Source organism: Amborella trichopoda, chromosome 12 (genome assembly GCF_054954075.1).
Source record: "Amborella trichopoda isolate Santa Cruz 75 chromosome 12, AtrichopodaSantaCruz75HAP2 v2.0, whole genome shotgun sequence".
Taxonomy (NCBI): domain Eukaryota; kingdom Viridiplantae; phylum Streptophyta; class Magnoliopsida; order Amborellales; family Amborellaceae; genus Amborella; species Amborella trichopoda.
In genome coordinates, this window is record NC_142347.1 from 38,286,857 (window position 1) to 38,339,310 (window position 52,454).

General features: G+C 36.2%; 3 protein-coding genes across 7 annotated transcripts; 2 read left to right on the forward strand and 1 right to left on the reverse strand.

The window, feature by feature from the left end:
• Positions 1 to 1,863: 1,863 nt before the first annotated feature.
• LOC18446872 (Tetratricopeptide repeat (TPR)-like superfamily protein) lies at positions 1,864 to 6,834 on the reverse strand. Its single transcript, XM_006856973.4, has 2 exons — positions 6,725 to 6,834; positions 1,864 to 5,207 (listed from the first exon to the last, which is right to left on the reverse strand). Exon 2 carries the CDS (start codon positions 4,981 to 4,983, stop codon positions 1,954 to 1,956), a length of 3,030 nt encoding a protein of 1,009 aa, XP_006857035.3. The 5' UTR covers positions 4,984 to 5,207; positions 6,725 to 6,834; the 3' UTR covers positions 1,864 to 1,953.
• A 9,676-nt stretch (positions 6,835 to 16,510) lies between these two features.
• On the forward strand, positions 16,511 to 41,760 carry LOC18446878 (DNA-directed RNA polymerase 2A). Of its 5 annotated transcripts, none has more exons than XR_016045783.1 (19): positions 16,511 to 17,779; positions 22,205 to 22,414; positions 22,526 to 22,659; positions 22,747 to 22,813; positions 23,011 to 23,069; positions 23,651 to 23,768; positions 25,127 to 25,240; positions 25,400 to 25,531; positions 25,636 to 25,981; positions 28,477 to 28,527; positions 29,355 to 29,425; positions 29,612 to 29,696; positions 30,032 to 30,184; positions 30,711 to 30,785; positions 31,205 to 31,294; positions 32,225 to 32,272; positions 32,592 to 32,706; positions 40,686 to 40,789; positions 40,987 to 41,760. XR_016045783.1 is itself a non-coding variant. In XM_006856974.4 (19 exons), exons 1-19 carry the CDS (start codon positions 16,970 to 16,972, stop codon positions 41,095 to 41,097), a joined length of 2,964 nt encoding a protein of 987 aa, XP_006857036.1. In that variant the 5' UTR covers positions 16,511 to 16,969; the 3' UTR covers positions 41,098 to 41,760. The 5 variants fall into 5 exon arrangements, 3 of the variants coding, with proteins under 3 accessions (XP_006857036.1, XP_020530854.1, XP_088709805.1); XM_006856974.4 differs by having other exon boundaries at positions 25,636 to 26,052; XR_016045784.1 differs by having other exon boundaries at positions 16,513 to 17,779; positions 22,759 to 22,813.
• A 5,671-nt stretch (positions 41,761 to 47,431) lies between these two features.
• On the forward strand, positions 47,432 to 52,156 carry LOC18446880 (Leucine-rich receptor-like protein kinase family protein). Its single transcript, XM_006856976.3, has 2 exons — positions 47,432 to 50,071; positions 51,246 to 52,156. The coding sequence occupies exons 1-2, from the start codon at positions 47,551 to 47,553 to the stop codon at positions 51,632 to 51,634; spliced, it is 2,910 nt and encodes a 969-aa protein (XP_006857038.1). The 5' UTR covers positions 47,432 to 47,550; the 3' UTR covers positions 51,635 to 52,156.
• Positions 52,157 to 52,454: the final 298 nt, after the last annotated feature.

The following is a 52,454-nucleotide window of genomic DNA, read 5'->3' on the forward strand; positions in this document are numbered from 1 at the left end:
GATGTTTGTCAGAGGCTCACCTTTTCTTTTATCCATTTGCACAGGGAATTAATTAGGAAGGCAGATTTACTGGCCAAATAAGAGGATGAACTATAGGAGATGGTTGTACATTCGAGAAAGTTTAGCTGAGGCTTGGCTGAGGCCTTTTATTTCTCTTGAATTTCTTGATTATTTTCTTTTGCTAAACATTAATAAAAAGTTTGGACTCATTTTTCAGCAGCATGGACACTTTGTACTTCACATTTTACTAAATAGGAGAGCACCGTGAGTTCTAGAAGAAATTCTCTATTGCTTGTTATTGTTACTTCTTCTAAATTAAATCACGAAAAAAGAATTATGTACGAAGAAAAGGCTTATTTATGATCGCCATCTTAGGAGAAGAGGGAGATATGTATGGATCAACAAAAACAGTGGCAAACATTCTTGCCATTCTTGTTCATGCATGACCAGTCTAAGCAGAGAGCATTTGCATGTCCCACCTACTCACAGGAACAGAGCCCTGAGAGCATATCTCCTAACTATCAGTTTTTTATTCACAATGTTCATGGTTAAAATATTTAGCGATAAAGTAAGAAAAGAAAAGCTTTCATCAATTAACTGTTTGAAGATTTTGGACAATTAGAAAGCGAAGATAAAGGAAATTGTCTCAGTTGCACATTGGTGGAGGCAGGTAGCAAGGAAGCACTAATTCCCAACATCTCCATCTTGGGGTGCTCGTACATGCTATGCAATGAACCCAGTCATGGGTGCCATTTCAAACTCTAAATCATGGCCAAAAGTTCGCAAACATCTGTGACTGCAAGCTACCAAAGAGGAAGGATGATTCTAAGTCTCCCAAAGAAATACACTGAGGCTTCGACAAAGTGCAACTCTAAAAATGATGAATTCTTAAACCTTAAATAGTGTATTAGTATCATCAAAGAGACCTGCAATGGCCAACCTTATCACACACATTTAAGCATATGTCAAACATGTATGTACATCAAAAGCTAAACTAAAACTTGTATATTGAAAAGCAATGAGCAAACATCCATGAACAAGGTGATGAAAGAGAAATCACACCTAAGCCATATTGCATAAGAAGATCTAATCAATGGCTCTCTATGCTCACCCCCACACGGTGTTGATGACAGGATGCTGTTCAGCCTCCTAACCATCGTGTTCATTATCACCATCTCCTTAAACAACACCTTCATTCTCACCATACACCTTGCCAAACACATCAAAAGACTATAATGGGAGAAGTTGTGTGTATGTGCTCTCCACCTCTCAAATCTAAGAAAATATTAGGAGATCAAGTTTAAAAGGCGCGAAAGGAACAATAATAAAGGGGTGAAAATTCACCCAAAAAGATGAGTTTGAATTTGCACAAAAATATTTGTCTTTCTCAATGGGAAAAACGTGCCCTGAACCTTTCTCAATGGGAGGAATGTGCAAGAATGGTACTGAATCTTGCCCTGTGAATCTCCGAAGGGCATTTGTCTGGAAAATTTCCAAATATGTCAATTTTTCTCAAATATCTTGGAAATCCTTTTTTTAAAACTTGTATAAATTAACACTCATAATAATAATTATAAAGGAGGATAAAGCATTAGTTTCCATTAAATGTAAATCATTTCATAACTAATCATTATCATAAACCTGTATTTTCATAAAAGTCATATTTCCACCTAAGAAAACTAATTTCTTTTCAAAAGATAAAGTTCAAAGGAAAATATCAAAAATTAGAACGAGAAAATAACACGGTATTAAGGAAAAGCTATACATTTTTTGAAATTGAAAATCTCATAGAATATTTTCTGAAGCCATTTAATAAGATAGATATTTGACAACTTTGTGTGCGACTTGTGCTGGCTAATAGGGTGAAAGGAAAGCAAACTCGTAATTCCCAAACTACAAATTCTGGGAAGAATATTCATGCCAGTGTTGAATTACATCAATTACTAAATTACATCAATTATTTCTGCTAGCGAGTCCCAACTGCTTCATCCAAAGCGACCATTTGATCGCCTCTAGGACATGGCCATTATTTTTAAGAGCCCGAATGACATTGACATATGTTACTTGATCAGGCTCAATCCCATTATCTCTCATTTCCTTTACTAAATACACAGCTTCCTCAACCATTCTTGCAATCCCATAAGCTTCTATCAAAGCATTATAGCTCCACAAATCTGGTTCCAACTCATGTTTCTTTAGCTCACCAAGAACTGCAACCACATCCTCGATCCAACCTTTTTTACCGTAAATATTGATCATGATATTGTATGTATAATGATCCAAGGCACAATTTGCTTCTTTCATCTGCTCCAAAACTTCCCTAAATTTATCAATTTCTCCTCCTTTTCCATATGCATCAAGCATAGCATTGTAAGCTGCAAGAGAAACAGGAAAACCTGCATACTGCATTTGCTTAGAAGCCGATTTCATCCTCCTAAATTGCTTATCTTTTCCATATGCTGTTATGATGGTATTGTAAGAAATAGCATCAACCATTTTCCTCCTTCGAGCCATCCATAAAACCTTTCTAGCCCTCTTGAAAAGCCCAGCTTTTGTATAAACATCAATCAAAACGTTGAAGGAATTGGTATTAGCAGCAAACCCTGCTGCAGTCATCTTTCTAAATAGTCGAGATAGTTCATCGACAGGTATGGCATGGCCACAACAGTTAATGACACAGTTATACACTTGCTCATCCCAAACTATTCCACTCTTTAGCATGCGATAGTAAACATCGGCCAACTTGTCTAGCATGGCACCTTGCTGATAAATCCGAAGCATGTCAAAGTAAAGATAAATGTCAGGAGAGATATTCTTTTGTTTTTCCATTATTTCTAACACCAAGCAAGCATCTTTTAAATATCCATATTTCATATACATGCGTACAACTATGCTATACCCAACCAAATCCAAGGATTTCCCCGAAGCTTTTAAACTATGGTAGAGGTCTTCGGCCTTTTTGAAAAGGCCCATGCCACTGTAAATATCAATCATTGTGCTTGTGATGTGCATGTTCGGGTTGGTGTAAGTTTTGGGCATTTGAGTGAAAATTTTAACAGCATTCTCGAAGCACCTTTCCTCTTTGCAGGTGCATATCAATAAATGGCATAAGTTGTCCTCAAAAATGGGGTCAGACCACTTCTTCTCCCACAAAACCGCCAAAGCATCATCCAATAATCCATGCTTAACGTATGCCAAAGCTAAAATAGAGCAAGAAGTTGGGTCACTCAACAGACTTTCATAGAAGGAAGCCTTCAAGATAAGAGGAACTTTGTCCACCCTCTCCACCCTTTCATAAGCTCGCAAAAGACTGCCAAGGATAGAGGAATACTGACCCCCCATTTCTCTCATGTCCTTGAGAGTTTGAACAGTCCCCTCATCATCCATGTGCTTACCTTGTAAGTTTATTACGGTGAAGAAATTTGAGGAGTTTGGACAAAATCCTTTATGCTTTAGTTCTTGATAGTACCATATTGCCTCTTTGTATTCATCTGCTCTACCATAGCCCTCGATCATAGACCTATAAGTGGTTTCATCAGGTTCAAAACCATTGTTACATAAATCCCGGAATACACGTCTAGAAGCTTCTGTTTTTCCCATCTTCCCATACCCAGTTATTAAAGTATTATATGCAATAATGTTTGGGGAAATTCCAGATCTCTTCATAGACAGCAAAACCAATTCAGCCTCCTCCAATTTCCCTTGCTGGCTATAAACATTTAGCTGTACAAGCCAGTTTTCCAAATTGGGGGGTACTCTATCTTCTCTCATAGTTTTAAGGATCTCTTCTGATTTCTCATATAATCCCAAGCGTGTGTATATAGTCATCATTGCTGAGTATGCAACACAACAGTGTAGACCATGGGTCCTCATTTGGCCTAAGGTGAACTCAGCTTCCTCAAGATTACCACCCTTCTGATAGAGGCTCATTAGCATGCCAATAGTTGCTTGATTTGGTTTCACCCCACAATATAGCATCATTCGAAACCACTTTGTTCCCCATCCGACAAGCTCCCTTTTAGAACACACATATATTAGTGTGTTAAACATTTGAGAACTTGGACTGCAATTTGAGACAGTGGGCATCTCTCGAAGCAATTCTTCTGAAGCTTTCCAGTCTTCTTTCCTGCTTAGCACTCTTAGAGCTAAGTTGTAAGCAGTTGGGTTTCTGTCCAATTTCCCATTACTTTTCATCCATTCAAATAATTGCAATGCCTTTGCATCATTACTTTTCTCAAGCAATTTCAAATAATTGTTGCAGTTTTTAATGCTGGAAAGGGGCTCCAGCGTGGAGAGCTTTGCTTCTAATTCACTTTCGGTAGAAGAAAGCGAGTCCCCATCTTTTCTATCAAGGGAAGGACATTGTTCAGTTTTTGCCGGTCTTCTTGTTGAAACCTCACTCTCAATTGGTCTCTTAAAGCCTCTCAAACGCTTCCAAAGTTTCCTCCCACTATTCGTCACTATTCCTGGATATTCAGTATGAGTTGCATTCTCTAAAGCCAAAGTCTTACTACATTCAGCTTCTACTGCAGTTTTCACGTTATCTAATTCAGACACTTCATGGTTATCAATCAAATGAATGACTGAACAAGAAAATTCATATCCACCAGAATCTGAGAGCCTTACTTGATTGTAAAGACTGATTTTTTTCAATGAACCCATCATTTCTACAAAGTCATGAGGTCGAGAGCATGGACTTCTATATACATGAATTTTCTGTAGTCCCCTTTGTTTCGAGCATGCATGAAACCCAATTTTCCCTATTACTGTATGCCACTTAATCATCTTGCTATTACTAAAATTTCTGCAACTAGCATTCGAGTGGGAAGAAAGGTGGGAGGATAACTCCGATAAATGTAGAGAATAACCAGAGGAACAGCCGAAAAATGAATATCGGTTAAGAGAGTGATTGATGTCACCAAAAGCATGTTGTGGCCTCAGTTCGTGAAGATCAGAACCAGAAGAGAATGTAAAGGAGGCCATAGTCAATCCTGGCCTCCAACGAAATTTTGGATTAACCCATATAGATTTTACCAAAGCTTAAAATATTCAACAATTTTATCATAAGGAGCATATAGATAGTGTTTATTGTGAGGAAGAACACATTAGCGAAACAGAATTGAAGCAAGTTTAAAGAGTGACCAATGTTCCCAGTCAAAACAAAAATATTAGGGGATTTGAGATTCATGGCTGGAGAAGTGTTCACCCTGCAGTAAATGAGATATTCAAGTCATATTATATTCAAAATATTGCTCATAAATCTGACTTGATACTTTTAGCTAGCAAGAAGAAAAAATAAGCTAATGACTTTGATAATGTCCAAACATCAAAATCATTTGACACAGCAACAGGTTCTTGCATTTCATCTTTCAAAGAATGTCATGTTTTTCAGTAAGTGTTCTTTAGATAACTCAAAACAACATATTCTGATGTCTTACACATAACAAGCAGTAAGTTTTCACAGAAATCAAGGTTTTAAAGTTAGGCCAAGTCCACTTGGACTCAGCCCCTTGCTGTGTACAAACTCAGGTAAAATAAAAAATTTATTAAAAATAATGAAAGTTATGTTCGTTTGTAAAATTAATGTAAAAATATTTTGTATTTTTTCATTATGATTTGTGAATCTTTCTTGTCATATGTCCTAGTTTTATACTTTCTGCTTCCTGCTATGAATCAAATTTTTCTAAATAAAGGACCCTAACCCGGTGCTGGTTCCGCCTAAGCAAGGTCCCGGGAGGGGTGGGCTGGAAACGGTCCTAACCTTTGGCTTATGCACCAAGTGGCTGCTCTCAGGACTCGAACATGCGCTCTTGCGCTAGCTACCCAAGCCTTTTACCATCACATCAAGTGACAGCCCCTATCAAATTTTTATAAATCTATCTTTTTTATTTTTGCATATTGTTTGAACTTTTAAAGGTTGTTTACAGTTTTCTTTTTACCTTTTTTTATCTTGAACAATTTTTTGTATTTTTTTTTTCCAAATTTTTAGTTCTGATTGTGGCTTGTTCAGTGAGTCCACTCAGACTTGCCTGAGTTGCTTGTATCGGGCAGGGCACAGATACCGAGCCTGAGCCTGAGCCTGTCCCTGAGCCCGAGCCGAGAAACAAACAAAATTGAACAAACAGAAGGGAGATGAATTGATAAATGATAGAGAGAAAGAAGCCTGATAACATAAAAATCCCTTCTTCAAAGACATAAGTGAGAAGAACTGTTCCATCTCTGCATTTTCGCGTTTTGAAACAATGCCATTGTAGGAACTCAAATACTTAATTTTCATCTCATACACGAATAAATTGGAAGCACATAATGGATTTTTTTTATTATTATTACAACACAAAATGAAATTCTCGTAATTCCCCGAATCAAGACAGTTAGAAGTAATTAAACCAATTTCTGCGCCTTCAAAGAACCCAATTTTCCATATAACTCCCTGTTATCCAAAATATTTCAGCTCATTTGAAATGAAAAGAACAATGGGAAAGTAAAATGAATATCATTTCAAAAAAATTTACATAAACCTGTGAAATCACAGGCCAACAAGGGATGAAATAACATTTGCAGAAATTCAAAACCAATATTTCACAGTTTGATACTGACACCATAATACCCAAAATTTAATTACTCAAATTCTCTCTCTCTCCCTACTAAAGTAGACAAAATTACCAGGAAAAGCTAACTATATAACAGAAAAGATAAGAGAGAAGAAGAGAGAGAATTATGGCACCTTTAGATTAGGAGCGAGGAGAAGACCTGCGTTTGCTGCGAATGTTGGATAAGGCGCGCTTTTGAGTAAGGAATGAACGATTCAGAGTGGAATGAGTGACAAGGATATTCTGAACTTTTACGTGCACCCGCGGGTTAATCCGTTGCTTGGGTTAAACACCCCGGTTCTTGGCTCCTTTCTCGCGTGGAGACGTGGTCTTGCCGAATGATAAGATTTCATGCTCCCGCGTGAGCATATTGTCTATTCACAATTATCTTATTGGCTTTTATTTATATATTTGCTATCTATTTAAAAATAGAAAAGTTTGTATAAGGTTGCAATATTAAAATGTAGAATTAAATATGTATCTCAAAAATCCATTTGAAGAGGTTGTTTTAATGTTGAAAAACTTTCTAATTAATCGTCTCAACTTCGAGATGTATGAATATAAATAAATAAATAAAAAGATTTTGAGTCTCAAAAATAGTGCATCTTGCAACACATTATCTAAGCCGTTCATTTTCAAGATTTTCATATGTTATTTTATTTTCACCATTTTGGATTTTAAAATTTTATAATTAGGGATGAAAATAGATTTTAAGATAATCCTAAGAATTTTTTACACCAAAATTACATGTTATGATAAAATTTGAAAATGCATCTTACTTGGATTGTCTAAGGTTGCAATCTTATATAACCTATTAAAATATATATATATTAGACTATTTATCTTTGGTACATTAGCATTACAATTACCCAACTTATTACATATAAAATCAAATAGTTGGGTTTAGTACGCAATTGACAGAGCCTAAAGTCCAAAAGAAACTTTTCGAACTTGAAGATACATTTCAAGATGTCTAATTTCACATCTAATGACTAAAGATGATTTGTGACTTCCTTATATCAAAAGTCAATAGTAATATATACAATCCCAAATATTATTTTCAACAGTAATTCATTGTAATAATAATAAGAAGCATTAAAATGTCACGATAAATTGATTTTACAGAGCATCGTCATTATCATCATCTGAGCCTTATCCCCACTATTTGGGATCTATTACACAAATTATGGCTATACCCTTAGTTAGACCATAAGTCACCATATTTATACTAACTACTTCAATTCATATCCTATTGGATCTTCCCTTTGTGCTTTCCATTTGAACAAAATCATTCCTCGTGATTTTACCAAAATACTGTCATATTTATTACCAACATTAGAACCCATTGTAATAAAGTAAAAATATTGTCACTAAACTAACATTGGAGATAACAGGAATAATATAAAGGCAAGGTTTCTATATTTCCCCTATTGTATAAAACTTATATACTTCCCCCTATCCAACTGTCCATTTTGAATGGATAGTTGAGATGGCCTCAACAACAATGACACGCATCTATACGATTGTATTTTTATTTTTAATTTTTACAAAACATTTTAACTCTAAAATTTGGGCATTCACTCTCTCTTAAACTCACAGCTCTAAAAATTATAAACAAAATATTCCCAATAAAATAAAATAACCAAAATGCCCCTAGAAGTTTTAGGGGTATTTTGGTTAGGGACAATATATAATGAAACCATTTACTTTTAGTACAAGGTGATCACAATTAATCTTGACCATTGGATGTGAAATTGGGTGGCTGCATTTATTCTATTGACCAAGCTCAAAGTTCAAAATAAATTGTCTTGAACTTCGTGACACACCCAAGCTATCATATTTCACATCGGATGGTTATAAGTAATTGTGACCTCATTGTACCAAAGGTAAATGGTCTTATTATATACAACCACTCTTGGTTATTATATTTTTTTGGAAATAATTTTTTAATCTTGTTTTTAGGTGCGCCGCATTGAGATGATGGCATGTACAAAAATTTCATATTCATATAATTTGTAGTTACAAAATTAAAAATAAAATATTTTGAGCCATTGTATCTAGATCAAATGGTCAATGGCTCACTTGATCAAAATTAGACGGCTGGATTTAGGGGGGGAAGTATATATTTTCTGTACAGTAGAGGAAGTATAAAAACTCTTCCCAAAATATAATATGAACTACATAGAAAAGCTACCATCATGTTTTTATCATTTGTTGGGATAATGGATATCTAGGATTCATATTGATATACATTATGGGTATATATCTATTGATAAGGTTAGGTATCTAGAAGATAAAAACCAATTACTTGGTCATCAAGTTATCATTTCATATTTATCTCCTCTAATTGTGTGATTGTTCTTTATATAGAGAGGTACTCTTGATGTAAACGTTCATCCAAAATAGTGAAGATGTAGCCGGTTAGGGCTTTGGATCTGTAGTTACAAGGCTTTGGCCTAAACTATGTAAATGTTGTGTTCTATCTTTTTCTTCTCTCTCCATTCCATTCTATGCTCCCACGTCTATGCTCTCATGAATTCTAACATGGTATCAGAGCAAGGTATCAGAGCCAGACAGATCTATCAGTAGCGATTTATTGCTCAACAGGGGTTGCAAATCCATGTCATGTGGATTCGTCAACGAGTTGAAACCAAGGGTTCAGTGGCCATCGTACGTTCATTTTTTTGAAAGACCCTTTTGAAACATAAAATACAACAAGTAATAAATCCGGTTGCATCAAGGTCACGATGCATGGCCACGGTGAATGTTCCGTGAGTTTTTGCTTTTGCCGTGAGTTTTGTTTTTGGCTCATGGATTTCTCTTGAATGATGCAAAAGGTTTTTGCAATTTTGAGACCACGTTTTCTCTTGCATGGTGCAAAAGGTTTTTGCAATTTGGAGGACACAATTTCTCTTGAAATAGGTATTGCAAAAGGATTTGAGAAGGAAACTATTATTGGATCGTGAGGCACCAATTTTGTCGTGAGGCACCGAACAGTCAGTGTGCCATTGGCGTGTGATGCGAGGGTTCGAATAAGAGGATTGAAACTATGTAGAGAGAGACCAAAGATGATCAAATTATCGAAACTATGAAGAGAGAGACCTAAGATGAGTGAATTTCTCGATCTTGGTTGATGATCATGTTTTCCATTACGTCATCATGTTTGATGATCACGTTTTTCGTTACGTTACCCAGATTGATGATTGAATTTATCGATCATGGTTGATGATCATGTTTTTCGTTATGTGATCTCATTTGATGATGAAGTTTTTCATTACTCCATCATGTGTAATAATCAAGTTTAGTCGATCATGTCTGCTTCAGATGCCTATTTTTCAATGATTGAGTGTTCTGTTACTCAATCTTGTTAAATGATGATTGAGTTTTTCATTACTCAATCATGTTTGATGATTGAGTTTTTCGTTGCTCCATCATGTGTGATGATAGTCGAGTTTTTCGTTACTCGATCCTAGATGTTCCGAAGAAGAGAAAGAAAGAATATTTTCTTTTAGAGAGAGAAAACCTTTAAAAAGAAAAGAAGCCTCTGAGAGAGAAGATCTTCAGAGAAAAAACCTTAGAGAGAGAAATTCTTTAGAAGAAGTAGAGAGCCTAAGAAATGTTGTTTCTTGAAAGAACCTAGAGAGAGAAAATCTCTAGAAGAAAGTAGAGAATCTACCTAAGAAATGTTGTTTCTTGGAAAATCATGGTAACCTGTGAAATTTATCATGGATTTGATCACTACTAGATTTTTTTTTACAACTTAGTATTGTTCAAATTCCAGCTGCTTTGTGTCAATGCATATTGAGTTTTAGGGGGAGTGTTGGGATAATGGATATCTAGGATTCATATTGATAAACATCATTATAGATGTATGGGTATATATCTCTTGATAATATTAATTATCTAAAAGATAAAGATCAAATTGCTTGGTCATCAAGTTATCATACTATATTTATCTTCTCTAATTGTGTGATTATCCTCTATATATAGAGGTACTCATTGATGTAAACATTCATCCAAAATAGTGAAGATGTAGCCAGTTGGGGCTTTGGATCCATGGACGTAAGGCTTTGGCCTGAACCACGTAACTATTGTGTTCTCTTTTATTCTTCCAATGTAGTGAATGTGTTCTCTCTTTCTAAGAATCCAGTGATTCCTCTCTCTAAAAATCCAGTGATTCCACAAGTAATGAGATTGACCGATTTCCCTCTTGGTTTTCATGTTTCCAAACCCCGTAACTTATAAGATCTGGGGAAAAAAACAAGCACCTAAGCTCTTTCTATTAAAGACTCAAAGAAATTGAAATTGCACACTAAGCTCCTTCTCAGTCGATCTTAAACCCATAAACCTTCTAAGAGCAGCGACTTCCATGATGCTCAGTATTTTGCACCCCAATAGAACAACTAGAAGAGAGAGAGCCTGAGGTTTGATAGAGAAAGGGCAAAAGAGAGAAAGATAGAGAGAGGGCTCAGGTCAGGAAGCCTCAAGTCAAAGGCAAAAAAGATGGATTGACCCCTGAACAACACAGAGAGATGGAACTTCATCGAATCTCTTTATTTATTTATTTTTGAAGAAAAAAAAAAGGGGGGGGAAAGGGTGGTCCAAAGGGACCATATTATATCAAAACTCTTGAGTTCTGATATAATTTTACAATTTGCATATGGCTTCTGAAAAAGGAGATGTATTGGCTATCAAACTTGATGGGAAAAACTTTCCCGATTGGCGATTCCATTTTCAATTTTTTGTTGAAGGGAAATATTTGTGGACGTATGTTGATGGCACTGCACTTGAACCGACTACATCTAATAATAAAGATATCAAATAATGGAAGATCAACATTACAAAAATTATCTCATGGATCCTCAACTCTGTAGATCTGGATATTGGAAGCTAATGACAGGCTTCCGTACCGTGAAAGAAATGTGGAAATATTTGGGAAAAGTTTATTAGCAGTCAAATCTTGCAAGATGCTTCCAAATCGAGTATGACAAATTTTCTTATAGCCAAGGAGAGAAAACTATTCAAGAATATCATGCAGGTTTCATGAACTTGTGGACAAAATATGAATTTGTCAACTTGAAGGCTCTCACTAGTGCATGTTGCATTAAGAGCTTAATTGAGATAAATGGTGATAGGAATGTGATGTAGTTTTTGATGAAATTCCCCTCAGACTATGAGATTATTCGAGCCAATATTTTGAGTCGCAAAACATTAGCAAATATGGATGCTATTCTCGGTAAATAACTTCGTGAGGAAACAAGAATCATGACCCAAGCCACAAGAGTATAGAGTCTGTACTTGTAGCTCAAAGGGCTAGAAGAACACCATTACAAAAGGATCCATATTTGCTGTAATGTTATGAGTGTAAAGAATATGGTCATATAGCATCCCAGTGTAAGAAGAAAAATTTTTATACTTATTGTAAACGTGTTGGGCATATTATCACAGAATGTTGCAATTCTTCTCGACGAGGCAACTGGGCATTCGATATACGAAAACCTTTTTACAGGGCATACCAAGCTGCTGATGATGCTTTTGTGCTAATGATGCTTTTAAGGGACTAAAGGTAGAGACTCATCCATCCAGTACTATCCATGACAATGTCGCAGACATCAGATGATATTCGATAGTTGGTACAAAACTTTATATCTATGGCTACCTCTTCTGTTTTCTCTGCTATGGGCTTATCTGGTATGAACTCTCACCTATCCCTTAGTGTAAATCCCCTTTGGTTTATTGACTTTGGTGCCTCTAATCATATGATTGGAGTGCACACAAGTTCAACATCTACTAAACCATACCAAGGTAGTAGTCAGATTCTCACCACTAATAGGGAGAAACTGAATATTATTGGTACTAATAATATTTCACTTTCTATCTCCTGTGGTACATTTTTTCATTTACATAATGTTCTCTTCGTTCTTAAATTAACTGCTAATCTATTCTCTGTGGGCCAACCAATTTTTTTGTGATGGTTATTTAATACAGGACCAACGGACTGGGAGAGTGACAGGGAATGGGCGTAGAATTGGTCGTTTGTCTGCCTTGGAGTTTAATAAACCAAACCATGATGCTTTTTTATTTTCTCCATCAAATTCTGATTTTTCTATTTCCAATAAACAATGAAATATGTGGCATCGAAGACTTGGTCATCCAAATGCAACTAAATTAGATACTTTATTTAGTTTTGGTTCATTGCCCAATAAAACGTTTGATTTGAATTCTGTCAATAAATTTTGTATTAGTTGTTCTTTGAATGAAAACACTTATTTGCCTTTTCGACTCGAGTGATAATGGATATCTAGGATCCAAATTGATATACATCATTATGGATGTATGAGTCTATATCTCTTGATAAGGTTAGGTTTCTAGAAGATAGAGACCAAGTTACTTGGTCATCAAGTTATCATACCATATTTATCTCATCTAATTGTGTGATTGTCCTCTATATATAGAGGTACTCATTGATGTAAACATTCATCCAAAATAGTGAAGATATAGCCGATTGGGGCTTTAGATCTGCGGACGTAAGGCTTTGGCCTGAATTACATAAATGTTATGTTCTCTCTTCTTCTTCTCTATTATATGCTCCCATGTCTACGCTCCCACGAATTCTAACATCATTGTCCACTAAATTCGTGAATGTTGATAAAGGAAGAGGACATACCACTTTGGTCATGTTTTTTGGAGTCACTTCCTTTTTTAAACCTATCGCCTTCAATCCATTGATTGGATGGATCTGACACTTGCAACCAAAGAGTGGTTTCCACCATCCACATATTTAGTATCATAACACCACCGTGGTCATTTAGTTTCCATCACCGTCCAACTACCGATTGGATAGTTATCAAGTTCAAGACCAGAGATTCTCTAGGATCATATAGATGAAAACATATTTCTATGGGATGAATGCAAAAACAAGCATGGCTTTTTACGGCTATATATATGAAAAGTATGCGGAGAAATTATTTACTTTTAATGTAAGGAGGTCATAATTATTATTATCCATCATATTTCAAATCAATTGGTTGTGAGTATCATTAATTAAACTTAAAGTTTAAAAATAATTTTTCAACTTTGTGATACACACGAAGCCATCCAATTTGACATCTAATGGTTAGCAGCAAATTGTGACATCCTTATAACAGAGATAAATAGCCTTATAGTATACAATCCCATATATATATATATATATATATATATATATTTCAATGTTAGAGATTATCCTCCATGTTATACTATACAATTTATATATATATATATATATATATATATATATATATATATATATATATATATATATATATATATATATATATATATTTCAATGTTAGAGATTATCCTCCATGTTATACTATACAATCCCATATATATAAATATAATTTTCAATGTTAGAGATTATACTCTGTGTTAGAGTTTATACGTTTCTTAAATTGAAAATTTGACAAATGGAGTATAATGTATTTGAGAAACTCTCATGGTTTCATATTAATCTGAGGAGTATAATCTCCAATTAATCTGAGGAAATCGCATGGTTTCATATTTGACAAATGGAGCTAGCTAGGGTTTCTTTAGCTCTCATGCCTTCTAAAATGAAGCAAGACGCCTGCATGTGTTCAAATTTTACTGGTAAACTAGTGAAATAAACCATTGGGATTGAATTTGAGCCCTGTAACACCTTTCTTAATTTGAATTTCAAAGAAAAAGGCGGGTAACACCTCTTATTTTAACTTATTCACTATATTATATGTAATCAACCAAACCACTCCAAAATTAATTTTATTGAAATAGTAAATTATCAAGGATAATATGTATATCCAAACTTGCCCTAATGAATTTATGTCATAGGTCCCTCTCATATTTTAGTAATAAAGGAAAATCTAATCTCCCTTCTCTCCTCCTCCTGAATGATCGTTCTAATCTTAGCATATTATTAATAAAAAATGTATAATGAGGTCATTTATCTTTGATACAAGGTGGTCACAAGTAATCTTGATTATTAGACATAAAATTAGATGGCTTCATTTATTCCGTTAACTAGGCTAAAACTTCAAAAAAAAAATTCAAACTTTATGGTACACCCGAGCTATTAGATTTCACGTAGGATATTGTAAGTAATTGTGACCTCCTTATATTAAACATAAGAACACGGTTCCTATGTGGTCAGCTCACATATTGTAGAAATGCGGCCAACCCGCATATTATAGAAATACGAGCTTGGCAATAAATATATTTTTTAAATATAATTTGATCCTAATTTTTAGATGATGTATAATATTTAATATGGATATCGCAAATATGAAATAAATAATTTGAAAACTAAAAATAATAAATACATTAAAAAAAAATTTAAACAGTTGGTTACACTTGTTTTCAGATGGACCACCTATTTGCATCCATCTCTAAGATGGATGCTTTATACTTCTGGACCGCATATTATAGAAATGATGTCCAACCAGACATGGAACAATTTTCCTAAACCATAAATATAATAGAAATGATGTCCAACCACACATGGAACAATTTTCCTAAACCGTAAATATTTAATCGTTATTATTAAAAAAAAATTCGAATTCCTAAATGTGTGATTATACGCGTCATGCGATGAAAGTTTATAGGGCTTTGGTACCTGCAAATCTATTACATGAGAGCAGATTAGAAGAAAATATGACATTTATACTGTTTGGGTATACTTTAATAGTAGGGAAATAGAAAGAGATTACCTGTGATTTCTCAAAAATCAACCAGCGTCGGAAAGGTGAAAAATCTATTACACATAACGATCTATTACACATAACGAGTAATCTCTAGTAAATCAGGGTAATCTTTTATGGGTAATATTTAGAAAATCATGATAATATTTGGTAAATCTTTGTCGTGCGTCTCTCTGCCTATCCCTGCTTAAAAAAATGCCAAAGGGCCATTTTCCTCTCTCAAACACGAGTAACTTACCAAAGCCACACTTCTCTCGTAAGTCCTATTCTCCCTAGGTACTCCCTCCCACTGGTGTGCATAAAGTGTTCCCTCTCGCCAACCTGAGAGAAGCAGGAGTATCCGGTAAAGCTCTACATAATCATAATAAAAAATTTCACACAACATAATCATCATAATATATTTGTAAAAGCTCAACTAAAATAAGATACCTCTTTAGTCTCCTCCAATGGCTGAAATTTTTTTATTGCAATTACCAAACGTTGTAGTTTATTCATCAAACTTATTCCCATTTTCGAACTTACACTGTAAAGATTTTGAATTTGGTATCATAAATTTATTGTTTATTTAAAATTATATAGAGAGACTTTTGAAAATTTTTTATAAAAAATAAATAAACATAAGACTTATTACAACAAAATTATGTTATTCGAATCATCTTATTCCAATGATTTATCATGTTGAAACCAAAGTCTGTTAAAAGACGTAGAAGACGTATGATTCCATGTAAATGACAAAAGCATGCAAAATAAGTAGGAAATGGTGTATCATGACTTTAGCATGGTACAAGTTATTATTAAAAAATATTTTTAGAATTATGATGATGTTATTATTAGAAAATCTTTTTAAAATGGTGTGATGATAACTTTAATTTTACATTTCAATGAAATTTTGTGAAAAAAAAAAAGAAGAAAAAAAGGATAGTTTATAGGCAAGTACTAGTAAAATGTTGACAATACATTTTCCATATTTCTTCCGGATATAGCCTAATAGTAGCAATGTATTTATCAAGTTGCATCTAAATACTACCCAAATAATCAACAATATATTTTCATGTATCCAAACAGCCTACAACCCCTTGTTGTAAGTAAGGGACCTTTCGCCCTCATAAGCTTTGCCAATATATTTCAGAGATAGAGTTCAGCCGTTGGATGCATGAAATATCTCATAGGAAGAGGCATTAGATTGATACTCCGAATCGGTAACCTACACAATAATATCGTATCCTTGATTATTTATCTCATCCCCTTACGTGAACGCGAAGGGAGAGAGAGAGAGAGGAAGAGAGGTTTAAGTGTGGTTTCAGAATTTTAGAGAGATAAATTTTAGAGAGAGAATGTGAGGTTTAACAGATTTTTCTGGGTTTTACTTCACACATACAGAGAGAGAGAGCCTCTCCATTGCAAATAGTTATTCGGTGACAGAGAGAGAGTTCCTGAGCTGCAAAGAGCCATTTTGATGTCGCCCCAGTTTGGACAAGGTTAAAACCCAGCATTTCATAACTGGCTTCTGCAATTCAGAGAGAGAGAGGAATTACTGAAAGCCCAAAAAGACCATTTGTTGGAGACCAACGTCTTTTGAGTTCCAGAGTCGTGGTCATTTTCAGAGTTTCACTGCTGGCTTCTGCAGCTTCTCTCACTTCAAGTCCATTTGGACTAAGCCAAGAAATGTGGAGAAGTTCAGCATGGCATCTCTCATCCCTTCGAAATTCGATGACGAAACCCATCTTATTCCCATATCGAGTCTCGATGCCCAAGCAGAGCAGCACAATTTTCTCCTCTTCTTCTTCTTCTCCTCCTTCTTCTTCACCTGAATTTGAGCCTTCCTCCATTAATAGAGTCTTCCAAATAAGCTTTTCTCAATTGGGTACTCGTCAATGTCCTCAATTATTTGATAAAATAGAAGATCCTATTCTCACTCTAGATTCCACCATTGATGACACTGTGAACGTTCCATGGATTGCAAGCCAAATAAGCGAGATTTTACCCATTCAAACGCCCCAAGCTTGGTCCTCTTTCTATGCCTCTGATTCCCACATAAAGAACATTACGGATGAGGCTATTGATGGAGAGTTGAAGAAAAAGGGTTCAAGAGAAATGAGTAAGACCAAGTTCAATGGCCTAAGAAGAAGGCAGGTTAAAATTGAGACAGAGGCTTGGGAACGAGCAGTGAGAGAGTATCGAGAGCTTATTTCAGAAATGTGCGAGCAAAAATTGGCACCTAACTTGCCATATATGAAGTCCCTCTTTCTTGGATGGTTTGAACCTCTGAGAGATGCCATTGCTGAAGAGCAAGCTTTACAGGAAACAAAGAGGGCTAAGACCGGTTATGCTCCCTATATTGGACTACTAACCGCTGATAAAATGGCAGTTATTGTGATGCATAAGTTGATGGGTTTGATGATGACTGGTCAGGATTGTGGAAGTGTTCGTGTTGTTCAGGCTGCTTGTCAAATTGGAGAGGCCGTCGAGCATGAGGTGATTGATTTTGTGTTTATATTTGTTGCATCTTTCTACCCTTCTTGACTCTGGATTTGTGGAACTTTGATGACTTCGATTGATTGGAATTGGAATAAGGTCTTAAATTTTTGATCAATTGTCTAGAATTTTGGGGTTGTTATAAGGAGCACAAAATGGGACCAGAGTTGAAATGAGATGCCCATTGATTCATAAATTGGCTTGCATACTAATGGTTTACCTTTCTATGACACTCAACTTTGCTGTTATTGAGAGGTGGAAATGCATTAGAGGTGAAAATAGATGCTATTGAATGAGAAATAACCCCATTGGTAGTTTTGTATCTTTCTGTGCTCTATATGTTGTATATTTTTAGTGCCTTTTGAGTTTGCTTGGAATGTTTCTGCTGGGGATTTTCATGTATGAAATTTTGGCATCTGAGTTTCTGACAGATTCTGGAACTTCCATGTCTGGTAATTTTTCCCACAATGTAGTAGTACTCCTTTTTGATGTGGTACTTATGTTTCAACTGATAATGATTTGGGGGTCATGGTTCTTGTCTTATGAGTTGCTTCTTTCCGGATTCTTTTGTTTCTCCTTTCCCATAATGGGATTCAGATTGGGTATGTTGCTTAGTTGAAAAACTAGGTGAATTGACTCGTCTCCTGCCTTAGTTGGATGCAAATATGCTTAGGTAGCTAGTTCATTGACTGAGTATGTAATTTACCCCTAAATGGATAAATCCGTTTCTCAGAAAAATTAAGTAGCGCCCCAGCTCATGTGTAGTGCTGTTACAGCTTTTGGGGCTATATCTTCAATCATTTTTACTTGAGTTATGTGTGGCCCTGGTCCAATCCTATTAATCTTCCAAAAGTGAGTGTCTTTATCATGGTCAACATTTTAGGTCTTGAACTAGACCTTGAAGTGCAATGGCAGCTCTCAATGTCTAAATTCAAATCTTAGCAAACACTTGACAAAGTGTGTGACATTAGTTCAAGGGGGGTTTTATTGAATCCTTGACCATTTTCTTGTTCCCTTCACCCATTAATTAGGTTTTCAGAGTCTTCGTTCACCCCTAAAACGTCTTTGGATTCATGAAAACTTGGATGTGTCAGCGATGCGATAGATCTCAAAGCCTTGAGCTACAGAAGCATCCATATGGTGAGTTAGGACACAAGGATGGATGCTTTTAGTCGTTTTCACCACTTTGAAAGTTTCTTGGCTGTTTTCTATAAGGCATTAAAGGAGGAGAACTAATCAAACAGTACATGTTAAGGAATGAATCAACTAAAACCTCTTAAGGAGTTGAATATGCAATCCAAGTAATACAAGTAATACAATATGAATCTTTTGGATTCTCGCTTATTCCAAGTAATGCAACGTTAACTTTATCAAAAAAAAAAAAAAAATGCAATCCAAGTAAGATATATCACTCTAAAAATATGGAGCTTTTGGAAGTTTAGATGAAGTTGTTGCAGGTAGCCCCCAGGAGTGTCGAGGGAGCATGCTAAAACTAAGGATTTTATGGTCATAAATTTTGCAATGTATTACTAACTTATAGAAGTGGGTCATATAAGAGCCAAATAGACTTCTTTCTAGTCAAGAAGGTAGATCGACCATCATGTAAATACTGCAAGGTTATCCCAGGAGAGAGTTTGACCACACAACTTAGGCTTGTGGTTATGGATGTTTGCCTAAAGAGATAGAAGAGAGAGAGTGAAACTAATACATGTCCAAGAACTAGGTTGTGGAATTTAAAAAAAAGAGAACATAGACTTATTTAGGAATAAATTGGTAAAAGAAGGAAAATGAAAATCTGAACATGAAGTTAATGTTATATGGAATGTGATGGTCGACTGTATTAAGAAAGTGGTAAAAGAAGTTTTAGAAGAAACTAAAGGAAAAAGAATTTCGACAAAGAAACTTGGTCATGGTGTGAGGAGGTTCAGAAGGTTATTAGCAAAAAACAATCATGTTGTAAAGCTTGGAAATGTAATAAAAATGTTCAAAACTTATAAGAATATAAAAAAGTTAAGAAAAATGCTAAGAAAATAGTAAATAAGGCTAAACTAAAAGCTTATGATAATCAATATAATTAAATGGGGATAAGAGAATTGAAAAAGGCATTTTCAAACTAGCAAAAATGAGAAAGAGGAGGTGTAGGGATCTAAATCATATAAGATGTATTAAGAGTGAGAATCATAGGATCCTGGTAAAAGATGACAAGTTCAATGAAAGGTGGAGAATTTAGTTGAATTTTTTTTTAAGTAACGAATGCTATGGGAACACAACGGTAGGATGAACCTTTGACATAAATGAGGGTGGAGGTCATAGTTATATTCACAAGATTAGGGTATTTGAAGTGAAAGAAGCATTGAGAAAGATGAAAATAAGAAAAATAAAAAAGGCTTTAGAATCAGATGTTATCCTTATAGAGGTTTGGAAGTGCATGGGGGAGATTGACATATGCTGGTTTACCGAGCTATTCAATAAGGTGTTAAGAACAAATAAAATGTCAGGCAATTAGAGAAAAAGTACTGTGGTACCTATTGACAAGAACAAATGGGACATACAGAATTGTACAAACTTTAAATTTATGAGCCGTACTATGAAGCCATGGAGAGATTGGTTGAGCAACGATTAAGGCGTGAAACATTTCTATCAGAAAATCTATTCGGTTTTATGCAAGGGAGGTCAACTATCAAAGCCATTTTTTTACTTAAGCAATTGATTAAAAAGTTTAGGGCGAATGAAAAAGACCTCCACATGGTCTTTATTGATTTAGAGAAAATATATGATAAGGTACCTAAAGATTTAATTTGGTGAGTGTTGGAAAAGAAAGGAATTACTATAGGCTATATTGACATAGATATATATAAGGGAACGTTGACTAGTGTATGGACAACTAGTGGAGAGACAAGTGAGTTCTCAGTGACAATGGGCTTATATTAGAAGTCAGTGTTGAACCCATATATCATTCTCTTGGCTATGGATGAGTTAACCAGGCACCTACAAGATGAGACACCCTGTTGTATTTGTTTGCGGATTACATAGCTTTGATCAATGAGATTAGGGGCAGCGTCAATGAAAAGTTAGAACGTTGGAGGGAGGCTTTAGAATCTAAAGGTTTTAAAATTAGCCATGCGAAGATAAGATATATGGAACACAAGTTTAGTAATCATAGGAGTAGAAACGATGAAGTAGTAAGATTGATGGTCAAAAAATACCTAAAAGAGATTGATTCTGATATCTAGGGTCAAAAGTCCAAGAGGATGTAGAGATTGAGGAAGATGTTACCTATAGAATTAGAGTTGGGTCGAAGTGGAGATGTGCATCCGGAGTTTTATGTGATCGCCGCATACTATTAAGACTAAAGGGGAAATTCTATAGGACGGTTGTAAGACCAGTCATGCTTAATGGGACGGAATGCTGAGAAATCAAGAAACAACATATCCATTGGATGAACGTAGTTGAGATGAGGATGTTGAGATGGATGAGTGGCAAGACAATAAATGATAGAATTTGGAATGAATACATATGAGGAACTTAGGTGTGGCTCCAATAGGCGATAAAATGAGGGAAATAGACAAAAATGGGCTGGCCATGTACAATGTAGATCTAATACAATATCGGTTATGAGGTGCGATTTGGTTTAAGCAGAAGGGTCTAAAAGGACAAGGGGAAGGCCGAAAATGACATGGATAGAAGTACTAAGAAAAGATATGGTGACTTTTGTCTTACAGTGGGTATGACTTGATAGAGAAGCATAGAGGGACAAGATTCATGTAGCCGACTCCAAGTAATTGGGATAAGGCTTGGATGATGATGATTAGTCTATTTTGCATTGCTTTTCAAAGTATATGTATTTCATATTCATAGCGCAGTCATGAGTGCATATTCGTTCTCTAGGTTAATTTCTCTAACTTATTTAGTTTCCATAAAATTGGCCCTTGATAGAGAAGAATGGACAAACTAGATTCATGTAGCCGACCCTCAATAATTGGGATAAGGCTTGGATGATGATGATGAAGAAGATGTTCTTTCCATAAAATATGCCTCATCTATTGAAAAACGATAACTCGAGTTTAGCTGGAACAACTTTATGGACAAGTAGACCAAATATACATGATGTTGGTGGTAGCATTTTGGTAGGGGAAATGGGCTTAAGCATCATTAGGCAAAAATCTTCAGGGATATCACTGATTGCCGCAACACAGACTGTACGGGAATGCTAGAAATTCTGCAGGTCACTGCTGGCACATATTATTTACACTCTTTCAGTTGGTTGATGCTGCCTAGAAAATCCCATACTCCTTTATATGTCATGATTTTGATCTGCTGGGTATAATGGCTGTCTGAGTAATTTCTGCTACTGCTGCCGATCATGTAAAAGTACTACCTGTCTTCTTACTATTATCTCAACATGATTATGTCTTGCCCTTCCAGGCTAGAATACATGACTTTTTGGAAAAGACTAAGAAGAAATCTCGAAGAGGGAAGAAGGTTGGGGAGGAATCAGAGAGTTTAAGCAAAGAGCAGGAAAATCTTAGGAAACGAGTCACAAATTTAATGAAAATGCAAAAACTGCGTGAAGTGAGAAAGCTAGTCAGACAAGGGGATGATGTGAAGCCCTGGGGTCAGGATGCTCATGCTAAGGTTAGTTTGTTCTTCTCCTACTTTGATTTGTCTTTTCAGATGTTTCCTTGAAAATTTGAAATTGGAACTCCTATATATAACTGAATTCTTCATTTTCATTAATTTTTTCAGTTGGGAAGTCGTCTTATAGAGTTATTCATAAAAACAGCTTATATACAGCCTCCTGTTGATCAACAAGCAGAGGGCCCTCCTGAAATTAGGCCTGCATTTAGGCATACGTTCAGAACTTTCACAAAGGATCGGCAGTATGTATTTCATTGTTTTCAGCCAAACATTCAAAGCTATCTGTCAAATAAATTTATGTTTTAATAGGTTCTTGATTTTCACTCCAGGAAATTTTGCAGGAGATATGGAGTCATAGAATGTGATCCGCTCGTGCATAAAGGGCTAGATAAAACAGTAAGTTGGGGTTTTCCTCTTCTTTTGGGAACTTCTTTTTCTCTTTTTTCTTTCTTGTTTCTACATTAGATATACAAAACATAGATTGAATTTTATTAGTCCTGGAATTTGGGATTTATTGTGAGAAAACATGTAGCTGCGTTTGGATGTGTTCAAACTGTTTGTTGTCTCCCATGTAATTTGTCTATTTCTGACAGGCTAGGCACATGGTGACAGCTTATACTCCAATGCTGATACGACCAAAACCTTGGAGAGGGTATGGTACATTCACAAAGTGTAAATTTGTAAATCCAATGGGATGATCGCTGTCTTATGAAATGGACAGTGCTGAAGAGAGTAAGATCTACCCCTTAGAACGTGTCATGTTAGGTTCCACTCTCTCCATCACCGTCAATCATTTCATCACATGGTGATTATCCCAAGGGACCATAGTATATATCATAGTCCATAGGATTATAACATTGTTTCCATGTGAAGATGGGGAACTTTTTTTCTTTTTGGTGAGTCAATGGGGAGAGGGCCCTTACCCTTGGTAACAATCGAGCCTAGGACGTAGCGTTGCAAATTGTCAAGCACTAACAAATTAAGAGCGGGGAACTTGATTTTTTTAAATATATTTTACTAAAATTATGCTTTTTGAAGCTTCTCAATGGTACCCACTTCTGCAATTCCTCTTGGCATGTTTGGAGCTGGGCTTGGTGGGTCTCAACATGTCCTAGTTGAATTGGGGAAAGAAGTGGAATTATGCCCACATTCTAAACAGGAACTGAATTTCTTGAATTCTAGCTTCTTGACCTGAGTTAGCAGGTGGTTTAGCTGATTTCTTTATGTTCACAGGTATGACAAGGGAGGATACTTGGTTTTGCCTTCTCAGATAATGCGGATTCATGGGGCCAAGCAACAACGCGAGGCGGTCAAGAATGTTCCACAGAAGCAGTTGCAAAATGTTTTTGAGGTCAAATTCTTAGTTGTTGTTTGTATAGTTCTGTCTTGGCAATAAATTTAGCTATGTTAATGTTGTTGATCATTGTGTGCTCTCTAAGTAGTGACATTCTACCTTTCAGCTTTCTCTTACAAAATTCAATTGTGGATTGAGTGCACCTTTGATATTGAAAAATTGTCAGGTTTTATTTGTTTGAGAACATATAGGTGCTATAGGAACTACACTGATAAATAGGATTATACAACATGTCTATACTCCCAGCCATGGGCCCCTTACCCTAGGCATTCATGCATTTGCTTCTCTGAACAGTGATAGTTGACAGCTCAACAGGTTCTGGGAAATGCATGTGGTTCTGATCCGGGGCATCTCATTAGCATCTATATGAGCAGGACAGGGTACACCATGTCACTGTGGTTGAGTGCTCTTCCCTCTTGATAAACGAGAAAGCCTAAGCCATGCCTATTAGTCTCCCAATTTTGTTATCAACCTGTTCTTGCTCCATGTTTATCGAAGGAGAGTCTCTTAGCCTGAGAAGTTAGCTTGTAGAGCTTTCTGTGGATCTTGGAGAATGGCGAACATTCTTGAGATCCATGGGTTAGCCTGCTTTGTGGTAATTCACTTTCAGTGTGTTCATAGGAAGGCTAGGTTGGCAGATCTGGCTTGAAATGGGGTTTCAAAGCCAAGGCCAAGTCTCAGGGGTTTCTTCCATCATTGTAATTGTGTTATTTATTGTGCTACCTGACTGTTCTTGTTGATAAAAAACATCAATTACAGGAAATGTACAAAGAAAGGAACAACCTTTCGAAAAATTTAGTAAAGAAAAAGAAAACCTGGTACATATATCAGAGAGTTATAACTGATTACTTTTTCTTTTTACCTATTGAAATATCAAGGAGTTTATCATAGGAACAATTGTTTCATGTGGGCTGGACCGCATTTCTACAATATGCGGTCCAGAGGTATAAAGCATCCATCTTAAAGATGGATGCAAATAGGTGGTCCATCTAAAATCAATTGTAACCAATGGTCAAAATGTTTTTTTAATATAATTATTATTTTTAGTTTTCAAATTTTTATTAATTTTTCATATTCATGATCTCCATGTTTTTAGATTATATATACTCTAAAAATTAGGATCAAATTATATTATCAAATATATTTGTTGCCAAGCCTTCATTTCTACAATATGTGGGCTGGCCGCATGCTAACTGCATCCTTATCAGAGCTACAGAAATTAAATTGAAGGTCATACTCAATTAACCTTCAGAAAAAGAAATTAAAGAAAAAAAGTTTCATGCTTGATTTTATTCCTCAGCCTCTTATAATACCGAAATGCATTAGACCTAATATTGGATTTTGAAATTGTTTAGGCACTGGATACTCTGGGTAGCACCAAATGGAGGGTGAATAAAAGAATTCTTGATGTGGTAAATAGAGTTTGGGCTCGCGGAGGTGGAATTGCAGGTTTGGTAGACCGAGAAGATGTAAGTTGAGCTATTAAACGTGTGATTTTGACATAGTTTTCCATTCAATGGTTGTTTTAACTCTGTATTCTTGTCTTGTTTAGGAGTCTGCTGTGTTCTTTTTTGTTTTGCCTTTGGTTTATATTGTTCTATAAATGTTTTATTTCCATTGCCTTGTAGGTTCTCCTTCCTGAGAAACCGGACACAGAGGATGAAATGGAAATTCGGAAGTGGCGATGGAGTGTCAAAAAGGCAAAAAAGGTCAACAGTGAGAGGCATTCTCAGCGATGTGATTTGGAACTTAAACTTTCTGTAAGTTTCTCCGAATATAAGATGAACGATGGGCATTTCTTGATACATAAATTGGGTTTGCGTACGAAGAGTAAACTAACGATTTGGTATTATGAATCCTTTAGGTTGCTAGAAAAATGAGGGAAGAAGAAGGATTCTATTATCCCCATAATCTTGATTTCCGTGGCCGAGCTTATCCTATGCATCCTCACCTTAACCATCTTGGGTCAGACCTTTGCCGAGGGATTTTAGAGTTCGCTGAGGGAAGACCGTTGGGAAAGAGTGGATTGCGTTGGTCGAAGATACATCTCGCAAATCTTTATGCATGTGGTGTAGATAAACTCTCATATGATGGTCGATTAGCATTTGTCGAGAACCACTTAGATGATATATTTGATTCGGCAGAGAGACCTCTTGAAGGAAAACGGTGGTGGTTAAATGCAGAAGATCCCTTCCAATGCTTAGCCGCATGTATGAATCTTTTTGAAGCATTGAAAAGTCCCACTCCTGAGAATGTTATCTCTCACATGCCAGTCCATCAGGTTAATGATTTTAAATAATTTTCATCACGGAGAATAATGGAATGGTTGCGATGAATATAAATGGAAACTTCAGGCCCAGTTCAAAATTATGTGTATAAATATGTGTATATATATGTATATGTGTGTGTGTGCGTGTGTGTGTAAACAGACACAAACACAAGATATGAATATGGGAGTAGCTGAGGTCAGCCGACTAGCTGACAGCTATAGTAAACGTCCAATGTTTCAGATTGAATGTGGGCCAATCCACAGCATTTCGTATTTTAATTTTAATTTTTTTCTGCAAATCCAAGTCATTTGAACTTTGGAGCGTCTACTCATGAAAAATAGTCAAATCTACTAAAAGTTTTAAAAAATAATTCGTTAAAAATAAATTGATCAAAATGCCCTTAAAAGTTTTAGAGGTATTTTGGTCAATTTATTTCTTACGAATTACGTTTTTAATATTTTTATTAGGTGCGCCTTAATGACAAGAGTGAACGCTCCAACTTTCATGTGATTTGAATTTGTTAAAAAAAGATTAAAATTTAAATACAAAATGCAGTCGTGACTGTTAGATCGGCGCAGATTCAATTTGAGCTGTTGGGCTTACACAATTCCTTCAGCCCTTAGGCTGATAGGATCTTTTTCCTATACACACACACACACATACACACACACATACAAACAAGTATGCAGTATGCATTATATGTCACACACACACACATCCACCCACCCACCCACACACCCACCCTGAGATAAGCAAAATCGTTAGGTTGTATCGTAACAGTGACATTACTGCGACCCTGATCGGCAGTTGAGAGTGTATTTCATATTTTTAATTATATTATCTTTTATACAAATCACATTTATGTGAAATTTTGGTTGTGGGTAGATTTAATTGGAGTGCATTTGTTAAAAACAAGAAAATTTTTTAAATAAAAAAGACCAAAATACCCCTGAATTTTCTGAGGTATTTTTGCTGTTTTATTTTATTGTAATTATTTTTTTTCAATTTTATTAGGTGCACCACAATTAAATATATGCATGTCCCAAATATTGACAATGAATAATGATTTATAGAGAAAATGATAAAATTCAAAAGTTTTCATGCACTCTCCATCCCGTCGAGATCCAAGCCTAATAAAAAATACTGTAGCAGTTATTTTGGCACGGTTTGTTAGGTATATATATATATAAAGGTTGCAACCCTAAAATGTAGAATTAAGATGCACCTCAAAAATCCCTCAGAAAAGGTTGTTTTTATGTTACAAACTCCTTCTAATTGATCATCTAGGCATTGAAATGTATGAATATGAAAAAAAAAAAAAAGATTTCGAGTCCAAAAATAGTGCATTTTACGACATATTATCTGGACTGTACACTTTCAAGATTTTCATGTGTTTATAGATTCACATGATTTGAACCATTTTTGGAGTTTAAAATTTTATAGTTAGATATGAAAATGGATTCTCAAGCCATCTTGAGAAGTTTTTACACCAAAATCACATCTTTGATGAATTTGGAGGTGCGCCTTAATTTGAGTGTTTAAGGTTGCAACCTTATGCAAACCACACCCCAATCGTATGTAAACGACACCCATATATATATATATATATATATATATTGGGGTTTATGCAGGAACCTTACCTATTGTATTATTTTTTAATGAAAAGTTACAATATAATGTGAACGTATTCTATGTATGATATGATATTTACAATGAAGCTCATTATGTCTCTCTCTCACTTTATATACATAATGACCTTACTATATTTCCTCTCTCTTACTAGAATTTGTTCCGTTTTTATATATAATTTTTTGTTTCATTCCTTTGGGGAATTATCTTTTCTTCCTGTATGCTATCTTGTGATTTCCACATTCTCTCTCTTAATGTCCTATAGGTGGTAGCATGACACTCATTCTTATGTGCATTCGTTTCATTTCTTGCCATATTAACCAAACGAGAGAGGGGAGAGGAGCACTTCAAAGGTTATTGAGGAACATGTTATTGAATTTCTTTTGGGAGACAAGCCATTCGGAGGTTTTCGATGTTTGAGCTGGCTATGGCTTTTCTGTTGATCCACCACATGATAACTTTCCAAATCTCAGTCACAAAAGCACATGTAGTGAAAAGATAATCATCATCTTCAATCTCAGCAATACATAAAGTAGCATCTATTCACCTATAATAACTCATATCTGCACTCTATTGGCGGTTGGTAGCCGTTTTTGATAAGTTGTCCATGTAAACCATAAGGCCCTAGGACGGCACACAGACATACATACACAGATCGATATATAAGTTTTTCGAGTATGAATATTAGACTTTATTTTGTGCAATATTCATTTTAAATGCTGTTTCAAATTTCTTTAGGTCTTGACACTTTCTTATGTGATCTTCATTTATTGGAGGATTTTAAGGACGCGTTTGCTTTTCTCCAGGATGGTTCATGTAATGGTTTGCAGCACTATGCAGCTCTCGGAAGAGATCGAGTATGTAACTGCCCTTTTCTAACTTCATTATTTTTTGCATTAAAAAAAGGAAACTCTCTTTTTTTGGCGCCTCAGTCCTGGTATTTGTAGACTATCTTTCCTGGCACAGGAATGTACACACTGTTTGGCGAGTGTTCTTGAAGTATTTATGTAGTGGATTTGTGGCATGAGATAACTTTTCCATGTAGGTGTGAAAATTACTCAGGGGAGCAATATGTTTTTTAGAGCTTTGTAGATCTGATCATTTACAGCCCTGCCTGAATGTTAATGTTATCTAAGAGCTAAAACTTAGACATCCACTAGATCTCCTATGTTTTTTTTGTCATGAATTTGATAGTTATTGAATTTGCATTTTCTGTTTTTCGGTCGTTGTTTTGCCAAGGTCTATTGACCTTTCATAAATTCCAAATCTAAAAATATCCCCCCAGTGTAAGTAATAATTTTGGCTTCAAGGACTAGACTAACAGGAGCGCTTGGACAAAAACTGGCTCTAGTGATAAAAAAGCATGCATTTTTTCTCCTATTCAATTTGATCATATGTGTATTTTACTTTTATTCTCGTTTTCACAAATTTGATTATTCTTTTTATTGAACCTTGATTACTGTCACAAACATCAATGTGAAAACCATGGTTTGTTTTGTCTCTCAGTATATCTTATTATGTTTCACTATTATTTTCATTTACTCAAACTTTCTTTTGGCTTTGTGAAATGCATATTTTTCCTTATATTGGGCCTTTGTATGACAGCAAATATACGTTATGAACTTTGTTTTTATTGAAATTCTCTTTTCCTGGGTTTTAATGTTGGTGCAATACTTATATTCAGTTGGGGGCAGCTGCCGTCAACTTAGTTGCTGGTGAGAAACCAGCGGATGTTTATTCTGGTATAGCTGCCAGGTATGCTGCTTATATTAAAGATAATTGATTCACAGGAAGGACAAATTATTGTACTTGTGTGGGTGCTTTATCATGACAGTCGCTTGTGAATTATGCATTCAAGTATCATGCTTAGTTTTGGTATTTCCTGGACTTTCCGTTTTCTTTCTTTTTAGCTAAATTGATACTTCTGCATGTACTATTAAGGGTACTGGAGATTATGAAAAGGGACTCAGAGAAAGGTCCTGCTTCCAATCCGAACGCCTTTCTTGCTAGAGCCTTGGTTGACCAGGTCAGTTGGTCTGCACTATGATCTTCTCTCTGTGTGTGCGTTTGAAAACTTTATCGTAAAAATTATTCAAACTCCTTTTAATTTAGATACAGGATTTCTTGAACCGGTTGGTTGTTCTCTGTCTTCCTCCCTTTCACTTTCATACACTCGCATACACAGAGGATGTCTCATGGTCTCTCTGCATGCGTTCTTTCTTTCTTACATTGTTTTCTTGTTGTCTGTCTTGTTGTCTCCGTCAAGGTGTTTGCTTCTGTTCTCAAGTCCCAATCATGAACATGTAAATCATATCGGATTTCAAGGTCAATGTATTTAATCTGATAGATTGGTTCCCACAGGTGGACCGGAAATTGGTAAAGCAAACAGTGATGACATCAGTGTACGGCGTCACTTACATAGGTGCACGTGACCAAATTTGTAGGAGGCTAAAAGAGCGGGGCCACATAACAGATGACTCACAGTTATTCAGAGCGTCCTGCTATGCTGCCAAAGTAATCTACCCATAAAGACTAGCGAATGTGTGTTTCCATTACCCTGTTATGATAACCAGAACGGAGTGGCCTCCCAAACTGATGGATTGCCAAAGTGGTCCAGTGAAAAATGGGATCATGAAAAAGCATGTAAATTTTTTGAAAATTTGTATTATATTTTAGAGTTTTGACCAGTTCTCAACAGCACAAAAGACTTGATGATCAGTCAAACCACCATCTGAACTGGACCAAACACTACGCCAATTCATTGTTCAGTCTGGTTCTGATAACACTGTTACATATTTGATAAAGCATATTGCAATCTAGTGGACTATGGAAAACTATAGTCTGTCGGCATCATCTTCACGTGATTAATGGTGATGGACAGATTGGGACCCACCAGAACAGGACATGATCCCAATGGTGTGTCCCTCTCTTTCCATCATATTTCATCATTTCATTGTATGATGATGAACCCGATGAGTTGTCATAGAATATTCTTGCATTTGTTATGCTAATATTTTGAAAATAACGTTGCATTTCTCAGGTAACATTGACTGCTCTAGGGGAGACGTTTCAAGCAGCACGAAATATTATGAGCTGGCTGGGTGACTGTGCAAAGGTCACATTTCCTGCTTAATTCATCATGTGAAGTGCCATCATTACTTTGCCTTTGTTATGACTGAATATTACAAAATAAGTTGTGTCAACCACTTAGAAGGCTTCAAAACGCAGTTCTGTAGTTGCTGTTTATGTCACCCATTTTTTGTAATTAATTTGAGAAGAGATGTTATTGTTATCCAATGGAATATGTTATATTCATAGTTCATTTGGGTCATCCTTGTCAATGAAATGATAGATGGTGATGGAGTTGTGGCCTCACCATTGAGGTCACATCCTCTTACAACTTTCAATCATTTCATGGGATGCTGGTGGTCCAATGGGCTATGATTTGACATCATCCATTGGATTATAGCATACTTTATCTTAATTTTATTGTAAGTTCGTTTCTTTTGCTGAATAGTTTTAGATACTCAATAGGTGATTGCTTCAGAAAATGAACCAGTGAGATGGACCACTCCTCTTGGGCTTCCAGTTGTGCAGCCTTATCGGAAATTTGCAAGGCATCTAGTAAGTTTCCGACCTTGGTCATGAATTCAGTTCAAGAAACTCAAAATCTCAAGTAAACTTTTGGAAGGTTGCACTTTGAAATAAAGAGTTTCTCATTTGTTTGCTGGGTTGTAGAATCTTTAATTTCTTCTATGACAAACAGCAAACAAGGCTCATGCAGATGCAACAGAAAATGCACACGTGTTTGAGAATTTCATCAGTTAGTTTACAACTCTACATATCTCTGTTTGTGAACCTTGCGAAGTATTCTCCATATTGTGCAATACGTTTTTCATGCCTTTCAGGTTAAGGGCAAGTATTCTATGCTGTTATTTGGTTTCCCTACAGTTTCATGGCACTTCTCCAATGTCAGATGTCAACAAGGGATGATTGGTTGCATTGTTTCTATGCTCAAAGTCTGTTAAGTTTCAATGGATTTTGAGTTTAGGAGTGATGTATTCCACCAGGTTGTTGTTGACATCGGTGGGTTAGGAGAGTGATGGAATACTACATGAAACCCAAATGGCAGAGTAATATGCAAACCCTTTGGTTAAAACTTCAAAATGAATATGTTAAAATTATAAAATTTATGTGGCAAATGTTTTTTTAATCATCTCAGTATTATTTGTTTAATTCTTCCTTCTATATTTATCCTCAATTCCTATCTTTAATCTATCTGTTTCTTGGTTCCTTCCATATTTCTGTGTTTTAACGAACTTTTCATCATGTTCCTGAAGATTTTCCTATAAATTTCCAGAGTAAAGCTAGAAAAGTCTTTTGAACAATCACTTCCTAGAATTATTAAGAATGAGGCTTATTACCATGATAGGAAGGGTACTTGCCTATCTAGGGCTTCCATCAAACCCATATTTGCCGTCCAAACTCATAATATGGTCTATGCATAAATCGTATATTAATGATTTCAATTTTCTGAACCGCTGCATCCTTCAGGTTAAAACATCCCTTCAGGTGTTGGCATTACAACGAGAGAGTAACTCGGTAATCCTCTCTCTCTCTCTCTCTCTCTCTCTATCTATCTATCTATCTATCTCTCTCTCTCTCTATCTTTCTCTCTCTCTCTCTCACTCTCTCTCTCTCTCTCTCTCTTTCTGTGCGTGTGTGTGTGTGTGCGCGTGCATACGTGTATGCGTTCATGCATGAAATATAATGTTTATTCAGTTTGTTGAAGATATTGTGCTTTGGATATGGACTTAATGTGAAATTGTCATTGAAATATTGTAAACTACATCTTATATTCATGAAAATGCAATTCTTTGCATGAAAATCTAAATCACTTTGCCATGAATCTGGACATCAGGTTATGGTGAAACGGCAAAGAACAGCTTTTGCACCAAATTTTGTTCATTCCCTTGATGGCTCTCACATGATGATGACCGCCATTGCATGCAAAAAGATTGGCTTGAATTTTGCAGGTAAAATGGTGGTAAAGTACACAATGTCACATCATTACGACATTTTCCTAAAGCTTCCTAATGTGTGCTCTTATTCTTATATGAATACTGACACATGGCTTATGTCTACTACATGTCTCAAGTGCCTAAAAGTTGACAGGCCCCGATATGTCCTTACAAGTTATTGTCATGAAATTTTAAGATATAATATAGATTTTTGATGAATATATTATAAAACATGAAGAATAAGGAACCTTTTAAAAATAAAAATTACTTTGGCAATAAAGTTTTAAAGTGATTTTTCTGGATCCCATTCTTAAATGTTATTTCGGCGTATTCTCTAACAAACAAAACAAGATAATATATGCAGGGAAAGGTTTCTATACTTCCCCTACAGCATAGAAGACCTATGCTTCCCCTACCATCCAGCCGTCCAATTTTGATCAAGAGCGCCACTCACTGTTTGATCTTAGATCCAACGTCTCAAAGTATTTTATTTTTAGTTTTTGTTATACAAATTTTATGAATATGAAATTTGGTACGTGCCATCTTCGCAATGGAGTGCACCTAAAAAATATTAAAAATAATTTTTTGATAAAATATAATGGCCAAAATACCTCTTGAAACTTTCAGGGGTATTTTGATCATTTTATTTTATTGGAAATATTTTATTTTATATTTTTTGCGAGTGCGAGTTTAATAGAGGATTGGACGTACAAAATTTGGTGTCAAAATAATTTATAGAAAAAAAATTAAAAATAAAATAGTGTAGAGACGTGACATTGTGATTGGGGCAATCTTAGCCCTCCATTCAGAATGGACGGTTGGATAAGGGGAAGTATATAAGTTTTATGTTGTAGGGGAAGCATAGAAAGCTTGCCCATATATGCAAATAACCTATTGTTCTTTTTTTACTTCTTGTTCCATGATTTCATCAAAGAAAATTGGTGATTAATATTATAGCTCTCTGAAGTATTTGTAATTCGACTTTCATTCTCTTTTAGTTCCTCTTAATTTTATTGCTCTCTCATAATTAGCATCTCACAAATCCTCTCCACAATCATCGTCATCCAGGCCTTATCCCAACTATTTGGGGTGGGCTACACAAATCTTGATTGGCTCACAAATCCTAACTTAATTAATTAAGAGTAAAAGGAAAAGAAAGTAAAGGGAAATATTTATGTTTTCAATGTTCAATGTGACCATATGAGTTCTCTTTTTTAATTTCTAGCTAATTTTAAAACATTTTTCATATACATATGATAACGTTATCATGTTTAACATGAATGTATAAATTTAAAAAATATATAATTTTAGGAAGAAATAAAATAAAATATTAATGAAAACTTCTTGTGCATTGTTCTTTGATAATTATCTAGTTTATTATTTTGTCCAAAACAAATATTGTAAAACGTATCAATATTTAATTGCTAAAGCTTAAGTGTCACGATATTAGACCTTTTTGACTCTTAGGAGTTCAGGGATCAATTCCTGGTACAGCCATTTCTCGTTCCCATGATGGGAAACCCCATGTGTGAAATATACACACTCATGTGGGGAGTGTAGTAGATACGTTAGACACTCCCCTTTTTATTCCCTCATGGATTCAAAAAGTGTCCTTCCCTTGTCAGGGGGTGTAGATACTGACACCATGCTAAAGGCAAGGCATCTAGGAACTCTTGTTTTATTACTCCTTTGAATAAGCATTGGATGCATCATTCCCCTATTCATTTGATTGGAGTATCATTCAATTTTTAAAATTCAACATTCTATGGTTAACATGCTTCAACGTCCAAAGGTTTATGTAAAATGTCAAATTATCTCAATTACCCTTCTTTTATTCTGTGTCTATAAAATTTGCGTGGGCATTCATGTCTTTCACCAAATATTTGATATTAGAAGCCATTTAACCTTACAACCCTCTCTCTCTCTCTCTCTCTCCCTTAAAGGGGACAGAGGCAAGGGTAGCTCTTCTCAGCCTTATGCAGAGTTGGGGACACCTAGTGTTTCAAAAAGTGTTAGGCGGCATCTAGGCGGCTGTGGGGTCAAGGCACCTTGGCGGCCATGGGGGTCCAAGCACCTGGGTGGCGCAGTTGAAAAAAAAAGAGAAAGATAGAAGTCAAGAAGAGAATTTTGATAATCCATTAGACCATAATCTATATTTTCATACGATGCTAAAACAGTAAGACCATACAAGCATACACTGATAGTCTGATACATTGTAGACTGTACACACAGAAGTTAGATAGTAGAAACTAAAAATAAGAAAAAAAAAATACAGAAATTAAAAAAATATACAGTCTGAGACAATAGTCAAAACTCAACAATCAACACTCAACACCAAGAGTCAGACACTCAAGCATCTTCAACTCTTCATTCTTCAGTCATCATCATCATAAGAAGGAATAGGCTAAACTTCATCATATGCATCAGATTGGAGGCCATCATCATCAAAGTCATCTCTCTCTTCAACAGAATGTTCGTCCTCCTCTGTTTCTTTTGAATCTGCATCTTCCTCCTCTTCTTCTACCTCCCTCTTACTAGTATGTGCAGAAGAGGCCTTAGAAGTCTTGGCTGCTCTACCTTTTTCTATCTTTTTGTGCATCTCTGAACTCAAATATTGTATAATCTCCTTCTTGATAGCCTCAGGAACATTTTTACACAGGGCAACATCCCCCTTAATATCGGCAAGGTTTTTTTTAAACCGGTAAATTCTCCCATTAGTATCATTTCCACAATTATTACATTTAATACGATTTTTGTCATTCGGATTCGAGTTATGACCATACTTCCAACCCGGATCACCACTTTTAGAAGAACCTGATATTTCCATAGACCAAGGCTTATTTTTATCTTTTTCTGATTCTTTTAAATTTAGAAATTGTGTAATCTCATCCCAAATAGTTTTAGGAACCTTTTTACAAGAAGGAACATTCCCTTTAATACCGACAAGGTGTTTCTTGAATCGGTTAATACCCCCATTGGTATCTTTTTCACAAAAATTACACCTTATACAATTTTTATTGTTTGGTTTTGGGTTATAACCGTACTTCCAACCCGGATCACTTCTTCTAAAAGAACCAGAAATAGATCTATTCAAATGATAAGGATTTTGTTCCTGTTTTTGTTTTTTAAAACTCATATATTGCTTAATCTCTTCTCTGATAGCTTTAGGAACCTTTTTACAAGAGGCAACATCCCCTTTAATACCGGCAAGATGTTTCTTAAATCAGTTTATGCCCCATTTTGTATCTTTTTTACAATAATTGCATCTAATGCAATTTTTATCATTTGGATTTATGTCCATATTTTCAACCCGGATCTCCACTTCGACTAGATCCTGAAGAAGACATCTCAAAATAAACACACGTAATCTAAAAAATAAAGTTTTGCACTTACTTTGATTGTTCGACCTCCAAACTCCCACCTCTGAGATATTTTCTAGTGCTAAAATAATAAAAAACATCCTTTAATAGGATTAAAAAACTCTAAAACTAAATCTAATCTACTTGGGTGATGCTTGGATCAATTTTCCATAACTTTGAGAAACACTTTGATCCAATAAAAATCACAAAATTTAATTTGTTTGAGGTTTATTTCTCTCTAAAATGGGTTCTTATGGGTTTAGGTTTCAAATGAACTTAAAACCCATATTTGAAAGCCTTTATTTTTCAAAAAAACTCAATAGAACCAAAAAAAAAAAAAACTCATTTCCGCCCTTAGGCGGGGCGCCCAGGGTATTTCAGCCCTTTGGCGGGGCGCCCAGGGCATTTCGGCTTTTAGGCAGGGCGCAGGCTCTGGGCGCCCGCCTAGGCGGGTTCCATATTGCTTAGGCAGCCGCTCAGGGACTGCCGCCTAGGCCTGGGCAATGCACCCAAGCCTTTTAGACCCCCTAGGTAGCTGCATAGGCACTGGGCGGTCCACTTTTTTGAACAATGGGGACACTCACATTCACCACTAGGCATTGGCTTCCCCTTCATTGAATCAAACCCTAATGGAATCCTAAGCTTCTTCATGGCATCAATCTCATCATCAACGCTGTCGCCCCCATCGATCTCACCATTTCCTGAATCTGAGGGCCTCTTCTTCCCCTCTTTACACCTCCATCAAGAAAACTAGATGAATCATTTACGTTCGCCCTCTTCACTTGTCCTCATCTTTCCTGCGCTTCTTACAACTGTTTTCCAATAACCTGTGGGGTTTTTTTTTCAGTCTTATGAATTTTTTCTGGTGAGGAGTGGTTGTGGCACCAGATTTTGGCAGATCTTGAGAGAGGAGGAGACCTAGATCGCGTGTTTTCATGATCAGAAGAGATCTTTCCTTTCTCTCATCTTTTCTCACAAACAAGAAAAGAGAAAAATGTCACATATCATAGAGAATGATGAGCCTCTCAATGAAACAGGGAACCAAAGGAAAGAAGAACGATTCTACCAAGGAAAGCAAAAGAAAAGTTCGTCATCAACAAAATGCGAAGCGAGATTTGAAAATTTATAGGTCATTCCTTTTCGTTAATAAAACATGCCCTGTACCTCATCGAGAGAGATCTCAAAGTATAGACCTGCCGTATTTGAAGAAGGACAAGATCCAAGTACTATACAAATCTTTGTTGTTTACTGACAGCGGGAAACAATATTAGGTCATAACCAGGCTTATCCCACGTATAACAGCCCACTCATGAATTGACAAGCTGTACAACCCCTATTTCTATCTTTGATTCCGTATTGGTAGCAAGTGGTAAGCTGAACTCATATCTAAGAAATTCTAATTTTAAAAAACAAAATTTTATGATATCAGCAAGGAAAAATTATTTCAGGGGCATGGATCCTCCATGCCTGAAATCTTTTTTTTATTGCTGCTGTCCGCCCACTTTCTGTCTATCCTTCTTCTATCAGTGGGCTTCCTCTTCGTTGATCTCCTTGCCTATACTGTTACTGGTCTTGAGATTGAGCCTTCTCTCCACCACTCTTTAAACTCTCCCTCTCGCTCATATCAGCAACTCCTAGAGCCACTCCTGGCACCCCAGCCATGTGGGTACTCTGAGGGTGTACAAAACTTGCTCCTAAGTTGAAATTTTTTGTGAAAGAAATTAATGCCCTTACTAATTTTATACACATGGAATAAATAGAAGGAAAAAATACTTTAAAGTTTGCACCCCATTCTCTCTCTCTCTCTCTCTCTTTATATATATATATATGTGTGTGTGTGTGTGTGTGTGTGTGTGAACGGGATGTAAGAAAAGGTGAAAACAATAGCCTTCAAATTAGCAAAAATGAGAGAGAAAAAGAGTAGACCATATTAAATGCATTAAGAGTGAGGATCATAAGGTCTTAGTGAAAGATGAAGAGGTCAACAAAATGTGGAGAATTTATTTTTAAAAAATTAGTAAATGAAGAATACAATGGGAACAACGGTAAACGGAACCGTTGGCATAAATGAGGCCGGAGGTCATTAGATACATTCGTAGGATTAAGATATTGGAAGTAAAAGGAGCTTTGAAAATGATGAAGATAGGATCAGATGGTATCCCAATAGAGGTTTATAAGTGCATGGGGAAGATCGGCATTGACTGGCTAAGCAAGCTGTTCAACAAGGTGTTGAAAATAAAGAAAGTGCCAAATGAATGGAGGAAACGTACTATGATACCTATTTACAAGAACAAAGTAGACACATAAATGTGCAAACAATGGGGGGATCAAACTTATGAGCCACACTATGAAGCTGTGAGAAAGAGTGATTGAGCAACGACTACAGCATGAAACGAGTGTATCAGAAAACCAATTCAGTTTTATGCTAGGGAGGTCAACAGTTGAGGCTATTTCCTAGTTAGGCAACTGATTGAGAAGTTTAGGGTGAAGGGAAATGACCTCCACATGGTCTTTATTGATTTAGAGAAAGCTTATGATGGAGTATCTTGAGATTTAATTTGGTGCGTGTTGGAAAATAAAGGGGTCTCCCGATCATAGTTAATGGGATCTTCTAAGGAGGGTGTCGCTTCCGCTCCAGAAGCTCGATCCTGCGCTCCGAGATACGGGATCTCGATTCTGTGTGATTCCTTGATATTTAGGATCTCGATTAGGGAAATTGGGGAACATGATCTCATCTAATGGGATCTAGATCCCTATGCCAAAGATCATGGTTCCATGAGTAAGCAGAACCACGATTCCACCAACTTGGAATCCGAGTATCCTCTAATTTGGGAGCGAGTTTCACCGATACATTTTTTTGGTTCATATACAATCAAGTGTGGACCTCCAAATTTTTATGACCTACAATCTTTATGAACTCCATGATTTCCAACATATTTTACGAGGACAAGGAGAGAAGCAAGAAGGTGGAAGGAGATGCAAAAGTTAGTCGCAGTATGCTTCTATTGACGAATGTCAATATGCTCAACTTCCTTGGAGCTAGTTCACTAGGTCTTGTCTACCTCCTAAAGGGCATCTATCACTTAAGTGTTTGTCAATCAAATCAAGCCACTCATGATATTACCTTACAGGTGATGGAATAACATGCATGTGTGGAAATGTGAGGTCTCTTTCATGTAAATGTCTTTGAACCTCTAGCAATCTTTGATAGAGGTGAGCTACTGGGAATTATATATGGCAATGTCTTTCATTTTTCTTACTTTGCAAAAGAGAACTTAACTATTGCGGCATTTCTTTTTTGGAAACAATCTATCACAACATTCTTATATTAATCATCATTTGATATTCAAGTGGGAGTTGCCCAATCCAACTGATTGGTGCCAAAATTGAGGATGTGTGCATTGTGGGCCGACAATTGTAGGTAGGTGTGCAATTTTTGTAATGGATCCACATGTTGTAGGCAGACCAATGTAAGTAGGTGCACTGTTTTTATCACCCTCAATTCCCATTGTTAACATGGGATCAAGGACTTAGTTATTGCATCACCATATCGCTGTGCAAGATCATACTCCACTGATAACAAAATGTAAAAGAGAATTTTAATGACATGAATTTTGTTCACATCGATACTAGGTTTGTGAATTTGAAAATAGTTAAAAATATTGTTCAATGATATTCACTCCCAAGTAACAATATAGTTGGTAAGTGAACTTCGAGAACCTTGATCCCTATCATGGAGTAAAGCGATCCCATTTAGTAAAGAATTTACCCTCGTGAAGATATGGAGTAGAGACAGAGTATATAGAATGCAAGTTTAGTAATAATAGGAGCAGAGACGAGGAAGTAAGAGACGAGGAAGTAGTTAAGATTGACGGCTAAGAAATACTAAGAAGAGTGCACTTTCGATCTCTTTGGTCGATAATCCAGGAAAATGGAGACATTGAGGAAGAGTTCGCACTAGGTGGGAGACGTGGAGACGGTGCAACCGGAGTTTTATGTGATCACTGCTTACCAAAGAAGCTGAAGGGGAATTTTTATAGGACAATTGTGAGGTTAGCTTGACTTTATGGGGCGAAATGTTGGGCGGTAACATACCCATAGGATGAGTTTAGCTGAGATAAGGATTTTGAGATGGATGAGTCAAAACAAGAAATGATAGCATTCAAAATGAATACATTTGGGAGAACTTAGGTGTGGTTCCAATAGGCAATAAGATGACAAAGTAGACATATGTGGGCTGGCCATGTGTAGCACAAACTCAATACAATACCTGAGGTGTGAGTTGGTTCAAGTAGAAGGCTCAGGTCTACAAGGACATTTTTGGAAGTGGTGAAAAAACATGTAGAGACTTATGGCCTCACTGAGGTTATGGCCCTTGATAGAGCAAAATAATAGACAAGGATTTGTGTAGCCGACCCCAAGTAGTTGGGAAAAGGCTCTGATAATGATGATATCCCACCATACCTGGTACAGAAGTTCTTGATTTGGAATCTTCTAATATTACAAAAATCCATTTAATATCTTCTTAACAAATGAGCAAAAAATGCGGGGAAAAAACTTTATCATGTTAATAATTGTAAATGCGGTTGTTATTTTGGAAAAGATTCAAAAATAATTAACCTTCTTTTTTTGCAGGGGTGCATGACTCATATTGGACACATGCATGTGATGTCGATGAGATGAACTGGATTCTTCGGGAGAAGTTTGTTGAACTCTACAGCATGCCAATACTTGAGAATGTGTGTTAACCTTCCTGTAAATTATAATAAGTTCTGTTGCTATTTAAAACAATATTCCGATACCCTTTTTTCTTTCTAATATGGTTTGTATCTATTAAAATCTAATATGCTTTTTTTTTTTCCAATATTGTTTCTATTGGTGAAAGTTAAAATGCTAATATGTCTTCTGTTCTGTGGGCTTTATTATGTCTATGCAGTTGCTCGAGGGCTTTCAAACATCATTTCCCACTTTGGTGTTTCCAGCTGTCCCTGAAAGGGGAGATTTTGATCTCCGAGATGTCCTTGAATCCCCATATTTTTTCAACTGATAAAATTAATTCATGGCTGTTTTTTCTCTTAGTGTTTAACAAGGCAAAAAGCTTTCTTTGCCATCGTAATCTGGCAACTCGATGCGCTTGATACAACATAATTTGAGCAGTTGGCTTGGAGATCCTCGCCTTGTACAGAGTTTTCAGGCATGGATAACTACTGCTGGAACTGGGATTTTCATGAAATCTCATCCTGCAAAGGTGGTGAGATCGAATCTATTTGTCACTGAGAGAAAGGGAGAAAAATCTCATTTGAACCATTGCAGATCGACAGAGAATCCCATCTCAAGTGATCAAGCTCGCATATCCAAGAACAGTAAGAAGAAGGTGCTTTCCCTCGTGGTTTTCACTGTTCACAATGAAGGGAGAGAAGGAGCAAAGCTGTAAAGGTGGAGTGCTATTGTGCAATAGCATCCATAGGCAACAAAGATGCTGGAATTTTGGAAAAGCAAAAACCTGAAGGAAATCTGAGGGAGAAATCATTACAAATATTGGCATTAGTTGTAATTTGGTATATGGAGCATGTGTTATTTCATGTACGATGATTATATGTACTAGTGGAAATGCCAGTGGCAAATATTAATCGCGCTGATGAAATGTTCCGTGAATGACTGGTGAGTAGCTGATTGAATTGGACAGTAATTTCCAACATTATTGTAGAAATTCTCAGTTTGATGTGATTTTTTCTTTTCGGTTTGGGGTGTAGACTGTAGAGATTTGCTAAATCGCATGCCGTACTTTATAAAAGCGTGTATTGAATCGGTGCCAATTCATCAAGACCCAAGTTGTTGGATACTTGGACAAGATACAATGATAATATGATTATAATCAATAATTTGGTAATCGATAATTTGGTAGCGTTTGATTGTTGGGTTTTTTAAATACCAATTTTAAGGCTTCTTTTTTCGCCTGTTGTATACTTACAATTATAAAAATTTAACTGTCAACCATGCACGATCAAATGGATTAACTTTCATGTTTGGGGATTTTTTGCATCATCTTGATTCATCAACAATCCACCAGTATCGTACTTTAAATATTTTTTGGACCTTAAATATTTTTTTGACCACCGGAGACTTGCTCAATTAGGCCAGTTGAACCGGCCGGTTTACCGGTTAGGCCGGTTGAACCGCTTTTGACCCCAAATCCGATTCACCGTTGCGGTTTGATTTTTTCTATACTGGTTTAGCCGACCCTAAATAATTAAATAAGACGTGGATGATGATAGATATTTCGTAGTTTTGACTTTCGAGTCTAATCATCCACATTACCACTATGATCTATTGATCCAAATTATATCAATTTTAGTGTATATTGCCCAAGAAAAATTTAGATTATAGGTTTGACTCAAAATCTGAACACATTTAAGAAATTATGATCGTAATCAAGTAGTCTTTGCTCAAAATCCTCTCTTAAAAGTCGAGCAAATCACATGCTATCCATTTTTAAAGTAGATAATCAAACTAAAAGCACAATTAAACTAAGATGGTGTAAATCAAACATGGGTTTCAAACTAAACGCACATTAAACTAAGATGGTCGGAATGCGGCCTCAGTGTGTATTTGGTAGGGCGTGTTTGCGCCGTGTTCTTCAATTGAGGCGCACTCCACTTCATGAAATCTTATTCCCCATAAACAAGATTATGCTTTGGTTTGGTAGGTAAGCAAAGATTATGTCCTCAATATAATAAGACAATAGCAGTATAGGACCATACTTTCACTCTTTTTATATAATAATATTCCATGCCTTAGCTTTTATGCTAGTTGAGTAATTTTTATATGATTTCTCTATCCAGAAAGCAAGAAAAAGGTGATTTGGATTTCCTGCTTATGGAGGACACTATCCCTTTAGGGGTGGCAATAGGTCGAGTCTGGCTGGACCCGGTTCCAGACCTGGACCCGAATAGTATTCGGGTTCGGGTTTTGGACATGGACCCGACCATTCGAATCCAAAATTTGGACCCATATCCGGACTCAAGGTCGGGTATACCTGTTGGGTCCTGGGTCTGGTCGGGTCCATTGCCACCCTTATGTCCATTTACTCCCTCAGATAAAATATATGCTATGAATATTTTTTGGATCTCAAATTTTAGGGATATAATATTTATAACCCATAAAATAATCTCGATAAAAAAAAAAAAAAAAACAAAATAATTGAAATAAACTTGATATGTAATAGAAAAAACTTATGCCTCAAAATTGAATAAAGACCATCCAATTCTTGAAGGGCTAGAACAAAGTGTTACAAAACTTAAAATTTAATTTTTTTTCTTTTAAAAATAATCATCTAGTATGTTTCCCAAAAAAAACTCCTTCTAAGTAGGTGTTTTAAACGAGGGAAGAGATGTGCAGTATCCTCCCTAGGGAGCATAATATATGCGCTCTAGGAAAACTGGTTATTTGAATAAAGTATGATATCTAATGGCAACTGGTTGCTCGAATAAAATGGCTTTAAATTTGATATAACAGCCGTTAACAGGAAAATTGCTGGTATACTATTTGAGATTTTTTAATTCGAATTTTCAAGATATGAAATCAAGTCCTAGAAATCCTCTTCACTCCGGATCGGAAGTCAAGATTCAAAGTCCACTACAAACCTTCGAAGTATGCAGTAAAAAATCCTTCATGACTTGATCCAAAGCCCTTGGGGGCATTTTGGAAAGAAATAAAAAATGGGTATAAATGTAAAAGACAAGAATGGGGGGAACTCCTATAATAACAAAAAAATTTTGAGGGACATGAGCATAGATTCCTCTGTCGTAGACGCATAAAGAGTATTTTAATTTTATCTATTTTTCTATAAAGCAAAAAATTTATATAAGGTCTCAACCTTAAGGTGTACTTAAAAAACCTATCGAACAAAGCTATTTTGTCATCATCTTGACGTCGATATATATAGATATGAAAGAAAAATGAATTTTAAGTTCTAAAAATAGTGTATGTTATAACACATTATTTTGACGGTCCGTTTTCAAGATTTTCAAGTGCTTATAGATTTACTAGATTTGTACCATTTTCGGATCTTTCAATTTCATTATAGGGTTGGAAAATAGACTTTTAGGTCATGACCGAGGTTTTGTATGAAAATACATCTTTTAATGAGATTTTGAGATGTACCTTACTGTTATTGTTTAAGGTTGACACTTTATACAAACCTTACCCTTCTATAAATTGGATTAAGCCCATATTTGATATTTTAATACTATTCATCATCACACACTTATAAATAAATAATTCAAATCAGAAATAACCAAAATACCCCTACAATATTTAGGGTTATTTTGGCAATTTAATATATTTTATCTTTCTTTTTTTTTTCAAAATTTTGTATGGGTATTTGATGCTGAGAAGTAAGAACGTTCCAAATTTAAGCTTAGTCTGATGTATATAAAAGACAAAATTAAAATACATCACGTGCTTTCAAATAGTGATACTTGACTGTAAAATGTAAAATATCTAGAACTATTTTTGAATTATGAAAATAAAACAAGATTTTTTTGTTAATTTCTTTTTCAGTTTAACATAGGCGGCTCACATATATGTAGATTGTTACTGTTATAACAATGAAATGGCCGGTTCTGCTAAGATCCGGTACTTCCATTATTGAACCACAGTACAAGGTTCGAAACCGAGCTATCCACATCATCACAATGTCATCAACAGTATCGCATTAGGCAGCCACATGGCTATATTTGAAAGTTAATTTTATCTGCATCATTTTTAGAGCTTTAAATTTTATAATTAAAAATAAAAATTAATGCATCTTTTGGCATGATTTAAAATATGCCTTACTTTTATTATTTAAGATTTTTGCCTTGTACAAACCACATGTGCCTTCCAACCCAACAATGAGAAGTGTCTATTTGGCAGGGGGTGTTCAATTGGGTGGAATTCCATTTAATGAAACATTATTCCCCAAAAAAACAAGATCATGTTTTGTCTTGCTAGGTTAAGCAAAGATTATGTCCTTAAATAGTAAGGCATGGCAGTATAGCACCAAAGTTTCAATCTTTTTGTATATAAATAATAGTCCAAACCTAAGCTCTAACCCTGATTTTGTGATTTTTATATAAATTTGCTTTCTTTTTCACCCCTTCTCAAAGCTCCTTGTACTCCTCATCTCACCCATCCAAACCAGAAAGCAAGGGTTAAGAAAAACGGCCGGTTCCTATGTAATTCATATGCAAAGTACCTTAGTTATATTATTTAATTGTAATTAGTTGTTTGAATAAAAAGGCCGTTATACCAAACTCTCGGCTTTGAATTTGATATAACGGCCATTCGATGACGGGACAATGGCTGTCACAAGGTTTGAGATTTGACACAAGTATATGGCCCATAAGAAGAAAAATCAACTCTATCTTATAAATAAATTGTGTTCCCATAAATTACTGTTATTACGAAAATTCTCTCAAATTTCTGTTTTTATGTCCATAACCACTTTTTCTCTTATTTTTTTATTCATTTATTTTTTCCTTGGTACCTCTACTTTGGATGACTTCGGACCAAAGCCCACAAGAATTTTGCTCGAGTGATTTCGTCCTTCGAGATCCAAAGTCCTATTACTCTCAACCGTGAACACCTGAAGTGAATTGAGTGGAGTTTGTACCTTAAAGGACTGAAATCAAGAATTTCGTTATGATTTTGGACTTTCGAGGTTCGAAGTAGGGTTAATTTGGGAGGAGCTAAAAAAGAAGAGGAGAGGCGATGAACATACGATACAAAAACTTTTCAGACTATTTCATAACACCGCATATTAGAGGGACGTGATCGTAAATTGCTAAGAATTGTTGTTGTTGTGAAAAAGATCATATTCAAAAACTACAATTACATATTAAAAAATAATTGAGAAAATTACTTAGACCCCCTGCATAATAAGTAGGGAAAATATAATATGCTCTGTATATTAAATCTACGATCGTTCGACGTAAATTTTTTTTTTAACTAAATTAGCCCTCGGTGCAATCTTCGGACTGTATTTTACTTTTTTTTTTTTTTTTTTTTTCTAATTTTCATTTATAGGGCAGTGCCCGACGGGATGGAGCTTATACCATTCAGTCCAAGGTTCGAATCATCGGACCGCTAGAAAAAATATCGGTCCAATCTCGGAATCCTGGGATCGCTATAGCTTTTATATGCGATCTGAGGTTTGAGTCCTTGGACCTCTCTGCGACCAATTTAAAAACATAAACCCATTTCTTTCCGCCTTCAATTCGATTTTTCTCAAACCTCTCTCTCTCTCTCTCTAAACGGTTGACCGGCTCAAGCAAGGAGGATTTCCGGCGACAGTACCATTATTCCGGCAATATCCAGCAATATTCTGATAATCAGTTTTTTTTATTTTCTTTTTTTACAGTTTTTGAGAAATTTGAGGCTAGATTTGAATTTCGAGTTTTTGAAATGGGATATTACATTGTATTATTTATGCTTGCAATCGAAAGGAAACAATTAGGGTTTCTAGGGTCTATCATATCACTTCAAAAAACAACTAAAATTGCCTAAAAATTAGCACGTAAAATCAACGATTTTAGTTAGTTTTTTATTTTATTTATTTATTTTTTTTCTGCATCCTTTTGAAAGAATTCAACCCAAATAATGCTAATTTCTCATAGTCACCCACATTTAGGCTTGATCTATTTACATTAAACATCAAACCCACTTGTACAAAGGGTGCATTAAAGGATCGATAGACTTTATATTACTCTCCATATATGTTCCAGTTTTATAAAATGATATTTATTCTGACCAATAATTTGATATACAGGGTACGCACATAATTAACTCAAAATAATTTGTTATTTTTTATATATTTTTATTAACCGATTCCAATTAATTGAAAAAAAGACTAAAACGATGAGAATGATATTTGTCTTTTTTTTTTTATAATTCTCCCTTGCCTTTTTCCTTGTCGACTCTTCTTTTTGTGGGATATAATTCACGAATATGTAGACGTCACCGTTATTACAAAGAAACGGCCGTTTCCTATGATCCGACATTTACGCTTCTGAAACCCTGTAGAAGTCCGAGTCCACGTCATCAATCATCACTGGACCCGCATTGGGCATCCACGTGGCAGTTTCCGCAGTCCACTAGCTTACAAAAAGCGGGACTCTGACGTGGCATCAACAAAAAAAACTTTTTTTTTTCGGGTCGTCCCATGTGTCACAAACGGAAATTCAGCGCCGTCAAGTTTTGCAATAGGTCAAAACCGCCACCATTCACGACACGCAAACGGCGGTTAGGCAAAGAAATCACACGTATAAAAATTAACACGTGCAAGGGGCAAGACTAAAGGCCATACATATATAAGTCCCACTACGGTCTAATCAAAATCCACTGTTTAAACCCTACAACTATTGCTCACCTACATAGCTCATGTTCTTTTTGGTTTTCTTTTTTTTTTTTTTTTCTTTAGCTCATCATTTTCCGTCCAAAACCCACTATTTTTCCGGCGATGGCCTCCATTTTCCAACTCTTTATCCTCCTATTCATCTGCGTCCGTACAATTTCTGGGGCCGGAAAACCGCTAAGGGGTGCTTCAAATACCAGGAATGCCCTTATGGATTTCAAGAGTGGTGTTGCAATGGATCCATTTTCTTCTCTCTCAAATTGGAATACCACCATACCGGTTTGTAAATGGACCGGAATAACTTGCCGGAAAAGTGGCCGGAATGTTAAAGTGATTCAGCTTGATTTGAATGGAAAATCACTGCATGGTGTTATATCTCCATCTATTTGTTCTCTCTCCTCTCTCTATGTTCTTGATTTATCAGGAAATTACTTTGAGGGTCATATCCCAGGTGAAATTGGATCACTGTTGAGGCTACAGCAATTGAGCTTAGCTGAAAATATGCTGGAAGGATCGATTCCAGTGCAACTAGGCTCGGTAACTGGGCTCGAGTACTTGGACCTAGGCACCAACTCTCTTAGTGGCGAAATTCCCCCTAGTTTGTTCTATAATTGTACCTCTCTTCAGTATGTGGATTTATCAAACAATAGCTTGAGTGGTGAGATTGGATTTTTTCGATTGCCTGAGCTGAGGTTCTTGCTCTTATGGTCGAACCGGCTTGTTGGAAATTTGCCCGAGTCTTTAACCAATTCATCGAAGCTCGAATGGGTCGACTTAGAATCAAATTTTCTGGTTGGGGAATTGCCCACAAGCATTGTTAGAGCCATGAATCACCTCCAATTTCTTCATCTTTCCTATAATAAATTTGTGAGCCATGAAAACAACACCAATTTGAGGCCATTTTTCTCCTCTCTTACCCAGTGCTTGAATTTACAGGAGCTCGAGCTCGCAGGAAACAGACTTGGCGGTGAAGTTCCGATGGATATTGGAAAGCTTCTTCCAGCTAGTTTGATTCAGCTACATTTGGAGGAGAACGCTATACATGGCTACCTGCCGCCAAGTATCGCAGAGCTTTCGAACCTCACCCTCTTGAACTTGTCCAGTAACTTCATTTCAGGATCTATACCACCTGAAATTAGCAGACTTTCTAAGTTAGAGAGAGTTTGCTTATCCAATAATTCTCTCACAGGGGAAATTCCAGTTACTTTGGGGGAGATTAAGCAATTGGGTTTGTTAGATTTGTCAAAAAATAACCTTTCGGGTTCGATTCCTGCAACTTTATCCAATTTGATGCAACTTAGAAGACTGTTACTTTACGAGAATAAGATTTCTGGTATTATACCTCCAAGTTTAGGAAGATGCAACAATTTAGAGATCCTTGATCTCTCTCATAACCTTCTTAATGGGACTATACCACGAGAAGTTGCAGCCTTGCGAAATTTAAAGCTCTATCTGAATTTGTCTAGAAATTATTTGGAGGGGCCTCTGCCATTAGAGCTCAGTAAAATGGAGATGGTTTTAGCCATTGATTTATCTTCAAATAATTTTACAGGTTCTGTTCCTCCTCAGCTTGGGAGTTGCATAGCTATCGAGTACTTAAACATTTCTCATAATTCTTTTTTAGGCACTGTTCCTTCATCCGTAGGAAGCTTGCCATATCTCAACACTCTTGATCTCTCTTCCAATAATTTTTCTGGCGAATTGCCTGAATCTTTGAAAAACTTGGCAACTCTTAGGCTTCTCAACCTTTCTTTCAATGACTTTTCTGGAGAGGTTCCGGCCACTGGTGTCTTCAAAACCCTAACAATGGCCGCTTTCGAGGGTAATTCGAAGCTATGTGGTGGACCTATAAAAGTCCTTCTTCCTCCTTGTAATGGAAGCACTCAAGCCAAGAAACATATCAAAAAGTCTCTTATACTACCAATTCTCCTCACTGTATCTGCAACTCCATGCGTAGTTTGCTGCTTCAGCTACTACCTCTCTCTAAAGAGAAAGAAAATGGGGATTTTCGATGGAGGAGAAGGAGATCTACTAAAGGTTTTGAGCTTTCCTCGCCTGACCCAGCATCAGCTAGCTGAAGCCACAGATGGGTTCAACCCATCGAGCCTAGTGGGCTCGGGAAGGTTCGGCCATGTTTACAAAGGCACCCTAAAGGACCAAACTCTTGTTGCAGTGAAGGTCTTAGATTTACAAGTAACAGAGAGCAACACCAAAAGCTTTGAGAGAGAATGCAGAGTCTTGAAGAGAATTCGACATCGAAACCTCATCAAAATCATAACAGCTTGCAGCAAGCCTGATTTCAAAGCTCTGGTGCTCCCTTTCATGGCCAATGGGAGCTTGGAGACGCATCTTTATGGACCACAAGGTGGTTTAAGCCTGGTTAGAGTGGTTCACATATGCAGTGATATAGCTGAGGGGGTGGCCTATTTGCACCATCATGCACCAGTTAGGGTTATACATTGTGATTTGAAGCCCAGTAATGTGCTCTTGGATGAGGAGATGGGGGCATTGGTGGCTGACTTTGGGGTGGCCAGGCTCGCTGGAAGTGGAGCCATGGGTTCAGAGGAGGTCTCGAGTGGCTCGGGCACTGGATTACTTTGTGGTTCGATTGGTTACATTGCACCAGGTGAGTGAGTTCTTAACCAATTGTTTGCTTTCTAGGCTAAAACCGAAATTATAAAAATACCTACAATATTCCCTACCAAAACATATTCATTTTGGATCTTTTCTTTCATAATCTTTATTTTCCATGAAGCCACCAATCATTAGGGCTGGCAATGGGCCTGATGGCCCCGCCGGCCGGGTCTGTCTGGCCCTAAAACAATATGGACGTAGGCTACAAAATGTGCCTTGAAGGCTAGGGTCAACAAGGCCTGAGGAAAAGGCCAGGCCTGGCTTGGGTCAGGTCTACAATAGGACCGAACCTGACTCCGCCAGGCCTAGCCTAGCCCATTTTTATTATTGTTTTTTTCTTATGTTTATTGTATTTGGCCCGGGCCTGCCCTGATTGTGCCAGGGCCTTTTTGGCTTTATCATTGCCCGGCCAGGCTGACCAGCCCTTTAGGGACTAGGGCCAGGGCAGCCCGGTATATGGCCACTCCTACAATTCAACCTAAATTTCATACCTGTATATAGTAAAGCCAAAAGCTTATATGCTTCCATTGCCGCTAATCATGCATTTACACCCTCTGGTAAAATCTTGCCAACTTTGAGTTTTAGGACATGGAATTTTGGTGATTTAACCTCCTCGACCTAATGACCAATCTCATTAACAAAAAGAAAAAGTTATATGCACTCTTCATGCACCCTAAAAAAACAAGGAAAATATATCAAACTACATTTAAGACTAGAATTATTTAACGTCTTTGCCCTATTATTTGATCTGATTTCGAATGACTATCATTATTTTTATCAAATTCCAGATTAGCCCATCAAATGATACTTCAAAAAGAGATTTCAAACCACAAAACACCAAGGGTAGAATATTAAATAGCCCAAGTCTTAGGTTAGTTTTGATAAATTTCCCCAAAAATAATGTTCTAAAATTGAATAGAGACTCTCTAGAATTTGGGAAAGTGAAAATCCGAGTGTTTAGAAACTCAATAATCAATCTCTTTTCTTGAAAATACCATACGGTGATTATAAAGTGAATAAAAAAATGTTAATTAAAAAAAAAAAAAAAAAAGAAAAAAAAAAAAGCAAAAAAACAAAAAACTCTTAAGTAGGTTTTTAGCCCAATGGATTCTTGTGACAGAGGAACTTATATGCATACTTATGTTTTTTGGTTAATTGACATGCAGAATATGGTTTGGGACGCAACGCTTCCACAGAAGGAGATGTCTACAGCTTTGGGATCCTAGTGTTAGAGATGGTAACGGGTAGGAGACCCGTAGACCTAACGTTCCAACAAGGACTTACCCTACAAGACTGGGTGAAAGGACACTACCCCCACAATATGGACCCTATAATAGAAAGGACCGTCTCTATAGAAGATGAGACCTTGTCTTCTCCAAGGCTAAGGCGATTAATCGCCATAGAATTGATCGAGCTTGGTTTACTATGCACCCAACGTACCCCAAAGAAGAGGCCAACAATGATGGAGATCGCCGATGAATTGGGCCGATTAAAGCAATTCATCGCCGAGGAGAACACAACCACTGAATCTGATGTTGTGGCGTCTTCTTCATAGATCATAGTGCTCTCTCCCTTTTTGGATCTCAAAAGAAAAGAAGTTGGCATGGATAAAGGGGGAAAAGGTCGGTAGGCAAAGGCTTTCATTTCACTAGTGGCCTTCACCATTAGATTCATGGCTTAGTGGTCTTCATCGTAAGCTTGATAGCTCAGTCGAACCAAGATGGGAGATCAACGGCACGGATTTTGACAGTGTGGATGTGATCGTTTATCCTAAATTGATGGTGTGGATGCGATCGTTTTTTGGGAGATGATAAGAGAGAGATCATTTTTTTGACAAAGGCAGTGCTGGTGTCCAAACTAACTTTTGAAGTCCTTGGAGACAATGCCGTATTGGCAAAATCAGTTTTTTTTTTTATTATTCTTATTGTGATTTATTTTCAATACATATTGATTTAGAATAAAGGACATGGCTTTTGTAGTCGATGCTCCTTATTTTGATTTACAAAGTTGATGCTTTGTATAAACCACACCCTTTTCTTAATTGAGAGTGGGAACACAATGATAACCCCTTCACTTCATAATCGGTATTACAGCAAATCCGTTCATTCACCATCATTTGCATTTTATCTTTTCACTTTTTAGATAGGGGGATAGTTGGCAAGTCAGGGATTATCAATAAATTGGCTCACTATGAAATCAGAAATTAATTGTTTTTATTTTTAAAAGTTGGATACAAAAATCAGATAAAAAATATAGATCGGCAAAAATACTTCATGTAAAGAGATCGCCAATATATCGGATTAGGCTAAAAAAATCGAAATCAAAAAATCAGATATATTTAAATATTAAAAATTTTAAAACCCTAAATATATATA

Excerpts from the sequence above, each read along its gene's own strand:
- LOC18446878 (XM_006856974.4), top strand. The coding sequence starts at position 16,970 with ATGTGGAGAAGTTCAGCATGGCATCTCTCATCCCTTCGAAATTCGATG. Across the intron at positions 22,415-22,525 it reads GTCAGGATGCTCATGCTAAG|TTGGGAAGTCGTCTTATAGA; the intron begins GTTAGTTTGTTC and ends TAATTTTTTCAG. Across the intron at positions 29,697-30,031 it reads CTAGAGCCTTGGTTGACCAG|GTGGACCGGAAATTGGTAAA; the intron begins GTCAGTTGGTCT and ends TGGTTCCCACAG.
- LOC18446880 (XM_006856976.3), top strand. The coding sequence starts at position 47,551 with ATGGCCTCCATTTTCCAACTCTTTATCCTCCTATTCATCTGCGTCCGT. Across the intron at positions 50,072-51,245 it reads GATTGGTTACATTGCACCAG|AATATGGTTTGGGACGCAAC; the intron begins GTGAGTGAGTTC and ends ATTGACATGCAG.
- LOC18446872 (XM_006856973.4), bottom strand. The coding sequence starts at position 4,983 with ATGGCCTCCTTTACATTCTCTTCTGGTTCTGATCTTCACGAACTGAGG.